Source organism: Python bivittatus, unplaced genomic scaffold (genome assembly GCF_059951505.1).
Source record: "Python bivittatus isolate LINGU-HERP-01145 unplaced genomic scaffold, Pbiv_v1 ctg000480_np1212, whole genome shotgun sequence".
NCBI classification, from domain to species: Eukaryota; Metazoa; Chordata; class Lepidosauria; order Squamata; family Pythonidae; genus Python; species Python bivittatus.
The window spans coordinates 65,006,141-65,059,153 of record NW_028277075.1 but is presented as its reverse complement, the minus strand read 5'-3'; the positions used below and the strand labels follow the sequence as shown (position 1 = coordinate 65,059,153).

The following is a 53,013-nucleotide window of genomic DNA, read 5'->3' as shown; positions in this document are numbered from 1 at the left end:
GAATGAGGCAAGGTCCAGTGTGTGTGTGTGAGAGAGAGATTTATTAATTTGAATAAATGTACTGATTATATCTGGCCTCTAAACTAAGGCTGTAAGAAAAAAAAATAAAAATGAATGAAATCCATTTCAGTGCAGAATTCTTCTTTAGAAAAATTTACTCCATTATGCTAACTTTCTGTAAACAGATGAGGGCATCTCTGCAGAACAGTGTCCTGGAGAGGAGGGCAATTGAGGCCATGCAATCGAAGTCCCATCCTCTCGTGTTGATATCACGTGCATATACAAAGGCAGGGGGAGGGGGCCTCGATTGCATGGTTGCAACCACCATCTTGCCTCTTTTTAACATCCCCACCCCCAAATGCCACTTTGTTAGCACTTCCCATTTTAAGTACCCCTGTTCTGTGCTCATGCTGATGTGACTCTAAACTGGGTTAAAATTCTGTCAAGACTAAGATACTTTGGCAACAGCTTGCAAGGGATTAAGTCTATATACCTTGGTAGATATGGGGTGTGTGTGTGTATATTTATATAGCACACATACACATAAGGTATATACAAATATACTGTAAAGTTAGATTGAATTAATATCAGAATGAACATACATAGCAACACAATAAGCAGCTTAAAAAAATTATTTCTTACTGCTGTGTTTCTTTCCAATATCTTTTAAGTCCATGATTGTTACAACTGCTGTAACAGTACAATCGCTGCAACTCTTGCCATTGTAAATAAAAGTTTGCTGGTTTGAAAGCCAACAGAAGTGCTTTTTAATTACTATTATTTTTATTTCCCTTAGCTGCCTATTTTCCCTGTTTTTTTTAGAAAGAAAGAAAGAAAAGTTCAAGGAAAGGAAAACATAATTTAAAAAAACAAAACATTTTTGCCAGACTTTGAACTGGCAACCTTCTATTTGCAAGACAAGAATTACACTGATTGTGCACTCATGGTTAAAAAAAAAAGATATTTGAGTACATGGTAACCATTGATACAGTTGAAGGGTCATATGAAGAACAGAAGCATTCTTGGAAATGAAGATGCCTCTGTTCTGTGCCTGCATATCAGTCTATAGTGATACCATACTTCTTACGAAAGACAGAATTAAACTCTGCAATTTGCTAACAGCAGATGCAGTGATGGCCATTAATTTAGATAATTTTAAACCAAAGATTAGACAAAATCATGGAGGGTCTTGCAATAATGCCACTAGTTTTAAACAGCTGTATGCTTTCTAAAAAGGCATCAGTTGCAATTGATGTCCTCAAATGCAGCTGGTAAGCCATTATGGGCTCTTCCACACGTGCCCCATACATTTTGCAGTTGCTCTTTTGTGGAAGACAGTCCATTCCATCAGGTAGATAGTGACCGATGAAAGTTTATGTAATAACTTTGTTGGTCTTTAAGATGCCAGGAGACTGTTTATAATTTGTATTGCAGAAAACTAACTTGCATGAATAACATCCTAAATCTTTAAGTATGTCGGTTTCTTCACTATCAGAAAGAACAACTGCTAATTCTTTGTTGATTCTGTTTGTGTGATTGGATCACTTAGTACTCTTAGCTAGGGTTAGTGGTCTATTAAATTACAGCTGGTGAGTACTAAAGCACCCATCGTGGGTTACAAACTACAGTGGCTAGGTTCACCCATCTTGTTAAGCTAAAAGCAAACCAACAATGGGTTTTCATCAGTGCCCCAAATTATGACTTAAAGCTTTTATTTATTATAGGCCAGGAAAATCTTCACCTATTTTATTTCTGCATAATAAGTAATTGTTAAGTTACTGGAGCAAAAGCATTTTTAAAAGGCAGTTGACCATTCTCAGACTCAAAGCAACAGTTTATTCTGTGATCTGAGTGAATTCTGTTTTTACCTAAATGGGACTACCCATCCCTCAGCTCTATTGCCTCTGCTTTTTTTTCCGTTCTGTGGTTAGTGGTCAGATCAGATGATAGTCTGACAACTTTGAAAAGATTATCAATAGCTACCCACGCTAAGTTTCTTGTTCATAGAAGCAGTTCTTGTCTCTGCACCATCTGAAGAAGTTAACCATTGCCACTGAAGAGGCGGAAACAGCAAGATGCAATCAACTAGATGTGACTGACCTCATGTAACTTGGTAAGAGTGTACTTGCAGATTCTTTATTTGTGAAGGACTCCAGAGTTTATTTTGAAAACTATTTGATTCACTCTTACTGTTTAGCAGACAAACATGTCTTTCTCAGAGTCACTCCTTTGCAAAACAATTGACAGGACTTTTACAAATGTTGGTTATTTTCAAAATGGAGACGTGGAATAGTCATCCAGTGTAATTATGGGGCTGATTACATTTTAAGTGTGCATCATAGAGACAGGCAATATTTTGAGTTGTCAGAATTAAGGAAAATTCATCACAGTTCACATTTTCATTAAAATACTCAGTATTTTAATGAAAATGTGAACTGTGATGAATTTGGCAATATCTTTTTTTACCATGAAAGAATTTACAAACGTTTTACTTTTCCAGAACTCAAAATCAGATGCAGATACATTAAAACGGAGGGTGCAGAGGAAGCAGAAAAGTCCAAACATTAGGCCCAGAAATCATTGTAGAAAGTTCTGTAGTTTTGACTCCAGTTTCAAGATAAAGATGATAGGTTGAATGAATTATCACTGATAGGTGTTGCAAGGCAAGGTTTACCTGTGGCTTTGTCCCAGGAAGTCATTTCCATTTCTGAAAAGGAAAAGGGATGCTTCTCTTTGGTGCCTTGGTCAAAATTCATAGTCAGCAAAAAGCAGAGATGAAGAGGGAGAGGACTTGGACTTTTCATTAAGTTCATGTAGTACGCTAGATAAAAAATGTCAGTTGAAGCATTTTAGTGGTTAGAGAAACTCATGATGCAAAGTTCCTTGTGCAATGCTAGAAAATCACTTCTCTTTTTTGGAAGACACAATCTCAAATGGATAAATGCAGTGATTCCAACACATTTCTATGGCATTTTCATTGACTTAATAGGATCTTTTAACGATACCAACTTTTTTATTTAAAGTACTACCCAATTTTGTATGAATGTTGGAAGGCAGCCACCTACTAGGCTGGTCAATGATCCCACAAAAGGTGGAGCAGGACCAGAGCTTCACATTTCAGCCCCATCAGAGCTGTGAATAGCATCAGGCCACTGCCTGTAGGTAGACAGTAAGTAAAGATAGGGCAGAGTTGGCAGGACAAACATGGGAGCCCAATCAATGGCACTGGAAAACACCTTGCTCAGGGTATCCTAAACCATGATGGGTAATGCTAGTGTAACCTCTGTGTGAGCTCTTTAAACTTTGGTTGGAAGAAACCTTAATAAATACAGAAAATCAATAAACATTGACTGAATATTTTTGATTCAAGCCACAGCTGTACTAAACAATATAGCACCTGCTCACATTAGGTAGAAGTGCAAGCAATTTGCTTAATGCAAAAACAGTACAGTGCATCAGTCCTCTTAGTCCAGTAGAAAAATATATAGTTTCTGCTTGCTGATTACCTTGTCATCAGCCAGTCCGTACTTCTCTGGTTCGTCAAATCACTTCTCTGCCCGAATCTCAGGAGGAAAGGACAAAACCTAACCTAGAGCCATTCAAGCATATTACTTTGCCATTTCCAGAATTCCTAGCCATAGTAGCTGGGAATTCTGGGAGTTCCCATCCCCCTCGTGTCACCCAGAGAATGCTAATTTGGGAAGATTTCCCACAGGTTACACGGGAGGAGAAAATGAGAAAGGGAATGAAAAACAGCATCATATTTCAGCTACAGTATTCTGAAACTCTGAAGTGGTGAATCATGGAGAAAATCTATCTGGTTGCTAAGAACAAGAACCTGATGACACATAGTCCATCAATCAAAAAGTGGTGAAATCTTTTTGGAGGGAAAATCCTCCTTAACCTCCCACAAAGCCCTGATTGGTTTGCTCATCAGTGACCAAACAAGAACCAGTCGGTGTCTTGCCCCCAATTAGTCTATACTGGATTGGGCAAGCAGACATTTATTGCAGAAAGAAATTAGAATGGATTGGTGGCATATTATTTGGCTACAGATGCAAGACATGTACTAAGTCTTGATATCACAGATGTTGCAGAAAGGAACAAGAAGCAAACACAATTTCCTCTTCTGTATTCAGCCTAAAAGGGAAAAAAAAAAAAAAAAGCTTATACAAAGGAGGGAAATTTGTGACTATCATAACTTACTTTTTTTGACAGAACACATGAGATCATTAGATAGAGGAAGTCCTTCTAACATCCAGAAAAGTAATTTTTAAAAAATTGTCCCCCACCTCCATTCTAAAAAGAAAATTTTGCAGTGGTTTCTCAAAAGTGCAAAAACATAACGCAGGGATCCTGAAAAAGGCCCTAAAAGCTCCTATATCAAGGGTGGTGCCTATGTCTGACAATGCTGTGAATGCATGAATTAATAGCCAGGTTACCTAAGGAATCCGCAGCCACACACCCAAGTCCAAATCAGGTCTTCATTAAATCCCTAAGAAGCAACACTGTGGGACAGCTTGAAAGGGCAATGAGGATGGGCAAGAGCAGAGGGGTGAAGTTTCCATGCTTCCCATCCTGTCTACATTTAATGTTGGTTCTTTTCCAGTGTGGTTCCATGAACCCAAGTAGAAGCTTCCAAGAATGGGAGGGAGATAAGATTTTCAAAGCTGTGAGGAGGGGAGGGGAGGTTCCATGCAAGGGAAAGATTCCTGCCTGCCTTTTTACACTGTAAATCTCCCATCTCCCATTTGGTAGACACGTTGCATGATTTGGGCTGTATTATACTTTACTGGTCAATTCCATAGGGCAGTCCAAGCTGCTTGTCTCCCATACTACTACCAATTCTTTCTTAAACCAAGTTCAAAAATTCCAGTCTGGGTTGCTCTGGATTGGCAATGAGATCAGACTGGTGGTCAGGCTGGATTATGGCCTTGCAAGATCTGATTGGTCATTCTCCTGCTACTCTGCAGCCAATCAATGCTGGGGCTCCTGCTAGAGCAGAACAAAGCTTTGGAGATCATCTGCTCTGAAGGCCTTAAAACAGCTTGGGTCAGAAAACAGTAGTTTTAAATTGAAGCTGGAAAACATGGCCAGAGGAATATGTTTGCAATGGGCTAGGATTGGGGGGAGGATGACATCATTGTTCCTGTACTCAGAACATGGTGAATGGCCTATAGTGGTGATAGGCCAAGCAGAAATAGAGATCTGCCCACTGTGTCCAATTTCAGCTTAGTTTTAACCAGCCTTGTCCATCCTATGTCTCTTGATGCATTGGATTATATTCTCAAAGGGTTGAGGATGGTGGGAGCTGTATTCTAATATATCTAGGTAGCACCAGGCTGGAGAAGGCTGCTTGAAACACGTAACAGGCAATTCCCAATTATGTATCTCTTTTCTGTCTCTCACCTCTAATATCTATGAGTCTTGCCTGTTAAGGAGCATACTGAAGGTATTTCAAGCTTGGTTGTAAAACTGGAAAATGAAGTATGACAGACACCTCTGAGCAAATCCATATGTCATGCAGATACAGTAATTAGGAAGTTGAGGTTGGCCTCAACTTTTGGGATGCAATTTGGGGGCTGAAATCCAGGACGCCATTCAGCAAAATGAGCAGAGGATTCCCAGAATGCATCAGGGCTGGTCCACCACATGACCATCAGAGAAGAACCTCTATGACCGTTTCTGTGGTCAGACTCAAAGGAATCCAAGGCTTTTAATGCTTAATAGTTACCTAGAGAAGCAGAAGTTGTGGCAGACACAGCTTGCCCGTCTGAGAAAGAGAAGCCACCCTTTTCAAAATTCCACTTTCTTAAAAAATAGTAATGATATCTAGATAATCTTGTCTTCCTCATCATTTGGTGATCCTGCACAGATGCTACCTTAAATGTCTGTAATTGAGATCATATTAGTCCTAAATTGGGATTCCTAAATCATCAAGGCTGGATTCAGGTAATGTGCAAAGCTCAATCCAGACCCATCACAGTAGGGTTTAATCAATCTGTAAACATAGCCAGTGTATGTGAATGAAGAGAATATTTTTGAAATTAGCTGTTTTGACTGACTATGTGCCATCAAGTCAGTGTCAACTCTTAGTGACCACATATATAAATTTTAGCTGTTTTAAACCCTAATCATCAGGTGAGCCAGCTGGCATGTTACCTTTGTTTTATTGGAGAATTCATTTTTGGTATGAACTGTTCTGACATGGATACATAAGAATCCTGGCTTTTGTCTCTACCTCCTTTATAAACTAATAATTTTTTTCATGGTTGCTTTTGAGTTTTGTTATCAAAAGACACAGGATTACAAAAATATGTGAAGTGTTAACTAGTTCTCGGTGGTTGTGCTTGTCAACAAAACCTGTTCAGGAAATGAAACTTACCTGAAATCTGTACCTTTGCCAGGTGGAAAGGTGTGCCCAAGATACCAATCTGTTTATAGAGAAATGCATCAGTTTCACCCAGGCCATGGACCTGAATCTCCCTCTACAAGCTCAAACCCAGATATGCAGGACCTTACAATAGAAGCCTCATAGACAGAGCCTGAATAGGTACGTTATTAGCTTAGACAGAAGGTCTAATAACTAAGGAGATAACTACTGTGTGATCTTCTAAGCCATAGTTATAGGACACCTAGAATTTATACCTTCTACCTCTTTCTCTGCTCTTATAATGGCAACACACACACACACACACGAGAACATAAACACTAACACAAACTAATACAGAATAAAGAAAAAAAAAGAAAAAGAGAAAAGTGCAGAAAGAAAAGATGAAAAGAAATAGAAAAAAGAAGCTTCTGATTTCCTTTGCAGCAAATATAAATATGATTACAGAATTATCTCATACTCTATGATTATAAATAAAGCTTCTTAAACCCATTTTTTAAAAAGAACATCAAAACCAAATCATAAGTGTATTTTTTCTGTTTCATGCAAAAAGTCTAATAAGGGGTTTCCAGTCAGCCATAAATGTAGATATTGTTTTTTCTTTAATTAAAGAAGTCAATTTGGCCATCTCTGCAAGTTCCATTGTCTTCACCAACCATTCCTCCGTTGTGGGTAGTGTTGAACTTTTCTACTTTTGATCATATAGTAATCTCGCTGCAGTTGTCAAATATAAAAACAAAATTCTGTGTTTTTTTCTCAGCTGTCTGTCTGTTAATCCCAAAAGAAAAGTCTCTGGTTTCAATTGTACATTAGTCTTTAAAATCTTCTGAATTAGTGTATTTATTTGTATTCATTTTTTTCAGCTTTTTTTACACATCCACCATACATGATAAAATGTCCCTTCATGATGTTCACATTTCCAGCAAAGATTTGAAGTACCATTATACATTCTAGACTATTTCTCTGGTGACAAATACCAACGATACATCATTTAAGGCTAGAATATAATGTAAATTTCAATCCTTTCAACCACATATTTTGCCATTGGTCCATTTGTGTATTGTAGCCAAAGTTTTTAGCCTATTTTATCATACATTCTGTCACTTGTTCTTCTTCTGTCTCATATTTCAGCAAAAGTTTATACATTTTAGCAATAACATGTTCATCATTAGTATATAATTCTGTTTCAAACTCAGTCTTACTTTGTTCAAAACCATAAAATCTTTTATCCACTTTAAACCTTCCTGATAATTGTACATAAGAAAACCACTGACAAGGATATCCTTCTGTTATCAAATCTTCCCTTGATTTTATTTTACAATCCCTTGAGAAAATTCTAGTGCATCATGATAAGATAACCATCGTCAGGGGAAAAACCACGTTAAACACGGGAGGCAGACACACCATAAAACAAGTTACTTCAAAGTTCTAAAAGCTTTATTAAATGTTAGTTCAACAAGCAAGTAAAGTTCAACCAATAGCATACATGGTACTCACTTAGATTCACATTGCAGTGTCGTGACCATTTTAATCGAGCCCTCAGGTAAACAGCTTGACCAAAATGGTACCGACCCCCTCAGATGTAATCCTTTCTATCCTTTAAAACCACAAACACAGACATGACTCCTAGGTTTAGCAACTGATTCGTAATGTCTTGGTGCTAATTTTACCATACCTTCCTGTTCTATTCCCATCAGCAGTTTGCTTAGTCTTGCATTTGACATTTCCTGTCATTGCCCTACAGGTCACAAGAAGCTAACCTGGCTTTATCAAATGCAATCAAAACTAACATTAAAACATATAGAAGGCTACTAAAATTTTCCTCTCACACCATTTATGTTTATTTATCATTTCTCACCGATAAAATGCTGCTTGTGCTGAAATGGTCACACATTTCTGACCATTCATTTCTTGGCTTTGGATATGGAAGACACCTGCCCAGGGTTTTGATAATGTCCAGGTCTGTCTCTGGCTCCTTGTTTCCAGCCTTGCCAGATTCAGCCCTGACAAGATGGCCCCACCAGATCCTTGTTAGCCAAATATGGGGAGTGAAAACAGATCCACAATCCTTTATGTGTTTGCTTGGAATTTTGGCCCCCTGTGTTCTATAGATTTAGAGTAAAAGTAGATGGTATGTTAAAGACAGAATCATACCTATATCTTTTTAAAGCAGTTTCAGTGGCCTTAACCTAGACAGAAAGAGTGATATGAGTTTGACCCTTCCTCCCACCTCTTTTCCTAATGAAAGTCCCACTACAGCTAGCATTTGCCCTGGGAGGAAACTCTGAGGGGAAGATTTCTGTTCTCTTGAGGAGGGAGATCCCAATAGTTGCCTGAAAAAGAAACCGAAAGTATAAATATATTAATATACATGCAAAGTAGCTTTAATTTTCCCTTATTCCATAGTAGGTGTATAAAATATTCAAGTTTTTGCTGCTTTTGAACAGCAGTGTAGCCATTAGGCTTCTTAATTTTTGTCCCTGTGCCTTTAACAACCACTCAAATTAGACAAGTTGAAGGTGTATTGCTATACGTAATTCAGTGGTGTTTGTAGCAGTGAATAGAGCAGTGAATAGAGAATTGCAGCTTTCATTTCTGAATGTTAGACTGCTGATGAATGTGTAGCTTGCATTACATTTTATTTTATACATTATGCAAAGAGCTAGTTCTCTGGAGAAGGCTCTAATGCTGGGAAAGGTGGAAGGAAAGAGAAGAAGAGGACGACCACCAGTTACATTGGTGATGGGTGCACCTTTGGAAGATCTGAAAGACCAGGTTAGGGGCAGATCATCGGAGAAAATCTATGTATGTGGTCACTAAGATTTGACATGGACTTGATGGCACATGATCAGTCAATCAGTTTTATTTTATGCCTTCAAATCAGTCCATGCAGTTTTTGTGGTAAAATTTTTTCAGAAGTGGGTTGTGATAGTGATGTGACAAAATCGTTTGCACTACAGCATCAGTATATTATTGGCCCCAAACCCCATTTAGGAGCATTAACAGACTTGGTGTTAAACATACATATCCTTAAAGGCTCAAGATCTTAGTTTTTAATTAGGTGTACTATATGTAGTCGGACACGACTTAACGACTGAACAACAACAACACTATATGTAGGCTGCAAAAATCCAGGTGACCACTAGCTGACAGAAGAGTTAGAGCTTTCTATATTTCTTTAGTGCCACTTAATAGCCACTTGGATTTTTGCAGCCCAGATACAATAGACCAATTCTACTGTATAGTTTTGGTACCATACATTATAGGCACTTTTAATGAGATTGGAGTTGCCAGAGGACCTGAAACACAGACTGCTCTTGTACATTTCACAGACGTTTGATGAGCTACAATGACCAGGTGATGCAGAGAAATTGAGATCAATGTATCTGCAATCACCCAATGCAAAAGAAGATGAGCATTTGCACCCTTGTGAGCTATTAAAACAGGATTCCTCTATCCTTTGGAGACAAGGCAAGGGTAAAATAAATAGAAAATAAATACAAAAATGTAAAAAAAAAAAAAAAAAGGCTTGGTCTACACATTGCACTAAGCCATGAATGTAGTTTACTTGGTTTCAGCTTAGTATGCTATATGAACCACACCACTGTAATTTGTAAAGTGTGCTTTATAGTTTAGTGCATCCAGCCAGTTGTGCTTTAAAGAAGGCACAGTTAAAGAAGTCATGGCTTAGCACAAAATATGTACTAGGACTCCAGTTCTCAAAGGATTGTTTAGTTGTTCAATAACAATCATGAATGTTGGCCAAGGGGCCCATCTTCATGCATCCAAAGACTTATTGACACAGGAATAAGCCATAACATTGCTCCTGGTGATTTTGAACTCTGCTATGATAATTTCTAAGTGGATTTTTATACTGTTTTGGTTCTTTATAATATGTTTAATTGCTGAAGAACTGTTCTTCTTGGTGGCATAAATGCATAGTCTGTCAATTAATCAGTGTTCAACTGATCAATTTGCACTCTCCTGAAAAATAACATAACAAGTTGCTCCCGTCGAAGTGCATAATTGTAGATGAGCTTATGTGGATTTGGGTGGGGAAAAGATTGCTGTAAATTAAATCCAGAGCAGAATTTCATCCATAGTCACATATTGGTTAATAAAAAACCACGCAGAGGGGCAGTATAAAACAAAGCAGGCATGTGTGAATACGTGGCACTTTTAACACATTTTGGTTAGAACAAACTGGCAGTAAAAGGAATTGAACAGAAGTGACATGCATTGTTCAATATGTCCCTCTGGCAATCTAAAAAGAGTGGCACCAGTGGGGCTCTTGATGGAAAGGCTCTGCTTTGCTACTTTCCTGTGATAGGTTAAATTTGCTTCAAACTCTTCTTCCTGTTGACCCAAGGTTAGAGATGCTTCAAAATGATATTCTAATATAGTGCTTCTCTTTTCCTTCTGTAATAAAATACAGAAGCAATCAACTTTGTCACCATGCCAGTTTCAATTATCCTCTTCAGTTCTATTTTGCAGATGAAGAATAATAAGGAAGAGAAACAGCAAATGGCAGGCTGCTCTAGTTTACTACCACCTGAAAGATGGGTGGAGAGAGAGCATTTTAACTCAGCACTGGGAAGAGGCTGTTTGGGGTAGAGTATATTTTTGAGAGATCTCTTCTTCCCAACATCAAAGAAATGGCTGAATAAGAGGACATTAGCAAGAGATACATGGAAAATGCCATATTTGTATTAAAACCTGCCCCAAAGAGAACTTGTTGGAGGGGTATTCATGAATAATGTCAAGGTAGAATGAATGTACACATACCACACATGTTAAGCCTTCCTTCAAATTTGAAAGATAGTCATCTGCCATCAACCAGACAGCCTCTTCATAGCAGCTCATTTCTGGCTTTGAAGTCTTTTCAAAAAATGGTTTCACTAGTTGCGGGTGGGCTTAAACACAAGCCTAACCTGGCTATGATAACACATGCCTAAAACAGGATAGCTATTTTGGCTTTGGCTTAATGTAATGTGTGAACCTAGCCATTGTAGTTAGTAACATTAGTAACATTGTTTATGACTTAGCATAACTGCCAAGTTTTGGGGAAGAATACTTGGCTGACTGTGGCTTTCTGGCTCAGGGGAACTGCATTTGCTTGTCTGCTGAAGACACATTTGAGCTGATGGGAGGGGCTCAGATTTGCACTGATTTGCTGATCAGGTGACTAGTGGGTAGACCCATAATGTTCAGCTAGCACTCAGTCCCAAGAAGAGGGGCAGCAGGGAACTGGTGACCAGTGAACAAATGAAAGAGGAAACAGAAAGAAGGGAGAATCTGGGGGTCTACAGACTACTTAGTCTATCATCTACTGGGCAAGGTATTAGAACAGATGGTCAAATGATATGCCTGTGTTCATTTAGAAAAGAATGCCACCATTATCAGTATGGCCTTGGCATAGTGCCCCAGATGTGAGGGCCTCAGTTGACACAATAGGCATTAGAAGTCCCTATCTATGGCCCAACATGTGATGAATTTGGCACACAGAAGATTGTGACTTGAAGTGGAAGAGAAATCAATGGTTAAAAGCATGAAGTAATAAATGAAATGGTAGAAAAATAGATACATTGTGTATCTGTGAAACTAAGCACAAAGGATGTAGTAGATCTGAAGGAAGATGATCTGATCTTGTGGAGTGGAGTTGCTGAATATATGTAGGAAAGGGCTAAAAAGTGTGACAGAAAGTATGAAATGGAGTCATCTGTGTTATTGTGGGTATACAGTGTATGAAAGTAGGAATATATAGGTTGATGACAGTTGCATGTTATACCCCAGAACCTCAGAACTGAAAGAAAAATTGAGCAACATTTTGAAAGAATATGACTCACTGGAAAAATTATTGTATTAGGTGAACAGGTGGGAGCAAGACAAGCAAATACAGAAAAAGTAATTAGGCCATTCAGAGATCCATGAACGAATGACAATGATGACTACTCATGGCAGAGGATATATAGGGCAAATATATATACATAAATCTAGAAGCATGATTGATTTGATTATTTATTATGAAAAACTGAGAGATTTAGTGAAGAAGATAAGGTTGATGGGAGGTTTCAAATGTGGAAGAAACAATACTTTCATAATATTAAGAATGGAATTTTATATGCAAATGATGGGTTTTATCCTTCCTTTTATTATATTGCTATAAATCTTGATACATTATATTATTTCCATACAATGATATTTGTGCAGTATTAATTAAAATAATTAACATTCTATTGTTTAGATGACTTGGAGTATTGAGAATAAAAAGAGGAAGAAATATTCTATCAGTATTAATTACAATTTAGGATATCTGTATTACAAGCTTAAAATTGTTTGACTTTTTCATACAAAATTGAGTATAACATTAGAAAAAACGAAACAAAAAAACTGATGCAGATTACGTTATTACAGTATTTATTGTACAATGAAGGTTTCAATTTAGAGCTGATTGCTTAGTATTAAAGTCTCTATTGCATAATTGCTTTATGTGTGTGTGCGTGTGTGTGTGTGTGTGTAAACATGTTGAGAAAGGAAAAAATAGGCAAGCAAAATAAATGTAACAAAAATTAAAACACCAAAAATAATTAAAAAGAAAAAAGAGAGAGAAAGAAAAAGAAAAAAATAAAACGAGTTATTGGGTTCCTAACTTCCCCCTTTTTGTACATCTGCTACTTTGCCCTATTGTAGACATTTAAGCCCCTTAGAAGCAGAACTATGTTTATACTGATGATGGTTTGTTGTTCACTAAGAATTTGCAGTGAATGTTAGGCGGATTGTGTGATGCCATGAGGATGTATCAAAGACTCAGATAATATGTTTCATTGGGAAAATGTAGATTGGAAAGATGAAAAATGGAGAAGTGTTAAGACTTGAAAATGTATAGTGGGCACTATGCAGCCTGTTAGGAGAAATGAATATCAAGAAGAGCAAAAGTGATTATTTATGCAAGTGTGCTCCTGCCCACTTTGATAGATAGAAATGAGAGTTGGGAAGATCAGGAAAATCATAAAAGTAAGTTGAATTCAGTCAAAAAGGAATATTTAAGAAGTGTTTGTGATGAAACAAAAAAGATAGAGTCAAATAATGAATGGGTACTGAATAAATATAGATTGAATACGAAAGTGAGTGATCTGTATAAAATTCTATCTTTATTGGATATGCAGAGGAAATAAATGAGGACTGAATCACAAAATAAACATATAAAGGAAGAGTGAATTAGAGGAAGTCCAAGGAAGTTGGAGTTGAGGAGATTCTGAAAAAGAGAGGTGAGGACCAAAGGCAGTGTATGAAGCCATGAAGGGATGTGGTGAAAGCAAGGGTAGAAAAGTATGGAGAACTATAGCGAATGGTATGTGTGTGTAAACTTGCTATATTTACTTTTCTTATCTCTTTACTTTCCTTGGCTTATTATTTCCTCCTCCCTTTCTGTACTTTGCATAACCCACTGGGTGAGTGTATGTGTATGTGTATGTGTGTATGTATATGGCATGACGTTAAGAGAAAAGCCAGAAATCCAAGGGAATTTTGTGGAAAGGGGCAAAGAAAAAATGAAAAGAAATCAAGTTCTACGACATTATTTGAAGGGACTAAAAGGAAGGAATATAAAGTTAGTTTATTTGATCAAGGTTAAAATAGATATGTGGTTATCTCTGGTAACCCTTAATGGGATTTTACTGACATCAGGACTGAAATGACAAGGCTTTATGGATTTGTTTATAGATAAGAGATGGGAAGAGATCATTTGTTGTATTTTAAGAGAAGGTGATAACTTACTGAAATGGTTTATACTTCTGATGAATATGGGAAGTGACTTCTTTATAGATTTTTCTTTTTTTTGACTATATTCTTATTTTTTCTTTAGTTTCTCTTTTTTCCCTGTTTCCTCTTTCTTTTCTGCACCTTCTACTTTTTCTTTTTCTTTTTCTTCTTTTCTTTTTTCTTTTTAGTTTGTATTAGTTGTTACTGTTGTAATTATAATCTTTAATAAAAATTGCTATTTTAAAAAAGGAAAAAGGTGAAAGGATCAATGGAGGCGAATATGTGTAGCTCAGAGTCAAGGATCACCCTGGGTCAAGGATCACCCGTTCTACCAATTTGTTACCATAGGCAGGGGTTAGGGTAGTGAAACAAGTTGCAGTGTTAGAAGCGGATGAGTAGAGTAGCAATGGGAAACCAATGCTCTCAAGTGGCGAAAGTGACTCTGAAATGATATACAGAAGTGTGCAAATTCACATCTTAAAAGGTGTCTGCAAAAGTCTTTCCCTCCTTGGCATACCTCATAGGTAGATGACTTGTGTAGCATTACATGAAAGAGTAGATTCTCTTAGTGATGAAAAGTGAAGTGGCAGAGGGCGGCTACTTTCTATGGAGCTGGTGTGTAGCACTTTCCAAACTCCTGGAAGGCCTTCTTTAAAATATATACTTCTTTATATGAGGGTGCTTACATATCCTAAATTACAACTATTTAGTGCTTTAAAAATGAAATTGAAAAGACAATACGTGCTATTATAGCTCTGTAGGAAAATTGATATTCTGTAATCAGGTAAGATACAGTTGGATTCCCCATTCCTACAGTATACGTTTTTATATACTGAGTTTGTATAACAATTCCCCCCCCCCCGCTAAACACTTAGAGTATTTTCAGTTCTTCTAAACAAATTGATTGTGGTGGATCCAAACTGAATAAGTGAAGGGGAGGGGGGTGGCAGATGGAGCAAATATTGCCTGCATATTCTTCCCTTTTTTTCTTTTCTACCTCCATTTGTTCCTCCTCTCTTATTTTTCAGTTGTCACACTTCTCTTGAGTTACATTTTTATATTTAAAGTAAAACAGATGTTAATGCTTGTGATATCATTGCAGGTATTTTTATGTATAGAAAAGTTAAAGACCTCCTCAAGGTCTCAAGTCACTCCTGGTAATACTGTATGTCACTCTCAGTAACACAAATGTGGTTTGCCTCTCAGGATATTTTCCCTGGGTAGTCTACATTCCTGGAATTTCCTATGATCTCTCACTGAAATGTTTAACCATGCCTCGCCCTACTTGGCTTTTTTAGGATCAACCAAGGATGTCTTACTGAAGTCATTTATTAACAGATTGATAACAACTTACATTTAAGAGTTAATTTTGTATTTTTGTTTGCGTTTTTGCTCTGCAATGATAATTATGTATACTTACTGCTTTGAAGAATGCATTGTAAGTATTGGGTTGACACCAACATTGATTTTTTAAATCAGTGCAAGGATTTATTCCATTGGCAAAAGAATCCAGGATGAATCAGAATCTTCCCATGATGAGGGGAGGGGGACTGGAGAACAGATCAACACCTTTTTATGGATCAATTGCTCCCTCTCAGTCCCATGACACCTCACACACTTTTCTGGAGAGTCCATAGTCTCCAGAACAGAGTTCAGGGCACAGAAAAATGATACTGTGGGAGGGATGGTCAGTGAAAATGGCCTCTCTGCCTTGTACCTACAGTATAGGATCAGCCCCTTTGTGAGTTCTCTCTAAAGTTTGCAAATCAGGAAGTCAGAATGATATTAACCTAATAAAAGTGGGACAGGCAGCTGAAGAGCACCATTTACTATCAATATCCATAGAAAGTAACCTGTCCAATAGCATTCACAACAAGTCACCAACTCATTGTGAAGTTAAATCTTGTTAATGCAATGGAAAGGTTGCATTATGCATGGTGTACTAATTTTCTCAAGATTTGATGAATGTCAGTTTTGTGTTTGAACTGTAGCATTTTAAAAAAAAAAATCCCGTTGAACCATTTTCCTTGAAACACAATAGAATGGAAAGCAAATATTCTGAGTATTAAAATTGTTCTTTGAGAATGGTTGCTTCCTGTTCTCACTTCTTTTTGTCTGCAACTGACAGTGAAATAGCTTGATGCAAAAACCAACCAACAAACAAAAGTCTTCAGCTGATCATGGATAAATAATATTTTGTGCATAGCTTAACCATTTTAACACTAGACAAACTCACTACTGTACCTATATAGGGAGCCTGGTTATCCACCCCATTTCCCTGATGCAGAGAAATGGGGTGGAAATTTCAGAACATACTGGGGTATAGCTATTCCTGGTGGTGGTCTGGCATCTGTTTCTGATCCTTGTTACTTTTTAAATCAACCTGCTTCTCTGCCCATGTCCAACTTGTGAGCTCAACCAATTATCACATTGTTTTGGAACAGACTGTCAAGAGGAACCTGTGGCTCAGTCAGTAACACAATGAAAGATGCACAGTGATCTTGTGGTTTTGAGTATGATGGGAATGGATATGGGTGCTGAATTTGACCTGAATATGTAGAAGTTGAACCTGCATATGAAGACGTGTGGGGGGCTGGCATATGAGAATGTGTGCATCTGTGGTAGAAACTGTACTCAGTGTTCTTGTCAAGAGTGATATATTACTTCCCAATGACATTCTGGTCAAGAGTGATGTATCCCTTGCTTGTTTTTGTAATCTTTAAGCTTTAAATATAGCTATACTATTTTAATGCTTTCATTGTATCCTTGAAGATAAGAATGATTGTATGATTTGTGATTTCCTTGATCCTATAGCAGAGATGGGAGAGAGCAGTTGTGGTCAGTCTGATAAGGGGCCATGGCTGGGGCAACTAACAGGACATACAAGATCTATATGCCTGTAATGTTATTCAACTGACAGAACAGACAAGATCAGTCTGATAAGGGGTCATGGCTTGGGCAATTGACAGGACAGACAAGATCCATAAGGCTGTAATGTTATTATCCTGATAGTGTAAGGGGAAGAGAGTTGGGGTTAAGATAAGTTTAAGATGAATAATGAGTAATAATTAATGTATAGCCGGAAGGATGTCCATCTTTGGTTGAAGTCACCGTGATCTGGTGAAACAGATGTTTGTAAGAAGTTAACCGGTTTCTTTGTTTAAACTGTCACGTGGATCCTGTGAAGAAAAAGTATATAAGCTATGTAAAATCTGTAATTAGGACTCCCTCCTTTCGCTGGGAATCTCCAATTTATTTAGAGCTCTAAAATAAACTGGATAGAAAAAGTCTGATTTTCATCTTGATGTTCTGTTCACCTTGCACCAAGTCCCAAACCTGGTAATTAGGGTCAATTGGCTGGACCCAAACAAGTATAAAACTAAGAATTCTATTGTACTTCAAAAATATAATTTTGAAAGCAGAATTAGGAGCCTTCTCCATGCTGACCTTCTGAGTTGTTGGAATATGGCTAGTGGCACTGTTGGCTTGCAATTCTGGGAATGTAGTTTCAAGGCATCTGGAGGGCTAGGCTTAGCCCCACCTTGGTGCCCCTCAGATGTATTGGGAAGTTAGGGAAACCTGGTCTAAATATGTCCAAAACTACCTCTTCAATACGATTATGGCATAAGGAAATCCCTCTTTCAACCAGCAGGTGCCTCTCCTCTCCTTATGAGTCAAAATTTTCAAAACTATTTATACAGAATAAGATTGAGACATTCTTAGAGTGAACTTTCAGCTCAGCTCTTTATAAATTAGATAGGAAATTAGTCCATAGTTTACTCTGAGATGATAGGAGGCCACCTAATGGACCTAAGATCTGAAATGAATAAGATTCATTTCCTGTTGGAAATAAAATGAAATAAAAGGAGACCAAATATCCTCATACCTGTTTTAGAGATAAAACCAGCACTTTGAATTGTCCCTGGAAACCTATTAGACACACATGCACACATTGGGAGGGTGGGCTGCACCCACCCTGATTAGTTCTGGAGAAAAAATGCACATGCGTACAAAGATGGAACTACCAAAGCAAGTACAGATGCACTCACTGATCATGGCTGGTAAAGGAGTTAGCAACCATGCTCTTGTGGGCTTTCTCAATCTTGTTTATTTATGGAATTGGGTTCCAAAGCCTCTCAGAAACCTATTATTGAACTATGTAAATCAGTCCTGACTTATCATTTACCTGTTCTGAAGACTCTGAGGTTTACTATACTGTCATCTTTTGTGGCCAAAGCTCCACAAAAGTTTTCATATGCAGAAGTCATTCCATATCCAGTTCAATGGATGTTCTTCCCTCTCCCAGTAATTTTCCAAAGGAGGAAAAGCTGGCTAAAAAAAAAAAATCTGCAACATTCCTGGCCTTCTTATTGCAACAGGAACTTCTGCTGCACCTCTGCAGCCAAAGAGAGTGGTTTGTTTTCCCCTGGAACAACTTCTCCCCAATTTCTCCCCTGCCTCCATACAGCCATATTCAGCATTAGCATTTTTCTCCCATCTGAAACCAGAGCCATCTGCAATTAATCTTCTCCCCTCTCCAGCTGACCTTTAGCATCTTCTGCGTAGAGTTTCCAACACCTGCTGTTTGATATGCATTGTTTACAACTTATTTCCTTCACTCCCCCCATCCCTCCCTCCCCAAGGGTTTGTGTCCTAAGACCAAGCTCAGGCCACTTGGAGGGGCTTCCGTATGAAGCTTTGTTACTATGCCATCATCACTGCAGCCACTCAGAATGGTTACTGGCAGATTTACTGCTTTATCATCATGCCCAGAGTTGCTGCAGACAGGGAGTATTCATTTACTTTTTCTACCATCAATCTGAATTACACGGGGCTACCTTTGAAGACCACATGGAAACCGCAACAAGTACAAAATGCAGCAGCTTATATATTAATGCATCACAGTCATTACACTTATATAACTGTTTTACAGTTGCCGCATTGGCTATCAATACGTTTCTGGGTGCAGTTCAAAGTCCTGGTTTTTATGAAGACTTATATGGCTTGCACTGAGGTACTTTCAAGACCATCTTCTCCTCCATGAAGCAGCCCTCCTGATACATCCACTGCATACATATTGCTAATATCTTTTAATAGTCCCCTAAGCCCCTGGTGTGAATTGGATGGGGCTCACAGGCATTGTTTTGCAGTTGTGCCCCCCATATTATGAACAGCCTCCCTCTGGTAGGCTGACACTCTCATTGTTGGCCTTCTGGAAGCTAATAAAGATCAAACTGTTCCAGAGGACTTTCAGGGAGTGAATGGTCACCATTGTGCCTCATATGTTATTGATTTGCTTCTGATTCTTATATTAGGTTTTTATTATGTCTTGAGTTGTTTATGATGGAAACCACCAGGAGTCACTTTGGAGTCTGGGAGTATTAAAATACAATCACACAATCAGTCAGTATAAAATCTTCCCTCTCCACCAGTCCTCACTGAGTTGAAGGTAATTTTGTTCCATCTTCTTTTTTCCATTTGCCAGTCAATCTAGATAAATGCAAGTATTGTAGATAAATGCATGGTCTGTGTAGGCAGAACACTAGCAAGTTAATTAATTTTCTGTTTTTGAAAGAGGAATGAAAGGATATTTGTTAAATTTTCAATCCCCACAAAGTCAGATATAATAAGGCAGGGACTTATGGGATCCCTGGAGTCACTTTTTCGTGAGATGGGCAGTATCTAAATTTGAAATATAAATAAATAAATTTACCAACTCAGAGGCAGCCAGGAGGAAGACTGATTGGTTATTATGTTCTATATGTTCTAGACTTGCAAACATGTAGATGTACCCAAGACTATAGCGCACGGAAAGTCAGCTGAGATCAGAAAAAAGTAATGTTCTTAAAGGTTTTCCCATTTAATGTCAATGTGCATTGGAAAGGCTTGGATAATGGATGGGCCAATGGCCTTTAAAGAGTATTTTGACTTCAAAGTGAAGGTTGAGCTACTCACTAACTGGAGTAGTAAATGGAAACCCATGAAAAATGTGTTTCAGTATTAGTGATTTGGTCTACTAACTACCACTTCAGAGGGTAAACGTAAGAATTCTTTATGGTGGAGTTGCATATAAAAAACAAATAGCAGCCATAAGATTTTCAGAAGTTGCAAGATGAAATTGTTGCTATTTTCCCATGCAAATGCGTGAAGGGCAAACTCCAGTAAGCTTTAAATTTAATGGAATTTATTGTCGGCAGTAATGCATTTTCACATACTTTCCCCAGAATGGTGGCAACAACACATCCATTAACTATCCAACATTGCCTTAACAAGTGATTTGTAGACTGAATTAACTGTTAAGAAACCACTGTCTCTCCGTAAACTCACTAAGAATAATTTAGTATTCTTATGTATTTATTACACTTACATTGCTTACTTCTGAGGTCTGTCCAGTGCTAGAATGGCTGTTCTTGATCCAGTAAGTGCATCTCTTGATGTTTTCACTGAGGCAATGACATTGGAACGATTGTCATAGCTACCTGTTGTATTATGACCTCACAGGGCAAATAAGATCTCTGTTACACTATAGTATTTCAAGTCTTCATCAATTTCCTATTAGTTTGCTTTGAGCCTTTGCTTGGGAACTGGGATACTGACTGACACTGGTTAAGTTAAATGAGAGAAATAATCTGTTCCGCTTCCCAAGAAAGAAATATCTTCAAGGAAATCTCTTCTCCCACATGACATTTAGCACTTTGGAATAAATAATAGAAGGTTACTAAAAAGAGAGCAAGTAAAGCATTCCAAGTTTGAATTTAGAATTGTTTTGCAACCACTAAATGCCTTTGCAAGGAATCCAAGGAAAAAACAAAACAATGAAGTACACAGCTTGAAAATTATGTGGCGCATTGAAACATTTTGTAACAATCTCACAATTAATAGCACCTCCAGAAAATGGAACACCAGCGTGTTCACACACACCTACAGATGTAAAATTTGACAAACAGCAAGTTCTACAATATGCAAACCAGTCTTCTGGGCGTGAGAGGATTTTTTGTTCACACAGCTACAGTCTCTTCAGGTAATGACCGCAATTCTCTTCTCACTGCCTGTGCATCGATAAAGATCTATTTGTTTGATTCCCACCCATATCTTAGTTGTGCCATGGAAACAAGAACAAGATAACATGCACAGATTCCAAAGTACAGTACTATCCAGAAATACTGTTAAAACAGAGAGAAGATAAAAATTACAGCAATGTTCTGCTGGGATGTCTTACCTAATAATTTGCCTTTTCTCACCATTCCATGGGACTTCATTGAATGCAAGGGCCATAAATTTCATCTGATGAAGGGGGTGCTTATAGGGAGCTGTGTGATCCCTAAAGTGTGTTGGATCAAGGCCATGTCATTTGCATGATTCCTATCCTGCTGACCCATGGGACTGTATACCATCTGTCACAAATGGGACATCTGATATTCCCATTGTATCCCACCCACGGTACATCGTGCTACTAAACGTGCAGATTTTTTTATCATTGCCCACTATATAACAGGGTGGTTGTTTTGCAAAACCCAATCAAATAGCTACGCTGAATAGCTACAATGAATCCCTCTTCACTTCTGGGGTCCCTGCTGGAATAGCTGTTTGAGGAATATTTTGCTCTGTCTTGATGCTGTACCTTGCCCAGGAAAATTTGGAAGGCAAGTCTATCCAAAACAAGCTATCACATACTAAGCATCTTTAATAAATTCTCCTCCAACTTTCTTTTGAATACTTTCCATTTCCATGATGTCCCTAATATGGTTGCCAATGGGGGACTGGGGAGATGATTTCAAGTCAGTCATAACAAGGGGCACTAACATATGCCAGTACAAACTGCTCTGAACCTCTGTGCTTCCTTAACAGCCTAGTTTGACAGCAGGCTGAGTTCTACCTCTGTTGCCAAGTAACCCAAATCACACCCCCCCCCCAAAAAAGTAAAACGGTTTTCAGAAATATGGTGGTAAAGATCTGCAGAATTTGTGGCCTTTTATTTCTCCACTGGAGACAACCCTTACCTCATACCCCTCAGTGGGATTTTAATATGGGAAGAAAGATAGCTTTCCAGCCTGGTATCTGCATCTTGTTGCAAACACCCAGATATTTTTCTTGCAAGGGACCAAACCTATGTAGCAATCTAACCATTTCCTTTTTGTGTGGAGTAGAAAGCAGGGGATTTTTTTTTTCTTTTTTTGCTGCTCCAGGAGTTTATGCAGGGGACATATTGTTTTCACATTTTCCTATGGGTCAGTTGGAGGGAAAACACTGATTGACTCGTGGTGTCCTTAGTATGCCAACATCAGCAGGAATGAGATTGGTTGGCAAGTCACTTTTGGCTTTGGAGACCCAACATGGAAATAAGTATTGCATGAGAGTGTTTTCGGTCTGGCTATGGAAGCTTTGTGTGTTCAAGCAAATAAGTGGATGGGCAAAAGGGAGAGGGAGAGGGACTCAGTCTGCTTATTCCCATTCATCCTTGCCTTCTCATTTCTTTTATTTGGGGGTAATAACCTATGGCATCTAGCACTTCCTGTATTGCCCCCAAAGTGATGGCTGAGGCAGTATGAATGACAGATACTGACTTATCAGGTTGTTCATAGAAAGATGTGAAATCATCATCATCATCATCATCATCATCATCAAGCTCTTCCCTCTTCCTACTGTCAGCTGAGCAACTATTCCACTAGATATATATATATCAATCAATCAGCTGGCCACCCAGGGACCAGAGCCACACAAGAAAGGAGAGTTGTTTAATTTGCCATCATCAACCTTTAATTTCCTGGGGGACAAGAGAATCATTACCCAATTATCAAGAAGACATCCAGGAGTCTGGAATGTCTTGAAGCCACTGCATTTGGACTGTGCAGGTGGTTACAACATTTGTCAACTGGCAAGAATTCCTGGAAGTCAAAGAAAAATTGTTATTGCCATCATCTCCTCTAGGTTTCCTTGACGTTGCCATGATGAAAATCAAAAGACCAGCTGTTTCTCCAACTAACCACTGAGAAATATCCAGAATGCAGTTATGTTTCCATAATTAGAATCTTGCAAGAGCTCATGTCTTGTGAGATAGGTTAAAAGAGTAAATTGTGTAGCTGCATATATGTGCACATGAATGAGACCTCAAGAATTAGACTGATGTTTATACTGCATCAGAAGACAGTATAAGTATACTGTCAAGTATATGAGCTGTATGTCATAATCCGCATCTAAAATCTTCTGTCCAAATTTTACTTCTTACAAAGGACTTTAATGTATTGTAGATCTGAAATAGCGTTTCTTTAAAAATGCTTTCAAGTTAATATATTAACATTTTCTCTGTGTAATTAGCACAGAAGATCTAAATACCTGACATGATTAAATGTTAACGTATTTCTCTCACTGTATCTAATATCTGTGATCCATCTTACAGAGAATATATTAGTCTTCTGGCAAGCTTCTTTATTCAAACACATTTGTTGTCATCTTTGAATTTTATGCTGAAACATATTCTTTATTCATTTTTGTATAACTAGAGTCTTTGTCTACTGTATTTCTCACATTTTTCTTGCTGTTGCATCATACTAAGAATAGATTCCCAATTTTTCTTCCTTTCTTTTTTAGATGTCTCTTAAATAAGCTGGGAAGAAAAGTGGGGAACTTATTCATCCATTTTTTTAAAAAAAATTATTTTATCAATAACTCTTACCTGAAGAGCAAGTCTAAGGAAAATATTTTTCTGTTTGGCATTTCCATAAATTTGTGTTACATTTCTTACTTATTTTATTTAACCACTGTTGGTTTAAAACACATAGGCTCATCGCAGTGTATCATCATGTCATTCTCTGAAAGTTATTATCCTAAAGATGTGCCCATTGAAGTGGCAATATGCTATTTTTCTCACCATGCTTTTTTAATGCCAGAATTGAGAACAGCTTAATGTAACTGTTGATGTTAATAGAATCTAATGTGTGACTTTGGCTTTTTTTAAAGTTGGGAAGATTTTGTACAACTTCCTTACAAGCCATTGTTCAATAACCAGTTATGCACGAATTCAAAAAGAAAAAAGAACAGCATTGATTTAAATAGCAATTCTACGGCAATTCTGTGTTTGCTCAAAAATGAATCTCAATCCTAGATAGTTTTTTCCCCCCTGATGAATATACTTAGAACCACACCCTTACAAATCCTGGACTTATTTTTCGGAGAGCGTTTCCCATCAGCCCTGCTTGGTGGCGCTGACTGAAGATGGAATCCAACCCAATCTGGGAAACTATACATGCCCCAGTGGCTGTTCTAATGCAAATAAACATCTGCAAAAAAAAAATAAATCCATAACTAATACTAAGTTTCTTTTGGTTCACATTAATGCTTCTGTTAAGCAAATAGGGATAGAACCCAGGCCGAAAAAAATCTTTCCCAAAAATCCAACCTTCTTTGAATATCTTTGAAAAGCCACTTTGGTTGGTTGGTTTTACAAAGCATCATTTTCTTCTTCTCCTTCAAGAGATTGGCTGGCAGAAGGATTAACACTGAGGAGCTGGGCTCTTTTTGGACTATCAGTTATGTCACTGTCACCTCTGCTACTATCAGTATTGTTATTGTAGTCATCCTCATCAGCAGTACTGTCATTCTCACTGTCAACCCCATTCTGTTCTAGGTCACTGTCATCTTCAATCACCACAACATCACCCTTAGCTTCTGGCACAACATCTTCTCTAAACCACACTGCCTTGTAGCCATCATCTTCCATTTTCCTGTCTTTTGTGAGGATGGATCTTACTTCCTTTTCACTGTCTAGATCCTCAATTTCTTCTTCTTGGATTGTTTCATAAGCTGCCGGTGCTTGATTGTTTTCTGATTCCCTCTCCTCTGCATAACTCATGGACACAAGGTTTGCCGACGATTGATCATCTTCTACACCTGAGTCAGAATTCTTACCATCCTGGAGGTTGGAAACCTTATCATACAGAAGGTTAGAAAAGCCTTCTGTAATCTGCAAAAGAGAGACAAATGTCTGTACAGTTCTGCAAAGGCAAAGGAAAACTGATGTTCAGAAAAGACAACTAAGTGCCTTAGGAATTATTAGATCTGCTCCCCTTATAGTTAGATAGTCGAGTTATTTCTGAGAAACAGAGAATTGGCAGTGTCCCATTCCCTTTCAGGATATGCTAGAATCATACTAACCTTAGTTTAAACTGCTTCTGCAATTCCCAGCTAATGTCTTCACTGGCTATGCTGTTTTGCCATAATTACAACTTTGCAAGTCAAAGACAACCTAAACATTATTACAAATTCCCCAGCACTACATTTTTTTAAAGAAAAAAACACTCCCTGAAATAAATGGAGGAAGAAGCCTAACTTACTCTTAGACTTTCTTTTTCAAGTTCTTTTTTTAATTTGTAATACTTGTAGGACATCAGTGCAAGCAAGGCTAGTGCAATTGCCAGTAAGATCCCCAGTGTGGCTCCCAGAGCAGCCATGTCTTCTACAGTATAGAGACCTGTAAAAAAAAAAGAAACAGATCTCCTTATATTCCCAAGCATCTCATGCAGTTATTTTACAACAGCTGAAGAGGAGTCTTTTGATTTTAAAGAAACAGGGTAGAAAGAGTATTGATGCTTTTGAACTTTAGTGTTGGAGAAGTCTCCTGAGAATACCATGGATAGCCAGGAAAACAAACAAATGGATCATCAAACAAATCAACCCAGAGTTCTCACTCAAGGTAGAAATGACCAGGATCAAATTATCCTACTTCAGACACATTCTGTGAAGACCCAGCTCTCTGGAGAAGGTTCTAATACTGGGAAAGGTGGAAGGAAAGAGAAGAGGATGATCAGTAGCAAGGTAGATGGACTCAAGTACAGTGGTGATGGGTGCACTGTTGGAAGATCTGAAGAACCAGGTTAGGGACAGATCATTATGGAGAAAATCTATGTAGTCACTAAGAGTCAACACCAATTTGATGGCACATAATCAGTCAAAGAGGAGTCTCAATGGAGCCATCAATGCCTTGATTTGCCAAAATTTCTTGGGTCCCTTAAAGTTCAGCATGATAAATTAAAAGACTAAATTGAGTGACATTTTTCCTGGCATGGAGATAAAACTATAAGGAAAAATACACATGCTTAATTTATCTGTCAGGCTACTGTTAAAGACATTGTAGAAAATGGACACATGAAGAAATTGTTTTCTTGGCTTCTATGCTAATTTTCTCAGTGTAGTAAACCTGAAAGCCTTTGCATTAAAGTAGCTTTCTCAGCTCTACAAACACCAGAATCCCCCTTAGGATGGCCAGCAGTTACACTGTCTAGGAATTTTGGAAATTAAAATGCTAACACATCTTAAGAGCACTGTTTTGAGAGGCTGAATTAAGACACTGAATGCTGAACTAGTGAGCACCAAATGACTGCTCCAAGTTTTCACCTTGCTGGAAGCAAAGGTCAGTGCTGTACTGCTATTGGTTGCTAGAGAGATTTGTACTTTCCCATATCACACTTCACATCTCTATGCCATAATTACAAAGCAATTTCCCTGAAAGTTTTATGATATTAATAGCAATATGACTGTGATATCTTGCAAAGTGAACTCTGAAATAAGTGCAAGTTTCAATTGCTCTTAAGAGTTTATCATTAACGTGAACTGAAATAATTAGTTCATAGAGTCATATTCATTCCAGAAATAACCATAATATCACACAATGATTCTCTGCTGCAGAAGTATTGGCAACAAGTTACAGCTCTGCTATTTTCTCAATTGGATTAAGAAAATGGGATATATTGAATTAATTATGACATTGGCTTGCTTTCCAAGGTGTTCTATCAGAAAACCTCTTGATAAATCAGATGAAGAATATCATCATAAGAATATAGAAAGAGGCTGGGTGGATTGCATTCTTTTAGCAGACTAGCATGGTTTGTGACCTCTTCTGGCTGTCACTAACCAGCTCTCCCACCATCTGCCTCTCTCCCCTTGGTGGTGTGCCATGTACCATTTCTTAGCCCCACCGTGCCACTGGATATGTTGGCATCTCCTCACCCCCTCTTCTCTTTGCAGTCCTTGTCATCCTAAATGATGTAGCTGAAGGTGATACATAATCACTATGACTTTGGTTCTACTAGTCTGTCAATCATGACAAATGGTGTCCACTGTACTGTCTGCATTACTAAGATAATATCCTAGTGTTTCTTACATTATTTACACCATATAATAGAAAAGTACCTATCTGTTTACAGTTACAACATCTCAAAAGATACAAAGGTCTTGCAACCCTTTCATTTATGTTACCCAAGAACCATTTTAATGCAGCTCATAGTACATTTGTGCATTTTTCACACTTAAAATTTCTGTTTTTTGCAAATTTGAAAACATGCTAACATTGCTTGCTTGCAATCTTCTGTAAACTTGTGTGAATGTGTGGGTGTTGATATATAAAAGATGGGGCATTCTTTTAGTATATATTGATATATTAAATTTATATATGTTAAAAGATGGGGAATAGAATGCACAAATTTGCATAGTAGCATTTTTTTCATACCAATGGTAATCAATCTTATAACAGCTCTATTCTATGAACAACTCCTGAAAGAGGCTTGTCTTCTAGGATTATGAGACAGGGGAGAAAAGTTTCTCCTGTTCCATTTTCCTATGCCTTGCACATTATTTTATACAATTCTATCATGTTTCTCTTTACTCATAACTTTTTTTTTTTTTTGGCCTAAAATAACAAGCCCAAAAGTCAGAGACTTTCCTCACTGGGGAGCTGTTCCAGCCTTGTGGGTCTTTTGCATTATATTCTGTATGTTTAAATCCTCTTTGGGTATTATTTGTTTCTTCTTTATTTCATTTGCTTCTGTTTAATTTTAGAATCTTTAGAGAGTCAAAGCCAGATGATGTAAAGCAAAGGACCGTGTTTTGAAACACAGAGCTGGGACATGTCTAGTCCAGAAGGGGGGAAGACACTTTTCAGGCTGGAGATCCCAAAGTAAAATCTAGGAATCCGGGATCTAAAATACCCAGAAGCCGAGACGTACAGTGCCATAGCTGGACAGAGAAAAACAATAATGGATTAGACCAGGACTAAGGGCCCGGATGTTAATTAGCAGCGTTCAGGCAAAAACCAGTTTACAGAATTTGACAAAAGGCTTATTACTCTGATATGTCTGGAGCTGAACCTAGCTATGTGCAGCCCAGAAAAGAAAAAAAGAGTGTAAGTGAAACATTGAACACTGAAGAAGTGTCTTCCTTTAAGAGATAAAGCAAAGCCAGAGCACACTAAATCTGCTCAGCCCATCAGAGGTTTTCCACAGGAAAATTCCTTGTTACAAACTCCTTGATATAACTGCTATAAGAAGAAGAAATACTAGGCTGAAAAACCATTCCAGGTGCCTTTTTCTCCCTAAGTACTGACCTCAGTACCGAACTCAGACCAGCTCCCTTCTGAAAGGGAGGTCCCCACATCCGGCTCCTTCCCCTGCCACCAAGAGTGACTAAGAGGTATTGCTTGCTCTGTGTGGGAGTGGGAAATGGCCACAACCACGGTAGCCTTCATCTTGCCTGCTTTGAAAGAAGAAGAAAGAAAGAAGAAAGGAAAGACATGGCATGGCATTAAAGAGACGAGGTGCCCCAAATTTAGAGAACTGTGCATAAAAAGAAACCAGGAACCTGGGGTCCCCACAGTATCTGGAGAGCTTCAGATGGTCCAGGTGTCACTTCTGAAATCTTGCCAAGAAAACTGCAAGGACTTGTCCAGGCAGTCACCAGGAGTCAATACTGACTCGAAGACACACACACACAAAAAGTACAAAGATCAGAAGTCGATGTGTTATTGTTATTTGGAGAGCTCTTTTGAAACCAAGAAGTATACAATCATCTGGCAAGTAGGTAGCCATAGAAAATGAATGAATGCATGAGATAGAAGAAAGTAAAAAATGGCTCTTATTTTTTAGCATTTAAATGCCTAGCAGATCTGGGTTCTGATGTATTTACTGGGAGAAATATGGAATATTTTGAAAGACAAGATTTAATGCCCCTGTTATGCATGATTTTCATGACCTGGATTCACATGTCATGCGATAATTTTAAAACATGTTTGTTGACTAAGCCAAAATAGCTAGGCTAATACAACAAACATGTTGCTGAGATCTTACATTGCAGTGAGTATTCATATATACAAACTCACCCATCAGGCTATTCTCTTTTGGGGTAAACATTAAGCAGAGTGTAAAAAAGGAATATGAAAGAACAAAAACAAAAAACATAAGATTTATACAAAATGAAGAGAAACCAGAGTCTGTAATGGATACATTAGTCAGAGAATGATAAAGAGGAAGTTGGAAACTAATATTTACCTATAATGTTTTACTATTTTCTTTCTTTCTTTCTTTCTTTCTCTCTCTCTCTCTCTTCTTTTTCTAGTTTTTAACAAATAGTGGAGATTTTGGCCCTTAGTTCAGAGATTTAAATTCTTATTTACACTGTTAAAACAATTTAATGTATTTAAATGTAATGTAATATAATGTTTCCCATAATTAATTTCTAATCAAAGATACCCTGAGCACTAAAAAAACAAAGCCAAAGAAATTAAAGTCATGAGATAAGAAAAGGAAACGTACCTAAAACTAGTTTACAACAACAGTATTCACAGTATACTTTGATACCTTTCTGTCCTCATTGCAAGCCATCCTTGCTGCCCCCACACACCCATCCATGGCTTCATATGCTGCCTTTTGTTCTTTAGTTACCTCTCTTTTTCTCAACAACTCTGTCCAACCCCGGATTTCTCAGTTTTCCTCTTTCTCTCAAACACATTCACTTTTCCTTTTTATATTTGCTCTACCACTTCATCCTCATTCATCTTGTCTGCATGATCAAACCATATCAAGATGCTTCTTTCATAAGGTCTTCACTTTTTTATCCCATCCACATTTTTTAATCACCTTGCTTGAGTCTGTCTCTTCATCTTTTACCATGCACACTTCTTAATACCCTATTCTCACTGTATTCAACATTTATGTTTTTCTTTATATATCCAACTCTCACTTCCATATAAGAAAGTGGGCAAAAGCACATTCTTACATACAGCTATTTTTGTTTATTTCAATAAATATCCATTCCTTGCAACAGACCACATACTATCCACTATCTTTCTACCACTGTTTGCACAACTTAAATATACTCCATTCATTTCCCCATTTTTAGTAAACATTCTAGCACAGTAGATAAAGTTGTGTTCAGGTAGTCCTCGGGTTACAATGGCAGCTGGGACTGGAATTCCTGTTGCTAAGCAACACAGTTGTAAAGCATGACGCCACATGACCACATCACTTAGTGATAGCAATCCCAGCAGTCCCGGTTGCTGCTGTAACCCCAGGACCATGTGGCTTGTTAAGTGGGAAGAGATGGGAGTCCCAGACAAGGAGTGTGGGTGCACAGGTGCCATGGGAGTGTGGGTGCTGCAGTCAGGCACTATGAAGTGTGGATGGGCTGGCAGGGGCCACGGGTGGACGGGCATTATAGAGCATGGGTGAGGGGGCTCCATAGCAGGGCTCCTCAGGGAAAAAAAGCGACAGGAGCAACTTACAGGATTGACTTGCGACCTTCCCTGCTGCTTCCCCATTGACTTTACTTTGGGAAGCTGGCAAGGAAGGCTGCAAATAGCGATCACATGACCACAGAATGCTGTAACCATTGTGCAAGCCAGTTGCCAAGTGCTCAAATCACAATCACATGATGTCAGGGATGCTGCAAAGGCCAGAACTTCGCACTGTCGTAACTTTGAACGGTTGCTGAACGAGTGGTCATAACCCAAAGACTACCTATACTTGCTCTAGTTTTTTTTCCACATATACACTAAATATCATTTTTGCATTAAGTAAAAAACAACCCATATTATGAACCCAGTCATTGTAAATACAGTGATAAACTTATTTCTGGGAATTAAGCTTCAAATACACTACCCACTACTTGATTTGCGGTTTGTTGTGACTCAGAGAAATAATCTGTTCAATACAGCTTCCAGCATTCTCAGCATCTATCCTTACTTTGATATAGTAGAAATAAATTTCATTAAAAAGAATAGCATTTCAGGAACAAATGATTAGGACTATACATGTGTCAAAATGATTCAGAAGAAATGTTTCAGAATGTGTCAGTGCAGCACTTCTTTAAAGCATTTGCATCTTTTGAGGGAGAGTCATGGAAGCAGACTCATGAAAGCAACTGCATCTTTAATGCAACTCACTAAAGCAGCTGCATATTACTTCATCTGTTGTTCGAAGTGTCTTGACTCATCCCACTGTTTGATGGCTTATCCCTATGATAGGAGAACCAGTGTCCAGAAATGGAAGAATTACCTGTGATGACAGGAGGCTTTAGTGTTGTTACAAGAAGTGGATGGAATATTATATGTTTAATGTAAGTTCCTGTGTGAAAGGCTTGACTCTAGAGAGATTTCTGAGCTACTAAAGTAGCTGCATTTTTCTTCAGAAAAAGCTATGTTAAAGAAGTGCTTCACTAACATTCCTGCATGCTTTGAAGCACTTCTGAATAATTTTCAAACCATGCACACCTATAATAATGATTACCAATATATTCCATTGAACTCAATGAAATTTTAAAAATAAATTCAGCTGGATTCAGAACCCCTGTGTATAACTTTGTTATACAGGGTTCTCAAGATCTAGTTTGTTAATTCTGGAGATCCGTCAAGTGATAACACTGGAATTATCTTGTATTGTATGGCCAACCATCCAGTCTGTTAAGCCATGCAGTTCATCATTGATTAGGACAGTGATCTGATCTTTGTTCCCTAAGCTGTGGCTTGCCAAGTCTGAAAATTGTTCTGTCTCAGATTCACGGTTGTTTTTCAGACAGGGCCTTTTAAATCTCTCTAGAGTCAAGCCTTTCACACAGGAATTTACATTAAACATATAATATTCCATTTAAAATAAAGCATAGTCTTACAGAAAGATGCAGGGCAAAAAATCCATGATCTTAAGAAGAAGATTTTATACCTTCTAAGCTGAAATCATATTTCCTGAGAATGCATAGTCTCTCACCACTAAAGAATTCTAACTGATTCTGATTGGTCTATCATCAATAATCATCCATCTCTCTCTCTCTCTCTCTCTCTCTCTCTCTCTCCATCCATCCATCCATCCATCTATCCACCCACCCACCCACCCACCCACCCATCATCTATCTATTGGCTTTAATTATTATATATTATGATGGGAACAAGCCAAGAACCCCCTGAGGCTTACACACTCCTCCTGTCTTCCTGCAGCACAGCTACAACTATAAAGAAGAGCTAGGAAACTTTTGCTTTTAACAGTGATCCCTCTTCACCAAACAACTCCAAACCATAGGTTATGAACTTGGCTGCATTCAACATCATATCACAGTAATCTCAGTTTATACAAGCATACTGTATATAGGTTGCAATGATTCCAATTAACACTAGATGGCAATAGTTTTCTACATCTCTTTGCTGCCATCTAATGATTGTATGAATAGTTGTAGCCCAAATATAGTATGCCTAAGTTTAGGACATATTTTCATTTTCTTTTTGTTTATGAACTGAGGAGAAGGTGAAGGGTGTTCTTATTCCTATGCACGATTTACTATGACCCATTAATGCAATCTTAATAAAATAGACTCTACAGTGGTACCTCGGGTTACGAATTTAATCCGTTCCGTGACTCCGGTCGCAACCCGATTTGTTCGCAACCCGAAGCAAATGTTCCCATAAGGTTCAATGTAATAACCGTTAATCCGTTCCGGCGTCCGCGGACCACGCGTCAAGGGCAGAAAAACAGCCGCGGACCGTGCGGCAGGGCGGAAAAACGGCCGTGGACTGCGCGGCAGGGCGGAAAAACGGCTGTGGACCGCGCGGCAGGGCGGAAAAACAGCCATGGACCATGCGGCAGGGCGGAAAAACGGCCGCGGACCGCGTGGCACGGGCAGAAAAACGGCCGCGGACCGCGTGGCACGGGCAGAAAAACGGCCGCAGACCACGTGGCACGGGCGGAAAATGGCCGCAGACCGCGTGTCACGGAGGAAAATGGCCGTGGATCCAGTTCGTACCCCGAGGCAGAGTTCGCAAACCGAGGTAAATTTTTGCAGCCGGAGCTGGTCGTACCCCAAAAAGTTCGTAAGCAGAGGCGTTCATAACCCGAGGTACCACTGTACCTTCTGGACTAGTAGTAGAAGACATTGGAGGATTGCCAGGTTCCACTGTTTTATGAGATTCATTTACTGATAGAATTACTGTACCTTGGGTATTGGGCTTTTTAGAAGACATAAAAGCTGTATTTGAAGTTACATATGATATAGTAGACTGAGAAGTAAGGCTTATTGCAGGGGGATTTGCTACGGAAGGTGTGTTCATTGTAGTTTTAGAAGGTAATGAAACAGAAGGAACAGTCTCACTTTTTGCTGTAGAAGTACCTGTTGTGGAAAGCTTAGTGATTCCAGTCGAAGGTGTTGCAGTAGTAGACTGTCTACCACTATCTGGTGCTGGGCTTGCACCTGCAATGGGAGTCTTGGTGATTGCAGTTTGGGAAGAAGTTAGTGACTGGACAGTCCCACCATTTGTTGTCACAAATCTACCTGTTGTGGAAGGCTTGGTGATTCCAGTCAAAGATGTTGCAGTAGTAGACTGTCTACTATCATCTGGTGCTGGGCTTGCACCTGCAGTGGGAGTCTTGGTGATTGCAATTTGGGAAGAAGTTAGTGACTGGACAGTCCCACTTGTCACAGATCTACCTGTTGTGGTTCCAGTCTGAAGAGATGCTTGAGCGGAGGAGCTTGAGGTCTTGTCTGATCCCACTGTTGCTTGGCTTATCCCTGTTACAGGAGAATCAGTGGTCAGAAGCTGTGAAGAATTACCTGTGATGACAGGAGGCTTTAGTGTAGTTACAAAAGGTGGAATAACTGAGCCAGGTACAGTAACAGTCACAGAATTTCCTGTAATCTTTGTAAAGTCAGGCTTCCCAGTTGTACTTGAAGGAGGTGACATGGACTTAGTGGATCCAGAAGAAATGGAAGGTTGAAGACTACTTATCCCAGGTGGCAAAGCTGATGGCTTTGAACTAGTGGTCACTTCCCCTGGGATGGTAGGGGAGGTTTCAGTGGAGGCACTGGTAGCTACAGGTGGAACAGTTGGAGCTGAAAATGTAACAGGCAAAGGGACTATTTAATGTAATGCTTCTATATCTAAGAGTCAAACCCTTCATGCATTCAAGTCATTGAGACTCAAGCATGGCAATCATTATGAAGAGATAATAATACTGAAAGAGTTTCCCTGTGGAAGAAGCTACACAGGCCCTACACGGACTAAATCATGTCAGTAGAATCTTTACCCCAGCTTGTACAACATCACTCTATGACAAAAAAGGGGAATCAATCGAGTGCAAGGGCTAGATTGTACTCTCACAAACCACCAGTGAATTGGGTAAAATCAGAGCCCAGTCTCTCTCTAACTCCTTCCCCCACACCACATTCCCATATCAGATTATCTTTCTCAGTGAGAAATAATAATGCCTGGCCTCTTTCTATAGAAAAAAGAATTCCCCTTAACACTCAGAAATGCTCTGCTTCTGAGCACTAGGCTGGGGGTTAGGTGATAATTCTTCAAAGGCTCAGAAACAGAGCATCTCCAAGCACTGATGTCTTTGTCAATGAAGCATGGTAGATCATGTCCGTGGCAAAAATTACATTAGGAGCAGCGGGGAAACATCACTTTGAAATGGGAACAGCTAGATGCAACTTCCAGCTGCCTCAGCTATAGTCAGGGGATGAGGCAGGCAATATCATGAAGACATAGCACGTAAATTTGGTTTATCGGGGCATGGTTGTGCTGCAGTTAGAGAGATGGAGGGTGGGCCTTTTGTTTAATGTGCTTCAGCAATCTCTGCGATTGCTATATCTCTAAATTTCATTTGCATCATATAAGACATGAGGAAAGCATTCCCAACATACTCGCCAAAGGTGTGACATCTACTGAGATCAATGTGCTTGCTTCTTCCAGAGTACTGGTGTCGGTAGCAATGGCCTGTACAAACAGGAAAGAAGGTGTCAGCCTTTCACACACATGTGCTGATTCTATCAGTCTATTAAAAAAGATAAGATATTAGTTTGGATCTAGTTACATCTGGCAGAGACAATGGTAGTGCTGACTGCCCCCCGCCCATGTGCATGACCTGGGCATTACAGAGGAGACCTGCTCAAAGCATGTTTATGAGTATGGGTGCCAATGCTTTTCTCATTTATCCAGTCCCTGTTTTGCACACCCTATAATGTGAATCTACTGCTTGTAATAGAGCCAGCGGGAATATAATGTTCATATCATGATTTGATCTACTGAGAAGATGGACATTTAAAATAAAAAAAGAACAGAACATATTTTTTTCAACCATTGTGTAGGCAATATTTATTAGAGCAGGACACAGCTTTTATTTGGAGCTACAATCTGAATGTGATTCAGTTGAATCTCCAGATTAAACTGACTTCCCAAACCAAATGCTCCTCCTTCCAAATCAATTCCAAAAACTGAATTGATATGACTGAAGTGTAAGTTCAAATCAAATGGATTTCTGAATTGTCTAATTGAATTAGAGCTGATCCACATTTCCTTCCTATTTACTATAAAGACAAGACAGCTAAAATGATACTTGATCATATTCTATAGGTGTGATAGAATGAAATGAGAAATAGAAATCTTCACTGTGGTTTTTGAATGTTTAACAATTAAATTAAACATAATTTAATTGTTCCTAGAAATATATTCAATAAAAGTGTTTTTGTTTGTTCTGTTTTATTTTGCCTGACTATCTAAAAGCTTTTAAATCCTTACTGAAGGATTATATACAATGTGTATTTTTTAATCAGTAATACAGAGATTTCAGCCTTTTAAAGAACGTAACAGCTAATGGTAAACACTTTGACTCCTGCATTCAATGATGTGCAGACATTAATGTTTCCTGCACAGTCCTGGTTATTTCAAACATTTGCACACATCTGCACCCAATAGAATCATATTATTTGCATATGATGTGGACAAAGTTTAATTTCACTCAGGAAATCTATATTAAGCAACGTTAGATCATTAGATTGTTGAAAAACAAATGGAACTACCTGTTGTACACATTGCACTACACTTTAATGTGGTTTGTTTGGTTTTGATTTAGTGCATTGTGTTTAATGACCATCAAGTTATTTTCCTCTATCAAGTTATTAGTCTTTTATCTATTTTAAATCAGATTATTTTGAAGTGACAAATGATAATGAGAGAGACAGTAAAGACAGCAACTCAAGACAACAGGGTCATTTGGAAGCCTCAAGCTAAACAGAGATGTACAATAATTTTAGGAAAAATTACCTACCAAAAGGGTAATATGAGATGATGCACTCAGAACTACAGTGGTTTGGATAAATCCTTCTGCAGTAACTCTGAAATCTGAACTGTTTTGTATTCTGTATTTGATGTCTGGATTGATTTTCTGAAAACAGTGAATAAAAATCTACATTAGGCCTTTACCAAATAAACGGCTTCACGAAGTAAATTCTGTTTCTAAGAATTGGTTATATAGTGAGCATTCTATCTAATGTCCTAGATATGATCAGGATTACATATCTTACTTTTCTGTAACCTGGTTTCCCCAGAAATATAATAGAAGTTCAACTCTCATAATTCCCTGGGCAGCATTCACCAGCCTGGTTTATAGAACTGGCCCCTTTTTGATCATCCGAGCGCAGCTCCTTCCAGTTTCACAAATGACTCTTCAGTGCAAGACTGTGCTGAACTAAGATTGGTAACACTTGCCTCCAAGACCCCACAGCGTGGGGGAGTTTGCTTGAGAAGCTGAGCTGATTAACAATTCGCTCAGCTCCTGCTCCAGAGGAAATGCTGCACAGCAGGAATGTCTGCTTTGTCCTGCCCTTTGACATTTTTCCTTCTCTCTTAAAAGGGGTCATAGTGCCTTTTCACCATCTCTCTCTTCTTGAGGTACATTTGGTAGAGCAACTTACGTGTTCCCCTTGCTCTGTTACTAAGGTTAATTTTCTCCCTCACCCACCACAAACAGAGAGAAAATAGTCAGGGTGACCAGTGCTGCCAATTTTTCTGCTCCCACATTTCTGACCAGGATGACCCTCCTATCCTCCCTCTTTTTCATCTTCCTAAGTGGCAGAGAAGACACTCAAAAGGCAGCACAAAACTGCTCCAGAGGGTAAGAAGATTTGACAAGTACAGGAATAAAAATGCATCGCTGGAAGGGATCTGAAAATAAATACAACTCCCTACCCCAATATAGGTTTCTCACATCAACTTCACACAGAAAATGACTTCATAATTGCTATCTTAACAGCCTTTGCTCCTGTGATATTCAACAGATCTTGAAAAGACTAACATCTGGCAAGAAGTCGTCATCTGCTGCAAAGATCTGCAGGGGTTCTGAGGATGCATTTGCTTTCATGATCAGAGTCTTTGCAGGCTGGTCCACAGACACTCTTCCCGTGTAAATGGTTTCCTCAAAGTAGGGCTGATTATCATTTTTCCGTACAACGTCAATTTTCACTGTTGTCTGAGAATATCTGTATGGATTGTTTTCTTGGGAAGCCTGGAAAAAGAGAGAGTGAGAGGCATAGATCCATTCTTCTTAAGGGCTGAAATGCAAAATTTTAATGGAAGGTTGATGGGGAGGTTCTCTGGAACAAGGGTAGGAGAAGGAGAATCTATTTTTTCTGTCAAAGAGTGGGTGGCAGCAACATATCAGAAGGATTCCCCCAAGGATATGGGAAGGTCAGCAGGAGGGATTGCGGGGAAGGGCTTAGGGACCCCCACTTCAGGGAGCCAGAGGGACCAACCCACCACATCCCTTACATCCACCATTACAATAATAATAAGTAACTGGTAATTAGCCCACTATAAAAAAAGACAAATTCAGAGATATCAGAGTAGGTTATGGCCTTAATTGGATCTTCTTTAACTTGCTTCATTGTGTGTTATAGCAGGATATGGCAAGAACTCAGAGCTGATGAGATTTTTTCAGCAATTTTGGGAATCTCAGCAGGAAACAGCAAGGTCTAAATTTTATTTCTCTTGGATCTAATTAATAAGCATGGCATCTATTTCTCAGTGCCTGGCTCAGCCTTGCCCAGTCTAGTGCCCTCTCTTAATTGCTAACCAGCACAACCCATGGCACCAGATTGGGAATTCTGGCCTTGGTAATTATGTCCTCCTGGCAAACACATATTCAAGAGTAACATTTGATTAACAAGATACTAATGTTATCAAAGACTCACCACGATATACAACATGAACGGCTTCAGAGTGTTTGCAGGCTTGTTCATGGTGATGTTTCCAGAATCTTCATTTATTGAGAATGTGTTATAATCATTTCCTAAGCACAATTGGGAAAAGAAAATATTTGCCATGCAAGAAGAGTAGGATGAAACTTCCTGGCAGAAGATTGTGGGACCCTACATTAGAAGTGCCCTTTGTTAGCACTAAACCCAATGCAGTTCCAAGACAGGCAAAGAGTCCCCATTTTTCATGTTAGGGTTTTATATTTTATTTTGTAGCTAGTTTATTCTGATCTTTATTGTAAGGTACCTAAAGAACCTAATATTACAGAATGGCCTGGAGATCTCAATGATTTATTCCTCCAGAGACCTTTCTCAAAGCCTGTCTTACTTCTACTGGATCCTGGCTTGGAAAAATGGTGACCATGCATGGAAATTCCACTTCTATTTTATTTTTTTAAATAGGACCTTCAGCATTTTCTCTCTTTGTAAACAATTAGGGCAGCCTTGTTTAAAAGTGAGATGACTCAGATGCTATCACATCCATGGCTGCAGTGAGTGGCAAGTTAAGTCAGCTGTTGCTTGCCCCGTAAATGCAGGCCCAAGATCACCCAGCTGGCTTTGTGCCTAAGGTAGGACCAGAACTCACCATCTCCCACTTTCTAGCCTGGTGCCTTCACCACTTCACCAAACTGCCATCAATTATATATGGACCCTGAAAATAATTACACAGATTCTGCCTTTGTGGGTTTCAGTCCTGGGAAAATTCACATTAGTTCCATTTCACTGGTATGTGTACAGTAAAAAATAAGTAGTCCCAAACCAAAGAAAGAAAAGGGAACTAACATAATTTTCTAGAACTCTTACATGATCTAGAATGGCCCTAGATGTGTCTGAAAGCTAGGAGTTGCCTAAATGTTTGCTTCACTCATTGCTTGATTGGCTATCATCCATTGTATTAATATTATTTCCTACATCTTTTGCTTAATTCATTCCAAGCACAGATTGAAATAAGCATAACATAGAAGTTGTTTGAATTGAACGAAGTAAATCTATCCATATTTATTTATTTATGTGGTCCCCTTCCAACATCACACTCCCAGCTATAATGTAACATCTTTGATGTGACTTAGCACATGTGTGACCCCAGTCATTGTAGTTTGAAAACCAGGATTTATTAATAGCATGTTGTGAGAATTCAGCCAAGTATAGTTTATTCAACAAACAAGGTTACATATGCCATGGATGAACCCATTCCTGCAGAGATAGTGCTGCTGAAATTGGGTGCCAAAATGGGTTTGTCAGTTTGGGTGTTTTGGGGGCGGTTAATTAATTAAGAAGGACGCGGTGGCTCAGCGGCTTAATGACGCTGAAAGTTGCCGGCCAGAAATGGTCGACGCTTCAGCGGTTCGAGTCCAGCCTTCGCGTTAGCAGGGTGAGCTCCTGTTTCCTCCCCAGTTCCTGTAAACCCAACAGTTCGAAAACTCACGTGAGTAGATAAATGGGTACTCTCACTCCGGTGGGAGGAAAAATGCTGGTGGCGCCTTGCAAAAAGGAGTTGGGAGCAGTTGCCGGTAAGCGCAAAAAACCACACGTGCCTGAAAAGGGCACGAAGCAACGGAAACCCCGCCTCCTGCGCTCGCCAGCTGGGCTCTGCTCTAGGAAGGAGGCTCTGGCAAACCACTCCTGAAACACCTTGCCTTGAAAACTGCAAGGACTCGTCCAAGCAGTCACTGCAGAGTCAGTAACGACTGAGCGCAGATTAAAAAAAAAAAAAATTAAGAATAAGGGTGGGAATGGGAGTGAGGCCTTTGGGGCCTGTTTCCAACCTCTAAAGCCCAAATCCTTCCAAAAACATCCTAAAATCCTGCTGTGGAGTTCCATCACTTTGTCACTAAAGTTCAACAGTCCAGTTTGGGGGCATTTAGAGGGGGGGTGATTTAAGTGCTGCATGGGGATAGTCTGTCTCCAAGAAGTCGGATTACAAATCTTTCCCTGTGTTATAGTTGGGAAACTCTAAGCTAAGCTATATGGAGAATATATGTAGAATATATGTAGAAATGTGGCACTATTATTAAATAAGTTCTTCATTAAGCCCCTGAATCTTGATTACGCTTGGAAATAATCAAGTCTAGAAAATCAGTAGCTAATATAATTGTTTTAAAGGTGTTTTTAATCTACTCACCAGCAGCGATTTTATATACTACTTTTTCATTCAAACTTTTCTCCCCATCAATAGCATGGAGGGGTCCTGGTTCCAAGATCAGTGGCCCACTCTGCAATGACAACAACGTAAATCCTTTTCTGATGGTTCCAATAATTTGTTTGTTTAATGATACATTGTAAATGTGGCCTCGAACTGAGGTCAATTGGAACCCATAGAATGATGCATGAAATAGGACAGCCCCAGTTACATAATTTCACAATGATAAAGTGGCTATATTTCCTGACGATTGATTGATTGATTGATTTGTTTATTAAATTTGTATGCCTCCCATCTCCCGCAGTGGGTGACTCTGGGCGACTCACTTTACAACTATCTGGCCTCTGAGGATGCTATGTTCAGCCCCTGTTCTTTCACGTCAACTCTCTCTGCCACCTCTCAGCCGATTCATCCCTGCTTTCTGTCATGTCAAAGGGACATTCTCAGATATTTGCCCTGCCCCGAACCTGCCGGTTTGAATGTTACAGCAAACCTCAAAGCAGTTACGGGTTTACTAGCAAAAATTCATCTTGGTCTCCTGATGAACTAATCCATAGAGGGAGGAGTTGCTTACCTCCCCCCTTTCCCCAAGATACTGTGTATATTATATGGGACATTACTCAAACTGGGTACAAGAACCAAAAAAGCAGTTGGGGCCTCAGATGGGGTTCCATTAGTTGGATTGTAAAAGATGGAAGTAGCCTATGGTCATAAAGTTTAGCTACATCAGCTACTTCTCTTACTAAAGGTGGTACATGTCCCTCTGGCTGTTGCCCTCTTTGTCCTCTGGGTTTAACCTGGCAGGCTGAGGTGGCATTGCCACCTCAGACCTGGCATTGCTATACCTTGAATCCATGAAGGTCAAATGTAAAGAGCAACACAGGCCCAAGGAGAGGCAAACCAAAATTAAACAAGGCAATTTTTGAGTGGGGGCCCAGTCTAAGAATCTTGTAAACGTACCACATCTTCTGAGAGACTGACTTTGCCAGTGTAGCCAAGACTGATACACATTATACGTTCTTCAATGACAGTACATGGCTGAAACCAGGGAGGTCTGAGGTCAGATTCTATAATCCGTATGTATATTGTGGCTGTAGCTGTGTGTATCCCTGCTGTACCAGCTCTCCCATCCTAGGCAAAAGAAGAATAAAGGAGAACAAATGGGAAAAGGTTAATCAGCTAAAAGGTATTGTTGAAGTATCAGATCAACCCCTTCTAGTACATTTGCAAAACCAGGTGATGATCTAAGGACAGGTGATGATCTAAGAAGTGGCATTGCTTACACACCCTATTCTAAAAGCCACCATCTTCCTCATTCTCCTCATTGAAAGGGGAGCTCTCCAAGCTCATTCATTTACACATGGATCAGAGCTAGGCACAAATGAATCGGGAAACTTTTGCTGCCTCAAGATACCTAAGCCAGACCTCTGAGAACTGGCAGTTGTCATGATTGGCAGTTTCAGCTTTATCTGTGAAAATGTAAGAAAAAATTAGGCTGGCAGATGATAAAACATGCAAATATTTTGTTTGCTATAAAACTCACCATGGCCCTTAAAGTAAACTCCATAAAATTAATTGCTTCGTAATCCAGGTCTTTACGCAAGTAAATTTGTGGGTTGTTAATTCCTTGTATACTGAAATAATCCATTGCTTGCTATCAGTCAACAAGAAAGAGAGAATGCCAATTTTAAACACAGATATAGCAAATAATACATTACATATACAATTCTGAGCTAAGTATATGGTTTGTCATCTTATTTCGAACCTCAAGGAAAGTGAATCATAGAGATTCTATACTGTTTTTCTTCCATTCTACATAATAAATGCAAGTGTCCATATATTGATGGGTTCTTTTAATCTTTCTTTTTAAATGACAGTTTCCATTTCTTCTGATGAGAGACATCATTAATTATATTGATTAATAGAAGGGTACAACCGGCAGGGAATCCACTGGAAGGAGAAACTCAGTCTAATGCAAGTTCATTTTACAGTTGGATTTTTCTTAATTTATTAAGGGAAAATAAGCTACTCTCTTCCAAAGAAATGTATTTCATGGCTGAACTGCTCTTACTGGTATATTCTATGATTTATCTAACATGACCATCCTGTAGATTAAACCTGCTGATTTCAGTCCAAAAACATTTCTTCCTTTCACCTCCACTTGAAAGAAAACACTTGGATGAATGTGTGACACTGTTCTATCTGATAATGGAATTACTAAAACATTTGACATGAGGCAGATTTTCAGGACTGATCTCTCTCTCCTCCCCAGTGTAGGCAGAAAAAGAAGCAATCTTCAGAGAAGAGAGAAACAATGTGTGTCCGGCTTTGGAAGATTGCCTGTCTGGAAGGAGTTTAGCCCTTGATATAGTTGAATTTATATTCCACATCTGAAGAATTAAGTCGAGCTATATACTAACTGGTGGACTTCCTTCAAGGCTGTAGAACAAGACATCAAGGTCAGCATCAGTAGCGGTTACGTTTGCCAGGGGTATGACGGTTGTGTTCACTTTTGTATCCTGGGAAGGGAAAACGTATTTTTAGAGGCTTTTTGGTTCAATCCACAGAAATACACATACACACCACATTCTCAAAAGACCAAGGAACTCCAAACCCAAAAATGCAGTCCAGAAAAATAAAAAAGAGCAATGAATTCAGGACAAAATTAGGCCTGATCTTCGTTTCATTAATGCAATCCCCATGAGGTAAATAACACCCAGGAAGTGGTCTGAGCAGCCTCAGAACAAAAGATTGGGTGATAAAAAGTTGGGTCTCTCTCTCTCTCTCTCTCTACCCCCCCCCATCCCAAACGTTGCTATACTGATTTGCATTTTAGGAAAATTTCCATTAACACCAGTGAAAGCTGCTCAGGCTTCATCTTGCTGATTAAATTAACATCAAATCCACTTTGATTCTGTAAATTCAGTCTCTTAATCAACTGAGAGCCAAAATTAAGTTTCTGAGAGAGCTGAGTTCTATCTACAGTTTACTTATTCCACAACATTATTTTAACCTCACGGTAATCTTACTGATCAGCCAGGGAGCTGAATGACTAGATGGGTTTTCAAATCCAGTATTACTCCAGGCCTGCTCAATAACCAAGATAAAACATCAGCCTCTTAATCCTCAGCACCAGAATAAACAAGTATTAATTATTTATAATACATTAGAAATGCTACCAAAGCTCAGACATTGGGCAGGGCATCAGATAATTTATTATATGTAGAGGGGAATCTGAGCTGTGATTTAAGGTTGCAGTAAACATACTTGGCAATAGCATTTTAGAAGATAAAGTGTGCAAAGATCTGTTTGTCACATAGAAATAAATCTGTAAATGTTATTTAACATGTTAAAATTTTTGTGCTGTCTTCAGTTAACACTGGAACTAGTTGCATTTCAGTACTTAACTGATTTATAATTAGGGAAGGCATTTACCTTCTTTTACATTTTATTTAATTTGCCATAGAATTCTTTTTAAGGCCTTTTTAAATAGTGTTCACCTATCAGTAGAATGCATACTTTGGCAGAAGCATTTCTCCATTCTGACCCTGGCCACTGAGGAGCAGATCTGGAGGGGGAAGGAAGGAAGGAAGGAAGGAAGGAAGGAAGGAAGGAAGGAAGGAAGGAAGGAAGGAAGGAAGGAAGGAAGGAAGGAAGGAAGGAAGGAAGGAAGGAAGGAAGGAGCAGCATCTCTATTTGCAAGAACTTGGATGTCACTCTGTATTTCTGAAGTTCAAAAAATAAATAAAACGTATGGAACCTGATACTTTGCAAAGACAAAATCTTATCAGCAAAGGATATATATTTTACAAATAAGAGCATACAAAGTTGTGATGTTATCCTTTTGGAAATACTGCTGAATAAAAAGAAACAGCCATATTAAAATAAGGACATGCAGAAAATGCTTGGAAAGAATCACAGCTGCCCCAGAAATATGAATTGTATTACAACTATTCACTGAGGAAGGCATGGGATATAAATGTATTTGGTATCTTGAATGTTTTTCCAAATTATTACCATAAATTGTATCCAACACACAACTGTATTTATTATTTTTTATGCATCAGTGGTAATTTTAATGGCACTTGGTAACAATGTTCTTTTGGAGGCTCCCAACATAAAACAATGAAATATGACATTAAAATGCACTCTCATAATGTAACTACTGCATAACAAGTAGTTTAACTCTGCACAAAGAGTTCCAGCAAAGAGCAAGAAAACCAGATTGTAGTTAAGGTGGGTGATTAACAAGATTAAGAAGCGCATATGATAATCTTTCTGGTAGAAAAAAAGCTTCATAAATTTGGTGAGTTTATTGTGTAAAGTAAGCATCTTGTTATTTAATTTTCTCTAACTCTTGTTGGTACTTGTGGATTTTGTTTTGGAATTTTGCACCTTTCTTTTCTGTGTGATCTTTAGGTTAGTTCACAGATACACACGATTACTGCTCATACAAAATTATCTTTCTTGCAAGGTCATTGGCTCATCAGAACCGTAAGTACAGGTAGTCTTTGCTTAACAACCACAATTGGGACCAGAATTTCCATCGCTAAGTGATGTGGTCATAAAGTGAGACATCATGTGACCGCATCATTTAGCAACCGCAATCCCAGCGATTGGAAAAAGGAATGGGGTGTGTGATTTAGAGAAGGAATGGCATGAGCGGCTTGGAAAACGGCACAAGTGGCCTTGGGAAGAAGGCCTGGCGTGGCCAGCAACTACCTTGCATACAGTAGGGTCAGGCTGGGCGTGCCTCATCAGCAGCAGGGGGAAAATGGCAAAGATCAGCTGAGTGCAACAGAGCCTGTGGAGAGCAGGGCAGCGGGGGCAACTGGGGCTTTGTACAATGGTGCTGGGGTGGCTGGTCATGGTGTGGGGCATGAGGCAACATTTCTCAGTGGCAACAGTGGTGCTGGGACTGGGATGGTGGTGGCAGCAATGGCAGCTGGCTGAGACTGCTGAAGGCCCTGGGCCGCTACTTCAGCCCTAGCACCAGTGCTGCAGCGGATGAGTGCTGCTGTGCAGGGCAGCCAAAAGGGCATAGATCAAGGGGAGAGATAGGCAGGTGGGGGGAGTTGCAGCACCCCTGCACTCATAAGTGTGGCCAGGCTGCCAAGTTCCCAAATTTTTATCGTGTGACCGCAGGGGTGCTGCAATGGCCGTAACTTTGGGCATGGGTCATAAGTCCATTTTTTCAGCACCATTGTAATTTTGAATGGTCGCTAAACAAATGGTTGTTAAGCGAGGACTACCTGTATGTCCTTATTACTAGATGCTAAAAGAAGATATGAAGAAAATGGTTTACCTCAGAAACATCAACAGTGATGTTAGTTTCCTTGAACTCTGGATAATTATCATTCTCGCCTGTAATTGTTATAAGAACAGATAAACTTTGTACCTGGGGGCAAATAAAGCAGAAGGTTACCAATTGATTGACAGCTCAAAAACATTGAAAATCAAGAGCAGAGTGTTTAGCATTTTTCCTCCTTTTCTTCTTCAAACTTTTGTCTCTGCCCTTGCTGAGTTCTTGGCTGAATCTCCTCCCTGCTATCTGCGCTATCTGCTCTTCACAGCCAGAGGAAACTATCTGTTGTGATCTGTTCCCACTAAATTGTGGCAAAACTTCTTTGGCCAGATGAGTCTCTGAAAATAGGTATTTTGTGACCAAAAGGAGGCACAGCCCTGCATTCTAATATACACCTCTCATTCAAAAGCTTGAAGATGGTGATTTCATCATCATATAATTAGCCCCTTTCCTTTGCTGCTCTGAATTCTCAGCCAAAATATACATCCACATTCTTTTGACAAAGACTCCAGAGAGGTGTTAGGGAAGAGAACTCACAAAGACCCATGGCTTGTCAAAACTATCTTTTTTTCTATGCTTCTTGTATATTCTAGTTACTCACAATCCATCCCTCTTTTATTAACAGTCAGGGACCAAGGAAATAAGCAATTCTATTAACAAGGGAAGGATCATGCTTCAGTGGTAGAAGAGATGCTTTGTTTCACAGTCAATATGGGGCTAAAAATATCCTGCTTGAAACTCAGAAGTCTTCTGCTACTAATTGGAGTCAGGGCTGAACTAGATGGACTAAAAGCTGGGCTCAGCTGGTATCACCTATTTCCTATGGATCTGGGAACAGTTTCTAATTCTTCAGAAAACTGAAGGAGGATCTTTCCTTTGTGAGCAGCACGAATGTTGTGCAAAACGCTCCCATCCCAATGCCAGTAATACAAAGCATAGATGAATTTAACAGAAGAAAAAAGAAATTCATAATGGTCTTCTTAACACAGTGTACTGTATGTAACTCCTGACACAGAGAAGCCTTCCTCAAGTTGTCTTCTGGATGTGCTAGACTTCAGCTCCCATAATCCTCAGCCAGTATAGCAGTTGGAAATTGTAGGTCATCCTGGCTGGGGGATTATAGGAGCTGAAGTCCAGCCTACCTGGAGGAAAGATGAAGAAGGATGTTCTACAGGACCACTATCAACCTTGCAAAGAGATTTCTTCCAATATATTATACTTTGGCAGAATAATAGTAATACAAAGGGAAATTTGAAATATTACTCACTTTCAAATGCTCTTTCCAGCATGCCATTTGCACCTGAAGCGCTGTTATATTCTGCATTAAAAACAAATATTTAAGTTAAAGCAATCCTTTGGGGCACCACCTTTTTTACACATGCAACTCCTAGCAAGTGCTGATTCCCTTGGGATCATCATTCAATGGGATCATCATTCTTTACAATTACACAGCCATTTCGCCAGGGCTCAGAATAAACAAAAGCAACACAGTCATAGTGAGAAAGTGCATGGTGACACTCTAAAGATCCTCATGTCTGATATTTAAAAAACCCATTGGTCCCTTGAAGTCAGATGAAAGTCCTTGAGAGCCAGTATGCGGTGCAGTTTGTTCGGCACTGCGCACCCTTCTGTCAACTGGCCCCAACCAGCTTCCAATGGGAAGATGCTGGCCTTGGGCTTGGGAAAATGTTCCCCACCCTGTTTTGTAAAAAATACATAAACTCCAGCAGTGCTTCAGATCTCTCCCTCCCCTACTTTTTGTGAAGATAAGTAAAACCCATCCCTTAGGGAGACTGACTGTCGTTTTGGTGGAGCGGTTGCTTAACAATTTTGCACACATCTGGAATATCTCAGAGGGGAGGTGATTCATTCACAGGCAATCCTGAGTTGGGGATTTCATTAAAATGATTAAAGGATAAGTAGCCCATCTCCCACTCCTCCTTTCAAACCAGCAGCTTCCAGAGTATTTTCTTTTTACGAGCTTCTGTATACGCATTTGTGTGCATTGTCTGTCTTACTCTTGGCACATATGCAATAGGCAATAAGGTAGAAGAACAATCATTTTCCATTCAATGATTTGGAAATGAGGGAGGGGAAAAAGGCATAAACTATAGAAGCTTTACTGTTAAATCCCTATACCCTCAGCCATTTTTAAAGCATCAACAAATAGTAATACTTGTATATTTAAAATTAGGCTTTTAGCTGGTACAAATAGAAAACATCTTTTCAGTTGGGGCTTTGCAAAACTGCATTTTACATCAGCTGTTGTAACTGTATTGTAATTCTAATGGGGAACAAGTGGACTTCCAGTGAAGGCATGGAGAACTAAACACATCTTCAGCAGAGCAGAGACAACAACTGCAGCAAAGACCGAAGAAATGGCAAGTAGACTGGCTCTTCAGAACCTCTCCAGATAAGGAGAGGATGGGAGATCACCCACATGTGCTCTGGATGGCTGCTTCTTGTGAGGAAGCTGCAGGACAGTGGTCTCTCGTGGGCCTGAGAACTGGGAGATGAAGGGACCAGTCATCATTTTCATAGCCACAGCAGAGCCTTTCAAAGGACACAAGTTCACTGACCTTACTTTCTAATCACTTTTGGAAATTGTTTATTTAAGGCTATTAGAGATCTTTGGAATGACAGGTTTGAAAAGCCACCTGGTGAGTTTACTTTCCTTCTTGAACAAAAGAAAAATTAACTATATGTTTAAGAGTTTGAAGAATTGGAATTAAACGGCAAAAAGCTAAATAAGAATTTGATCTAAGAAAGTTATAAACAAATTAAGAGTCCAGACAATTTTGGAACATTGAGACTTTTATTATAAAAATTTGGAAATAATTAAATAAAATAAACAGCATCTCATGGGAACCAGAATGTTTTGTCTATCTTAAGTCAAAACAGAAACGAGACTTCATGATTTCAGAAAATGGATGCTAGAGGGGACTAAAGATTTAAGGAGGAAAAGGAAAAGGAAAAAAAGTGTTAACACTTTCAGTTTTTGGTTAGTGTGGGGATTTACAAAATTAAACAAAACACTATATTAGAAATACTTTTTGAAGGAGATTTTTGAAGAATGGGGCCAGACATTAGTAGCTACGATATCAGAATTGTCAGCAATGATGTCTGCTTCTGTGGATAGACTATGTCCAAAAGATGTTAAATCTGATCCAGAAATACTAGAACCAGAAATACTGGATAATTTTTAAAAAGTGTGGCTTACAAGATAGAGAAGGCAGTTTAAGTGGAATTACAAATGATAAGCCGCGAGAATGACACTGATAAGGACTTTTTATTGGATATACAAAAGAAGCTGGTTAAAGTTTTGAAAAACAATAGGGAAATACAAATGACAAACCAAGACAATGACCTGGATAATTACTTTTTACAGGATTTACAAAGGAGGTTTGCTAAAGCCTTGAAGAAGCCTCTGCGATGGGAAAAAGAAAAATTGAAAAGAGGCCAGTCCTATGAACAACATCTGAATGAATTAAAGATCAAAATTGTTAGAAGTAAAAGAAAGGAATGTAAAGCTGGTTTGTTTGACCAAGGTTAAAATAAGACACATTTTTATAAAAGTCTGGTAACCCTTTATGGACTTTTTGCTGACACCAGGACTGAAAAGTTGATGATTTATGGTTTTGCGTATAGAAGTGATGAGTTATGGGAAGAAGAGATTTGTTTGTAACTTTATAAGGGTTGATGAGTTATCACATTTGTTTTTACTTGTTATGAAGACTGGAAGTCACTTCTTTACATATTTCTTTTCTTTTTCTTTACCTTACTTTCTTCTTTTTCTTTCTTCTTTTTCTTTCTTTGCACTTCTTATTCTTTGTCCCTATTTCTTTTTCTTTTTCTGGGTTTAATTTGTATTTGCTTTTACAGCTGTAATTAAAATCTTTAATAAAAACTATGAAACTGTATTCTAATGGCATTGCGTAGAGTAAAATAGCTTAGGTTTCTTTATTATTGTTCTTTAAAGACTTGTGCTCTTCCATGGAAGAGTGCAGTCCATCCAGCAATTACTCCAGGTTTCCAGGTCTCTGAATCTCTGCTTTTATTCTGTGCCCCTATCAGAGATCTTCAAGAGTGGGAAGCAGATCCTGTTGATGCAAGGGGAAAAGATTTCCATAGGGCCCTCCCAGCACACTTGGGGCACTGAAAACAGCAGCTCAGAGGCTGAGCCAGTAAAACTAAGCAGGCTTATAACCTTCAATACCAAGGGTGGATAAAGTTTAACTCTGAGAGCGGTAGAAGAGCTTTCACGCAGCTTAGTCTCTACTTCTCATATTTCTATGGAAATTCAGTGGGCTTACACACACCTAACAAGCACATGAGACACTCTTGGTATCCAAAGTGGTTTTCATTGGACTCAGACAGCAAAGAGGATGAAAGATAGTGAGCATCTCTGAGATCTTCCACTTAAAAGATTGGCTCCTCTCCACTGATAGGTTGTGTTCATAGAACACTCTAAAATGGATTACTGAATTATCTCATCTTCTGAGCTCACACAGATCTTTCACCCAGAAATTGACAGACGGGCTAGGCTCACAAAACATGCTAAACCACAAAAGGCCCAGCCAGAATTAACCCTAGCCAAACTTAGCGTGCTGTGAAAATGAAGCCTCTACCTTTTTAACCATCCTAGCTAAGTGTATTAGGTGATCCCACACTGCCCCTGCTTTACAGTGCTGGAATCGCCTCAGTCAGAAGGGATTCCCTTGCACCTTGTCATGGGAGAAGTCTTAGGAAGACAGAGGCCCCCTCAGATTGTAGGCAAGTGAGGCTCGGGGATGCCACATGTCCTCCAGAAGAGCTGAAGCTCTTCCTTGGAACTCCTCACTTCCTTTAAATTTGATAGCTTGTGTTCCTGTACAGAGAGGAGGGAGCATTGGGAGTTTTCAACTACCCTTACCAAATTACATTGACACTTCTCTACCAATCTGTGAGCCAGGAAGAAATAGCTTTAGGGTAACTGATAAGCACAAAGCATGTACTGTACTTGCTAATATTATATATTAATAACATCTTACTATTTGATACTTTTACTATGTGTCCCTTGTGTCAATTCACTTGCATTTTACACAGTCTTTACACCACCACCACCACCCAGATCCCATCATGGGATCTCCCTGGATTGAGGCCACCCTGGCTGCTCTTAGACCAGCCTTCCTCAACCTTGCATTCCCTAGAAGAGTTGGAGTATAGTTCCCATCATGGGAATTAGCTGTCCAGTACATCTGCAGAGGGTTGGATTGGAAAGGCTTCACTGTCACCTATTTCCTTCTGGATATAAGTTTTTGTACCCTATTCTATTACCTCAAAATCCACAGACACTTTCAGGATGAGTTGCGAGCTCTTTATTTCAAACCATTCAGAGTGAGAGTTTGCTGTGGAAGGTTCTATTGTGACTGTAATGCCAGGATCAGCACTAATGTTAGCAATCACCAACCCTCGCTGATTATTCTCCTTTATTTCAACAACATGTTTGTCTACCGAACACCCTAGTAAAACAGAAGAAATTAGGTTATATTGGCAGAAGCATTAATGTAATAAACAGAGTCATAAGAATTCACACTTTGAATATAGCATTTTACTAGGACTATTACATCCAGATGGCAGCAAAAAGAATGTATATCTACTGGATTTTTAGAGCCTTGCTGTGGAAGCCCTAACTTTGCTCCATTCCAGTGTCTCATCTGTAATGAGTTTGTGCCAAATCTCACTGCAACAGGAAAGTTGGTAAGATAATTGTCTAATAATATTTTTTTCCAATTTGAGATCCAAGTACATGCACGTCAAAGCCTACTTAGAGTCAGAGAAAAGTGAGGTTGTCAACATCCTTGTGAAATCGCCTATTACCTTACAACTTGGACAATCTACAATAACAACAAATATGGGCATTCTTTCATCTTTTTTCATGTAATTAATTGTTTACATAACTTATGGAGTAAACATGAAACATAATCTCCTTTAAAATGGAGGTGTTGTTTTAAAATTTTGCTCTAGACTTGAAAACTTTGATTAAAGTTTAAACTTTTAATCTAATCACTCAAATGTCTGCTAAAATATTTACAATATTAGAAATAATATATATGTTCTTCCCTCGACAAAGAAGAACTGTCCCTATGCTAACTTCCCAGACAGTAAACTCTTGTGAACATGATCGGCCTTGCTTCTAAGTAAGCCCAGGTGTGTGTGTGCATGAATGTGCATTTGCTGGTGTGTATATCACGTCCAGACTTGCACAGCACATTAAAAGTCCCAATTACTTTTTTTGTGTGTGCTGATATAACTTAAGCAACCCCCAATCACCATTTTTTAAAAATTTACCCCATAGAGAGGGCTTTGCCCATACTTAGCGACTTACTTGCACTCTGTGTCTGTACTTGCATTACTGATACCAAGAGGAAGAGCACAAAAGAACAAAAGAGGTTGAGAAAAGCCATCAAGCAGACGAGAGACAAATCCAAGAATTAGGGGAAGACAGTCCATCTACTTTTCTTCATGCATTGTTACAACGCGTCTTCCTTTCACTGTTCCATCAGGAAATAATGTTGCAAATTACGCTGAACTGACAAGTAGTTTAACCTTTGCGTCCCAGTTTATTGATTCACTTATTTATGACTTAGTTACTGCCATCATTTGCAAAAAGCATTTGACAGTTTGCCCTGCCTTGCAGGCTGGATTATTGCTGCCATCTGTTCAGTAGGCCGTTCTTCCAGGTTCAAGGGTTACAAGTTCAGGGTTTCTGCCTTCAGAGTATGAGCAGAACTGAGGCTAACAGATCTGGACTCAAAAATCCTGACAACACAAGACAGGAGCCAAAACACAGACATCTTAACTCTTTGCTGTCCTCTAGCAGATGTTTGCAGCCCTAAGCAAAACTGAAGGAGGAAAGATGATGCTCAAGAGAATGCGATGTTCTCTCTTACAGGAACGAAATATTTATTTATTTACTTACTTACTTACTTATTTATTTATTTAGACAATTTATACGGCCGCCCAACTCACGGTGACTCCAGGCAGCTTACAAGAATAAAAATACCACTACAAAACCCAACCCACCCCCCAAATAGTCTGTCT

At 39.0% G+C, this 53,013-nt stretch overlaps 1 protein-coding gene across 7 annotated transcripts; it reads right to left on the bottom strand.

Moving 5' to 3' along the window:
* Nucleotides 1-20,319: 20,319 nt before the first annotated feature.
* On the bottom strand, nt 20,320-52,513 carry CDHR5 (cadherin related family member 5). Of its 7 annotated transcripts, none has more exons than XM_015890097.3 (15): nt 52,298-52,513; nt 51,247-51,431; nt 47,198-47,248; nt 45,931-46,023; nt 43,046-43,144; nt 42,169-42,279; nt 41,586-41,756; nt 40,608-40,698; nt 38,423-38,520; nt 37,528-37,737; nt 36,502-36,618; nt 35,099-35,171; nt 33,566-34,285; nt 25,483-25,619; nt 20,320-25,112 (listed from the first exon to the last, which is right to left on the bottom strand). In XM_015890097.3, exons 1-15 carry the CDS (start codon nt 52,374-52,376, stop codon nt 24,591-24,593), a joined length of 2,757 nt encoding a protein of 918 aa, XP_015745583.1. In that variant the 5' UTR covers nt 52,377-52,513; the 3' UTR covers nt 20,320-24,590. The 7 variants fall into 7 exon arrangements, with proteins under 7 accessions (XP_015745583.1, XP_015745584.1, XP_015745585.1 ...); XM_015890098.3 differs by having other exon boundaries at nt 33,728-34,285; nt 52,298-52,512; XM_015890099.3 differs by having other exon boundaries at nt 33,884-34,285; nt 52,298-52,512.
* Between the last annotated feature and the right edge of the window lie 500 nt (nt 52,514-53,013).

Coding starts and splice junctions, on each gene's coding strand:
- CDHR5 (XM_015890097.3), bottom strand. CDS start 52,376: ATGGCTTTTCTCAACCTCTTTTGTTCTTTTGTGCTCTTCCTCTTGGTA. Junction 43,145..45,930: donor TCACTGTTGATGTTTCTGAG/GTAAACCATTTT, acceptor TTCCCTTCCCAG/GATACAAAAGTGAACACAAC. Junction 42,280..43,045: donor GCCTTGAAGGAAGTCCACCA/GTTAGTATATAG, acceptor GTTGACTGATAG/CAAGCAATGGATTATTTCAG.